Consider the following 72089-nt stretch of genomic DNA (forward strand, 5'->3'; position numbering starts at 1 on the left):
AGCTTTATTCCAAAAATGATGGTCAAGAGTATATAAGTGGTGGGAAATAACCACTACACCAAACTGGTTAAGGTTAAGTGTGCGGACTGTAATCTGGGAGAACCGGGTTTGATTCCCCACTCCTCCACTTACACCTGCTGATGTGACCTTGGGTCAGTCACAAGCTCTGGCACAGCTGTCCTTGAAAAAAGAGCAGTTTGTGTCAGAGTTCTCTCAGCCCCACCCACCTCACAGGGTGTCTGTTGGGGGGAGGGGAAGGGAAAGGAGTTTGTAAGCCGCTCTGAGACTCCAAGTGAAGAGCGGGGTATAAATCCAATCTCCTCCTCCTCCTCCTAAGCAAATGACTGCGAATGTATACACTAATATGCATGCATATGGCTGTATATTATGATATAACTTTATAAATAAAATATCTAAAAAAAGAGAGATTGCAGAACTGGAAAAAATACAGGAAAGGGCAACCAATATAACTATGGGGTTGGAGCAACTTTCCTTTTTCACTTTGACTATGGGGGATAAAAATTAAGTTTATAAAATTATGCATGTGGTAAGCAAGGGGATAGATATTTGTCTTCGCCTCACCCCCTTTCAAGGGCACCTTGAAGTTAACTGACAATAGGTTCAGGACAAACAAAAGTAATTAAAAGTGTGGAATGCATTTCCAGTGTATACAGTGATGGGCATGATTAGAAACAGTCATGGAGGAGAGGTCCATCAGTTGCTATTAGCCATGATGAATAAAGGGAACGTCCATATTCAGAGGCAGTAAACCTCTGAAACTTGGTGCTAGGAGGCAGCATTAAGGGAAGGCCTATGCTGTTAGCTGGCCCTCTAGGGAAACTGGTTGGCTTCTGTATGAAACAGAATGCCGGATTACATGAACCACTGGTCTGATCCAGCAAAGCGGAGTTTGTTTTCTTAAGAACAGAGCCGGGATTGTATCATAAAGCAGAAGCACTCTTAGTATCCCAAGTTAAGTAAACCATAACTTCCCCATAATATATCCAGAGATACCCTGAAAGAGAATTAATATGAATTTGCCAGCACACTTATATTTTAAGACTAGGAGGAAGGTAATGCAGGGGTTTTTTTTTGTGCTTTAAGTGCAAGCATTTAAGATTTAAGAATTAAGTCTGACTTAATTAGAGGATTATTAAGGCTGATTAGTTTGGGATGCACCATTAAAATACTTTCTGATTTTTCTAAAATAGATAAATTGCCTGAAATAAATATAAATTATGCTCTCCAAGGGCAAATTAGGAGCATCTCTGTGTATATTGACAACCTTCTCCAGTCAAAGTGAAATTACACCAGAGATTAATTTGATTTGCCTGCAGAACAAGGAAGTCACCAGATACCTCACTAACAAAACCTCCATAAGACTTTTGTATAAATCCAGGCACACCATGACAAGGTGCATAACCCACTACAAGTTTTTTCAGGAAAAAATTTGTATATACATATACCATAAAAAGGAGACAATGAGATGGCAGACCTCTGTTCCAGACAAACTGTATTCCATTCCTATTTTAATATGACATTCTATCATTTGAAAAATTCACATACAGAAACATAAGCTTTTTCGGTCAACTCCGTCTTCAAAAACAAACAAATAAAAACTTATGGGCCTTAAGCAGCTTCACAAAAGGATTAGATTGTATTTGTATTGCAAATGAGAAGGGAATACAGGCCTGATTCCCTCCACTCCATCCCAGTCGTTCCTTTGATGACAAATGTATAAAATGTGAATGATCCTCTGAGTCAGCACAAATTACACTCTTTGGAAACTGTACAAAAGACTAGATGAGGAGTTGTTTAGAGGAAAGCGAGCACTTAGTGAATCAAGCCAGTTATCTGTGAGGATTGCTGACCTTTCTGCTCATTGCATTTTGCACTCTTAATGGAAATTAATGTTTCGGGGGGGGGGGATATCTAATATAAATTATATGGATTACAACTGCACAGCATTCATCTTTTCACCTTTGTCTTCTCACTATGTCAAAGATGTTTTATCAGGAACTTCACTTATCAACAGGGTGTACAGAAAAGGAATAACATTCAGGGGACCAATTCAATACACAATAGCCCATCAGCCACTAGAAGCCGTACTGTAACAAATGATGGGCAGCTTAGGCTTTTGCCTGGAGTGCATTATTATTTCGTTACTTCATTTACACCCAGCCTCTCTCCTCAATGGGGACCCAAAGTAACTCACATTGTTGTCCTCTCCTCCATTTGTTCCTTGGTTAGGGAGAGAGTATGTGACTAGACCGAAGTGACCCAGCAAGCTTCCATGGCAGAGTGGGGGTCTGAACCCAGGTATCCCTGATCCTATTCCTACACTCTAACCACTGCGCCATGTTGGCTTTCATGGCCTCAATATAGTAACTAGAAGGCTGAACTAGGACCAATGTTCCCTCTAAGATGAGTTAGTGTGAGCTAGCTCAGTTTTTTAGCCTCTGGCTCACGCATTTTTGTCTTAGCTCAGGAAGGATGGCTCCAGAGCAAACTAATTTATGCAGTAGCCAAACTGCTTGCTCACAACTTTAATGCCAGTAGCTCACAAAGTAGAATTTTTGCTCACAAGACTCCACAGCTTAGAGGGAACCTTGACTAGGACCTGGGAGAACCAGGTTTAAATCCTCGTTGTGCCATAGAAATTTACTGTGTGACTTGGGCCAGTCAGTCAGTTCAACCTACTTCACAGGGTTTAATGCCAGTAGCTCACAAAGTAGAATTTTTGCTCACAAGACTCCACAGCTTAGAGGGAACCTTGACTAGGACCTGGGAAAACCAGGTTTAAATCCTCGCTGTGCCATAGAAATTTACTGTGTGACTTGGGCCAGTCAGTCAGTTCAACCTACCTCACAGGGTTATTGCAAAGATAAAATGGAGGAAGAGAGGATGATATAAACTGCTCTGAGTCCCCACAAAAAGGACATGTACGGCAAAAATAGTTATGATGAGGATATTTTGGACTCGTTAAATTATGTATCCTGTGAAATCTCTCAAATGTTGTGAATACTTTCTTTCAAGATTACACAACAGAGTAACTTTAAAGAAAGACAGCCTTGGAAATACTTCTTCTGGATCTGGATAAGCACTTTTTATTTTGAAACTCTCAGCAGTCCAAACGAAAGTTGCCATATAATATAAATACAAAAGTTTACATTGTTTTACAGCCAGCTACATGGTATGCAAGAACAGCAGCAACCCTCACAAGAGCAGTAGAACATTGGACTTGGCGAATAACTATGACTCCTTAGGGCATCAAACTATGTTCACATATGCAGGGTATATAGACGCTTGAAATTAAACTGAAATAGTGCAGAATGTCAGGTCTTCAGAGAGACAGATAAGTATTTGTTTTTGACTTTTCACAGGCACACATCAGTGTACTGCTTGTTTCCAGAATTAAATTAAGAAAAAAACACCAACCACACTTGACAATGGAAGAAATCTCCAATTTGTAGAAATCATTTTTTTAAAAAAATACTACTATCAAAAGGAATGAAACTATCAGTAGGAAGCGTAAAAACAAACAGAAATAATAGAAACAAATGTCAGTCAACATCATAGATTCAAAGAAATTCATGGAGTGTATCAGAGTATAAACAAGAAATACTAATATTAAGACTGGGATTCAAAAAGCCATACTAGGTCCATATGCCCAGGCATGTCTTAGACTGCTTTGTAAAGCAGAAGTCTTCCTCATCCCACATGCCAAACCACTTTTCACACTATGGAGAGTTTCAAAAGCAGCTTGTATTATGGTTAGGGAGTCTGCTTTTTACAAAGAAAAAGAAAATCAATTGGGTATACCTTAAGTAGCTTTTTTGGATCCCATCCTTCGATTACAACTCTTGGTAAGAAAAACCCTTATTATAAAAACACCTGCTCCAAACAGGGCATTCAAGAATGGTGCCCTAATTTTATGAAATGCAGCAATGTGTATTTACCACTGTTTAAAAATGAAAACCATTCACAAATCACAAGTGTATACCCAAGAGCAAACCTTGCTGATACATTCACAGTTGACTTTGATGCAGAACTTTCGGTCTCAGTTGTGCAGTAAGTTTATTCCTTGATTATGTACTGGAACGCAATTTTAGAAAGTAAAGGGCATACTTGTTAAGGAGAAACTACTATGGCTTATTCCCATGATGTATATGGCACTAAACCAGTATTCTCAGGCTTCTAATATGTTAAAAGGAGAAGTTTGACACAGCAGATATTATAAAGACATATGTTTCCTACTGTGGCATGTTATCCTGCCACCTTCTGGTTAAGCTTACTGTTCATATGCTATTTCAAGTACACAATAGCAAGATTCTGATTACAGTGCATAAGCTGGGTGTGTAAAATAGTTCTCAAATGCTGATTTTTCAAGGAGTTGTGGTTTAATATCTACTGTATTATAACCATATTTTACTTAGGTATGTAAGTAAACCGCAGCTGAGAGAAGAAACAAATTCTTTTATTATAATGATGTTCACTGAAGATCCTCCACATTTTATCATTAGAAACATTTCAACTGTTCCTTGTTTAGTATACAAGGAAAGCTACACACAGTTTCTTTGGGAAACATGTCAGAGGTATTTAAAGATTTTCAAAATATGTAATTGGTCAAATAATTATTACATACAAATCCCATGAAAAATAAGACCCAGATATGGAGTCTGAAAAGTGACGGGGGGGGGGGGGGGGGGAAGAGAACACTCTTCTACCTCCAAGCTGTTAAAAGGATGGAAATGGAAAAATACATGAGGTTCCATATAATTTGGTTTTAGGATTCAAAGACAGCTAAACCAAAATCTACAAGCTACTAACTTCTGGTGGTAACTCCCCTGAATTTTGTAAGTAAAATATGTTTTCCACAAGATCTAGTTGAGCTACTTTTAGAATTACAGTCCAAGATACATCAAGTAGGGACAACAGAAAAATTGCTCACCTTGTATACCTCTCCCTTACTGATAAATAGTAGGTTGCAGCCAAATGACCAGGAGAATAACTCCAGTCACTGAATCAGTCTTTCCAGCTCCCCGCACTACGTTCCATTAATGTCCCTCATGGGTTGTAGGTCAGAGAACTCTACAGAACAGCTTGACATTGACATGGGGGAAATCAACAAAAACCATTCTCATGTTGTACATGCCACATCATTCTACTTGCAGAGCATAACTTTGCATTTATCACAATGCACCCAGTTGGGGCAGGAGGAGTGGATAAATTCTGCTCTGTTAAGCTTCATTCCTTTGGTAGTGCTTTGAACCCTGCCCTCGCTTGTGATGATCACAGAAGCCATCACTTTTTGGCACACCAGATTCTAAAATTAGTAAAAGGGGGTAGCCATGATATACTTCCTCTTCCAACAATTTATTTTCATGAGAATCCAGCAACATGTTGCCTTGTAAGTAACTGTACAATGGAAAAGTAGGTTTTCATATTTGAATAAACATGAAAGTTTGCAATAAAGTTTGTATAATGGGTAATCAGAGCATTGGAGAAAAGCAGTTCTGACTGCTTCCTTGCCCACCTGAAAAGATCTGGCAGGATTCAATCAACCTCAAGTGGCCCTAACAAGGAATAGTTTTTAGTACTGAACATTACCCTTCATATTAAACATTCCAAGCATTATAAATATTCCTGCCATAGGATGAAAGATGCACTAGGCACAAACAGAAAAGCCACCCAATATTTCTTCAAAAATCTTGCATGTTGGATGCTTCCAGCAATATTTGAAAATAGCTGGCATCTCTAGCCCACAATATAACTACATCTGCACAACCCGCAAGGGAAGCAATCCTTACGGCTTAGGAGCTTTGCATCCTTTGAACAAGGCTTCCAACTGTAGAGGGCATAAGAACTGCCAAAATTAAGTTCAGCATATGGGAACTGAGCATACTCCTAACTAACCCAATAAAGTCAACGGGCTTAAAGGATCGTAACCATGGCAAGACTGTGAACTGAAATGTAAAACAAAAAGGACACTGTTACAAGCCAACAGGCACAAAGTGCCAGAGATGCACTTTTGTAAGGATAAAGTCATTGCACAAATGCTGACAATTCACTAACCTTCTTTCCTGAGGACATTACTTAGTTATACTCAGTTAAGTAATATTCAATTAGAAAGTTGTTTAAAGCAGCTGTAGTTGCAGAACAGATGTCAAAAGGTAGGATTTATGCCTGTTTGATAGACAACTGAGGTTATTTTGAATGGGTTATTTTCTAGGGGAGGGGGGAGAGATACCCAAATATAGCTAGTATGAGTAAGCAAAACCTGTCCTTCAGTGTAGCAGAGCATGTTTGTAAGAGTTAAAACCTACTTCCAACAGTCAAACATCACAAAAAGTAGAAGGTTCCACCTACATAGTCTTTCAGGAAATGCTTCACGATGAAGCAAGGAACAAAGCATAAGGGAATGCTTAAAACCCAAGGTATTCAGCTACCATCTCTCTTCTCTTATTTACGTCACAGCCTTGATAGCCACACTTGATTTTGATATGGGGAAAAATGAACCCTATGCATTCTCTAAATGCAGTGGCGTTTGGGTACTCTAGTTATTGTAGTTTTACATTAAATAGTGCAGGAACAAGCCATCAATAAAGCTTGTTCAGAGCTAGTGTAATGCTGAGTGGCTGAACACTTGATAACCTGCCCTTTAAGTACACACTGTTTCATTGGTTCTCAGGGATTTAAAGAGGCACGCCAAGCCTTCCGACATACCAAAAGCCTAGCATTCAGTTTGCTAGTAGATACTGTTGCCTTACTCAACAAGGCCATAATCCATAACACGAAAGTGTTTAAGTTCCATTGAAATCAATGGGATTTATGAGCACAAGTGTGCCCAAGAGAGAAAGAGATGTGATCAGTTTCAATTTCAGGTGGATCGTCTTAAGGCTGTGTTCCCACAGGGAGTAAATGCTCAGGGCTATTAAAACAATGTGCCTCTCCAGCACCAGGAATTCCAGACTCCAGTATTATTGAAACTGGAACTTCACTGAAAAGAAATCCCCCCATCTTTTTCTACCTGCCCCCCCCAACTGTGCAAATGAAGGCCACTTCCCCCCCCTGCAAAACCTAGGTCTCCCTGTCAGAGCCCCTGAGATAGTAAAATGGGCAGCTTAATGTGAATCATTCATTTTATTTTTAACTGCAAAACTGAGTTTCACATACAAGTGATCTATGAACCAGCTTCAAAACTGACACAAGCTCACTCGAAAGTGTAGCATGCCTTGCAAAAGGAACACGCATTATGACCCTCTGTACTCACAAAGAAGTCCTGAGGCCCACTGCACTGCATTAGGAAAGTTGAGACAACTGGAGAAAATGTTGAAATACGAGGCGTTTGAAGGCATTCCCTTGGGAGCAGCTTCTGATTATCGCATTGTCAAAGATACCATATGATAAGGCAGCATGATTGAGCATGATTGCCTACCACCAGCTTCCCATGTTGTCCACAGCTGCTTTTTCTTAATAGGAGAAAAACCTATCTCCCATTCTAAGAGTACATGGTCCACTGCAAGCTTTTGGTCTTCCTTCATCCTAGGGATAGCTGGTAGCACTACTATCCATTGAGCAAGTAGACTACCACTTCATAGGTAGCCATCATTATAGCTGTGTTTGGAATCTGTCTAACCAAATGTGTTGTTAGACCACGATACAAAGAGCCATAGCCTTCTTCTCGCACAAGCAAAGATAGCGTCTGGAAGAAAGACCTGTATTTTGTTCCTTCTTCTCGTAGCCTTGTTCGAACAACCTCTGCATAAAAAAATAAATAAAAAAGTTTATTTTGATAACAGCTTTCCAAATGCATAACATAAATAAATGAAAGGGAAACAATATTCAGCTACCACAATATATTTTAAAATGATATTCACATGTTTTTGGTAGAATAAGCATAACTCCCAATTACTTTTCAATTTTATTCAGGCATTTTTAAGCCATGACTGACAACATTATTCAAAGCAACATAAACAGGCAATAGCAGTATACAAACAAGCTTCAAAGAACAGTAAGACAATTTTGAAGGCTTTGTGTATTCTACTGTCAACAATAAGAAAAGAAGCCATGGAACTTTATTTCTATATATACAGCAACAAGAACATTATACGCACAGAACTGGAAGTATCTGACAACACCTACAACAGAAGAATGCTTGGGAAAGATGCTGGACCTTGCAACAATGGCTAAACTTACTGCATTGGTTAGGGAGAAGACAATTAGTTCATTTATTACAGACTGGAAACCCCTTATAGACTTTTTGCAGGAAAAAGACGATAATGAGTTGATGATTTGTGGTTTTGATGATTAAGATACAAAAAAAGAATTTTTCATTCTATATAAAGAGCAAGGAAAAAACTTTGTAATCAAACTTATATTTGTTGTAGAAACAATCGGAAGCCTTCTTCTATTTTATGTATGTTCTTTTTTTCTTTCATTTTCGCAATAAAAACTAAAATTGACAACCAAAAACAATAAGGAATGACTTTAAAAACAGCTTTAAAAACAGAAAAGATGGTGACAGGCCACTTCTCCCAAACAAACATTATTTACAACATGGAGGTCACTGCTCTACCTCACATTCCTTCCATTCTCTCACCTACGTGACAGATAAGACATCTTGTCCTTCTGATGTGAGAGAATACCAAGGACTGTACACATAGCACAAATTAATGTATACAGAGCCACAAACTAGCACTTGTTCATCAAATATGACCACCTCTTTCAGCCTGACAGGCACCACCTCTTCCCTTCAATCATGCATTCAACCATGGAAATCGCCAGATGGACTAGCTGGAACTGAGAGCATTTACAATCAATAGACTGTAGGGATCAAGCAGGCAAGAGGCTGGCCTCAGGTGATCTTGTTATCCAGGAAGGTAGATGAGGATCAAAAATGATCAAAACTTGACAAGCTGATACTTTAAACATACTTCTCTTGAACTACAGAAACCGGAGTCCAAGTTGGAGCACATGCAAGTGATTTTTGCCTTGCAGCGCCTCATATTATTCACAATGGGATATTATTGTTCTCCTTCTTGGGAGGAGGGTCAAGGACAGAACAGCTCCTTTGCTATTCAAAACAACTCTACAGTTTAATACTAAGCAGGTACAGTTGTGACTGTGAAGAATTTGTTCTTTATTACCATCACCATGTTTTGGTCCTATGTACATCTGAAACTGCATAGGGTAGGATTCATCCTTAGTTTTCTGTCTGTGCTCAAACCATGGAGACAGCTGGTTCTATCTTGTGGTGAAAGGTATATGGGAGCAACTGCTCATCTTATGGCTGATTCTCATGCTTTCCCAGCTTGTAAGCTATAAACATACTGGGTTTGGGAATAAGCCTTGGGTATACAAGTCTTGCTCCACTTTAATAGGCACTGGTGTTTAGATATGCAGGCAACCGTGTCGGTAGGTCCTTCTTTTATACATTAAAAAGAAAGTCCCCTCACCGTGAAGTCAACACCCAGACCAAACAGCTGGACCTAGAGACACCATATTCGGGGAAAGCACTCCTACCATGGCGTAGGTGCTCGCTAAGAAGGGATTTTTAGACATTTGACTCCTAAGTGGGTCAAATATGCTCCACCCATTGATTCCTATGCAGCTGGCATGGAGCTGCCTCTCTGCACCCCCCACTCTCTGATTGGTCAGCTGCAGAGCTCAGTGTTCTGAGGTAAAAAAAGCCAACAGTTACAGGGGACTGCAGACAGCTAATGACAGTTGAGGAAATCAGGAGTGGCCAAGAACCACCTGTGAGGTGAAGCAAAGCTGCTGGCCCAGTCTCTGATGGCTTCCAACACACTCCCCCAACTCCTACACCTAACAGGCGGTTGTCTGTCAGGTGCAGCCCCACCTCCACTGTGGCTTCTAATACTCATCACCCCCCTCCTACACTGGACAGGCAGGTGCCTGTCAGGTGTAGGAGAGGAGGTGGGATGCTTACAGCCACGAGGGAGGTTTGCTCAGTAGGATTGCCTTAGCACTGCTGCTGGCCCAGCCTCCCCGATGCCTTTAAATAAAATCCCCCCCCCCAACACCAGACAGGCCAGTGTCTGTCAGGTGTAGGAGCAGGGCCAGGGTATGAATGTTTATTGGGAGATAGTAAAGGACATTTCTAGGAGCCATTTTAATGCGTGCCTCCCTCATGAACCTGAACAAATGTCCACCATATCGCCACTCCCTCACACCAACTCCCCCTCACACTTCTCACCTCTTACTGTCCCCAAGAAAGCTCCTGGCAAACATTGAGCCAGATACACCAACGCTACAAGGAGGAGGCAACTTAGGAATGTGGCAAAGACATTTGCACACAGTACTCCTGCAGTGCACTGAGCTGCACAGCCCAAGTACCAGCAAGATCACCCTGAGGTGCTCAGAACCACACAGTCTCCATATGAGTAAAACAATCCAGGAACACAAGTAGAGAGGCCATCACTTTTGTGGAAGGTAGCAGGAGCTGACTTAACAGATGACTGCTTCTTAAATGGACAGTTCTATGTGGCCTACTCCAGAGTGAGCTCATCAAGCAGCCTGGTGATCCTAGCACCTGAGGGCAGAACCACCAATGTGGTCTAGAGAGAGGTCCTTCAGTAGAGAGAGAAAAGAGTACGTATGTCTCACTTCATTTCTTACACTACAATCTTCTCCATTAGAATTCCTACAACAAATGTCACATTTCAGATTTCACATAATCAGTATTATAACTGGATTTACGGAACTTAAATACCGTAGTGAAGCACGGGTAGCAGGCTAGTTTAAAATAATCTATTCATAAATAGACTAAATTATGGAGACCTGAAGGTCAAAGGCAGAAGTTGCTTTTGAGTACAGTCTATGTCCCATGGCATTTACAGATACTAGCCTTCAGAGATCCAAGAAGAAATTTAAAGCATAATGATGGTATCTGCTGGATGTTTAGCAGAATTTTAAAATACACACACACACACCAAATGTCTAGATCATTTTCCTATAAACTGATTTGACTACGGTTATTTCACAATTTCAGATGTTGAAATTTTTTTTGCCACCCATTTGCTATTACTCCTAACAAGTATCACAAAAGAAAAAATATTTCAGGCAGGAACATTAAGGCATTCATCAGATTATTCAGGATGAATGTTCTTCCTTCTATATGTAACAGTCTTGTATCGTGTGTTCAAATGTCCCATAGCATTTACAGATACTAGCCTTCAGAGATCCAAGAAGAAATTTAAAGCATAATGATGGTATCTGCCGGATGTTTAGCAGAATTTTAAAATACACACACACACACCAAATGTCTAGATCATTTTCCTATAAACTGATTTGACTACGGTTATTTCACAATTTCAGATGTTGAATTTTTTTTTGTCACCCATTTGCTATTACTCCTAACAAGTATCACAAAAGAAAAAATATTTCAGGCAGGAACATTAAGGCATTCATCAGATTATTCAGAATGAATGTTCTTCCTTCTATATGTAACAATCTTGTATCGTGTGTTCAAATGTTCACAGAACAAGCTTCAAAACATAAACTGAGGAATAGAGTTACTAATAAGCAACAGCCTAGCAAAATGTTTAACTTAAATCTTCGTTTTAAGTACTCACACTGTGCACAAGAACTCAATGAGACTACTCATAGCCTAAATATTTTAAATAATTCCTTGGGGGAGGGATGGAAGCAAAGGAGTACAGCACAAAAATGTATAGAATTTATGACAACTCAGCACAAAAGTAATGAACCTAGCATTAAACAGCAAAGACAGTTAAAAGGTTGTTAATTAATCACTTGGCACAGCTGAGGGAAGCAGAGCTACACATAAAGCTGTAGTATCCTTCAACCAGAGGTGTACTGCACAGGGTAAGATTTCTTGAATATGTGGTTATGGTACAATGGTTAAGATCAGTGGACTCTAATCTGGAGAACCGGGTTTGGTTTCCCACTCCTCTGCATGAAGCCTGCTGGGTGACCTTGGGCCAGGCAGTTCTTCCTCTCTCTCTCTCCGCCCCACCTACCTCACAAGGTGCCTGCTGTGGGGAGAGGAAGGGAAAGGCAATTATAAGCTGCTTTGAGACTCCTTAAGGTAGAGAAAAGTGTGGCATAAAATCCACCCTCCTTCCTCTTGTCTTTAAATCCTGCACATTCTTGACAACTCAGAAGATAAACAATGGTTATCCACATGAGCTTGTGCGCTTTCTCCATTAATGCTGCAGATACAGTGCAGCAGCAATGGGATGGCAGGTCTTCTCCCACTTTCCCTGACCCAGTCCCCTTCAACAGACATCCCCCCTCCCCTCACATCACTAAGAGGCTTTTTTATTTTAAGCTGGCAGCTGACATGCTATGATATTAGAATGAACTATTAATTTCTCTGAATGCCCAAAGAACATTTTAAAAAGTCTCTAGCCCAATGATCCCCAACATGGTGCCTACTTCCTTCTTCTGCAAATCAACTGTTTCCCTAATCAAAGAGCCAATGTTGACTTTCCTCCACCTCACTGGAACAGAAGGCACTTCAGGAGACGCAAGGAAGAATGACCTTTATGTCTGGCAGGGAAGACCTATTTGGAAACAGTGAGAAGACACTTAAAACCTCTCAACACTCTGTGATTTGCAGCATGCCAGCCACTTTATGGCAGCGCTCACTGATTGGTTTCAAAATCCAAAAGCACCCACAAGCTCAACAAGGTTGGGAGCCACTGGTCTATCTCCTTTTCTCCTTTTCATTGTGCAGATATAAGGTGAAAAACAAACCAGGATCACAGGGTAAACGCTTAATAACAAGCTATCACTAAGATTTATGGCTACCGTGTTTTATAATTAATAAAAATACAAATGGTCCTTACACATTACACAGAAAAATATCACAACTAATAATGTGATCCTATATCACAAAATTTAGAAAAGTCCCATCCTAGTGATATTGTAGAACAGCTTCTGTAACGAGTTGTAGTAAGCTGATGAGCATCTAGATGTAAGCCTGTTTCGTAGTTGATCTTCCTCATAAGTTGTTCATAGTAGATCTTCCTCAGAAATTCTCTCCATCTTATTTACAACTCAACTTTAACAAGGATGGGACTTTTTTAAATTTTGTGATACAGGATCACATTATTAGTTGTGATACTTTTCTATGTAATGTGTAAGAACATAAAGGTGAAAGGTGTATCTCCACAATGAAAAGAACAAGAGACTTTTTTAAAAATGAAAGCTGGGAATTCAGAGAACCAGGCTGATCATTAGATCATTATAACACTATAATGATATGACACAACTGCTGATTTTAAAAAGGTCCCTTGTGGTGGGAGTGAACAACAGGACAGGGGAAAATGGCACTGATGGGAATGCCTGGATTGTCCCAGTCCTATTCACATTCACATCGGTGCCACTGTGCCTTTGGTGTACTCACTCCTAAAATACTGCAACAAAGCAGGTTGGGAAAGACAGAAAGATAAATGGGGAATAGGAATGGGCATAAACTAAAAAATGTGGTTCAGTTCATGGTGTGCTCCGTTTGCAACCCACAGACTGTCATGGACTTTTATCCACCTCGTGAACTGGTTCGGTTGGTGAGGTGACAGAACGCCCCCCCCCCGCGCCCGCATGCTAGAAACACTAAACTCACAGGAGATCTCCACCTGACTTTCCTCTACCTGGCCTCCAAGTTTGATGAGGACTGGATTTATGGGGTCCGAGTTATGCACCCCCCAAAAGGTGCCCCCAGGAAAGTGCTTTCTGGGGAAATGAGTCATTTCCCCAGAAAGCATTTTCCTGGGGGCACCTTCTGGGAGAGAGTAACTCAGACCCTGTAAGTTCAATCTTCACCAAATTTGGAGGGCAGGTAGAGGAGAGTCAGACGGGGATCCCCTGTGGCTCTGGTGTCTCTAGGTTACACAGGATCCATTCTATACACTCCTGAACCTGCGCCTGTCAAAATGACAGCTGACAAGTGGGAATTTTGACAGGCACAGGTTCAGGAGTGTATAGAAGGAATCCTGTGTAAGACAGAGACATCAAAGTCACAGGGGACCTCCCCCGGATGCTCCTCTACATGCTCTCCAAGTTGTTGCTTTGAAGTTATGTAAACACTTTGATTGAGCAGAGACTGTCTGTCTGGAAAGGTCTCCACTCATGGACTAGCATAAACAGCTTGAAAGTTTGCACTGGCTGACCTGCCATGAACCTGACTTCGCAAGCCATGAACCGGCTAAAATTTGTCATTCATTCATGTCCATTCCTAACGGGGAAAACATGGGAGGAGGACACCACAATGCTGTGGGGAAGCTGGATGAAACCTGCATACCAACAGCACTCAAGCTGGGCAAACAACTCATGTGTAAGTGACCTGCATCAATTTTCAAAGCTGAATGATGCCAATGTATGACTGCAGTATGCTTTGTTTGCTACTGATGAAAATACCAATATTACATTTTTAACGTTTTGGTTCATCAACAAACCTTCCTTACCGTGAGGATAAGCTATAGAAGTGGCACAGGTTTTGGAAGTAGCTGCAGCCATCATCATGCCAACGAAGTCCGATGCTTCTTTCACTGATTCATCCTCCTCATCCATAGCAGAAGCAGACTTGTATTCCAACAGCCTTCGTTTAATACTCTCATATATAACAAAGTGAATAACAGTCTCTGATATGCCTGCATAGGATGCAGACATACCTCTATAAAAACCTTTAAATCCATCTGACCGATAGACTCTGCGCACACATTCGAAAGCACTCATCCGCTTTTCCCCACGATTCCTGAAATAAAAGAGAAGCAAGTTCAACATATCAAATCATTCGTTATGTTTTTCCAGGTTTTGACACCATGCGTCACAGGAGCTGCCACAAACCTTTTAGGATGGCTGGTTAAATCAAAGTTTTCAAATGCTAGCATCTAGAAATGCATTTCAGGAATCTGAAGTTTCAGAGGGTACCCATGTTTGTTTGGAGTAGAAAAGCTAGATTTGAGTCCAGTAGCACCTTAGAGACCAACAAGATTTCAAGAGACAAATATCTTATGAAGGGAGCTCTGAATCTCGAAAGCTTATACCCAATAAATGTTGTTGGACTCGAGCAAAGGAGTATTACGGGAAAAAAGCAGAATGAAATTCAGACTGCACTGAAATCACTAACTAAATCAGTGAGCTTTCAGTAATGCCAAAACTTGGCATTAGTTCATTTTCCATTTAGTTACCCTGAGCCTCTGCTCCCACACTGCAGAGGAAGGGCATCACAATGCTGTGGGCAGGGGTCATTTCGTAGAAAAAGAGCTAGGGGAACTCATTAGCATAACTCATTAGCATATGCCACACCCCCTGACATCAGGGGCCCAGCGGTGGACCTGCAAGGCCAGCGGGAGTGCGAGGAAGCCCCGCCAAGGCCCTCCCTGGCTCCAGGCAGGCAGGGGTGGGGAGAGGCGGGGAGGAAGCAACTTACACTCCCTTTTCTCCTGCCTCCTCCTGGCTGAATGAGGGCTGGAAGCGGGGCGGCCGGAAGCAGGGGGCGGGGCTTCGTCATGTGCCCCGCCCCCCTGCACCTCACCCAGGGGAACTGCGTTCCCCTCCGAAATGACCTCTGGCTGTGGGAAAGCTGGATGAAACCCGCATACCAACAGCACTCAAGCTGGGCAAGCAACGCTTTCTAAACTCCCATCCACTCATACCTCTCTTATACCTGCGATACATTGATGACATTTTCATTGTCTGGAGTTGGACACATGGTAAAGAAGCCCTGGACTATATTCCATCAGGCATTCAATGACTTTCACCCCACCATCAACCTAACAATGAACCAATCTATGCAAGAAATTCATTTTCTGGACACTACTGTAAAAATACACAATGGATACACAGCTACTACCTTATACCAGAAACCTATTGACCAACCAACATACCTACATGCTTCCAGCTACCATTCTAAACATACCAAATGATCCACTGTATACAGCCAGGCTCTATGCTAGATGCATTTGCTCCAGTCCTACAGACAGAGATTCTCACCTTGAGGAATCTATAACAAACCCTTATGAAACTAAATTATCCACCGGATGAAGTCAAGAAATAGATTAACAAAGCCAGAATGGCACCCAGAGAAAATTTGTTGCAAGACAGGCCCCAAAGAGACAATAACAGAACACCATTACTGGTCACATACAGCTCTCAGCTCCAAACAGTTCAATGCATCATCAGTGACTTACAAACTCTACTGGATAATGACAGTTCTCTTTCACAAGTACTGGGGGACAAACCTTTTCTTGCACACAGACAGCCCCCCCAATCTCAAACAATCCCTTACCCACAATAATACAACATCTAATTTGGACATGGACACTGGTACCAGAGCTTGCAATAAACCCAGATGTCCAGCTGCCACGTACACCCAGACAACACAATCACTGAACCTAACATCATCAACTATACCATGTCAGGCTTATTCACATGCTCATCTTCTAACATCGTAAATGCCACTAAATGCCAATAATGCCCTTTGGTTCTCCACATAGGACAAACAGGTCAAACCCTATGCCAAAGGATAAATGGACACAAATCTGACATCAAGAATCTAAAGACTGAGAAACCTACAGGTGAACACTTCAACCTTTGAGGACATTCAATGGGTGACCTCCAAATAGCTGTTTTATTGCAAAGGAACTTCAGGAACAGACTAGAAAGGGAAATTGCTGAGTGACAAGTTATTAGAACACTCAGAACAATGGAAACCCCAGGACTTAACAGGATATTGGTTTCTTATCTCACTATATGTGCTAAGCTCCTTCAGCCCTTACATCTGTATTCTCACCAATCTTCCAAAAGGGCCATATGTTATCTTTAATTTTATTTGGAATAACAGATTAGATAGTAGATAAATAGATTAGAATGTATTTCTCTGGTTTGGGGACAAGGGAGATAACTCAACACAGCCAATCGCTCCACTTCAAAGAAGACGACTCTGTAAGGCCACCTCCATACTTGAGAGAAGACAGATGGAGTGTAATGGCAGGGTCTTAGTTAATTACTCTCAGCATTCCACAATTAAGGATACATCTGCCCATCATTTTCCAATTTTGACATATTTATTTCCTTTACTAAGTTTCCCCTGGAATTAAACCCAAACAAATGGTAACCATATATTCCTGTTTGGTCCTTGAATTTGTTAAAAATCTTCATTATGCTGTATGCTAATTTATTGTTCACCCTCTACCTATGTGTATGGACTTGTAATCTCCATTTCATTGTATCTGAAGAAGTGTGCATGCACACAAAAACTTATACTATGCATAAAACTTTGTTGGTCTTAAAAGGTGCCACTGGATACAAACTTTGTTATGAAACTACACATACAGCACAATCCTGAGGGAAAACCCGAAATGGCACAGAGATCAGGTGCTGTGCTGGTACATCACTGAGATGCGCTGGTGCAGTGGCTGCTGGCACTGCACTCTAGCCAGGTGCAGGTGTGGGAAGGCTGCAAAGCAATCCTGGTGCAAGTCGCTATGCCGGTAGGAAAAAGGGCAGACCCAGGAATGTGGCAGGAGTCAGCTGGCTCCCTAAGCTGCCCAGTGCGGGAATGTGCTCCCAACACAGAAACAGGTTATACCATCAAAAATCACAGTATAGTGCATAGACATCCATACAACAAGCCCTGCTTGCAGGGAAGGGCGGCCTAATAAATCCAACATAACAAACAAATAAATAAATAAAAAGACCAAGCACCCTCCCCCCTCAGAAAAGCCCCCCAGAGCACAGGATGCTAACTAGGGCCACAACTACTCCCTAAGTGGTGGCCAACCCCCCCCCCCAGCCCCACGTACCCCCCACCCGGGACACACCATAGTCCAGTAGGAAGGGCATGAGACTCTGTCTCAGAGGTCTCTGCCATGCACATGGAAAGCACACTCTGCTCAGTCACCGGTTCCTGCCTAGCTCCTGGAGCATCCTGTCTCAGGCAGCCTGCCTTTCCACTTGAGCCATGCCTATCTGAGCAATGGTCTCTGCTTGGCCCCACATGGCTGGTAGTGATGCCAGGGCCACGGTGGAGTGCCTAATGCTGGATAGTGTGCCTCCTTTGAACCTTGCCTCTTGGCCCTGTGGTTAGGATGTTGGTCTTGAGTGCGGAAGCTCTGAGTGCCTGGCCTCTGTCTTTTAAAAACTGCTTTTTAATGGAAGCATGTATGCAGAGAGGTGCATGTATTTCCTCCAGCAGAGTGTCCAGAGGGAACATACCAGCACAATTCTGCTTTTGTGCAGACACCCAGCCATCTCTGCGCTGGCAGCCCTCAGGATTGTGCTGATAATGTAACAGGATTACAAACAGTTTGTTCACAGTTTACATACACTGTTTGTGAGGCAAGTGAAAACCACAACTTGCTGGATTGGCTGTAACTGCCACAGAAGCAGAAGTAACCAGTTTACTCTCCATGCATGAGGGACTGCATGAGTGAACCTCTAGCTGCCTCAAGGTTTGTTCACATACTATCAAAACTATAATTTGCTGTTTTGCTTGAACCAATTCATTTACATTCTCCAAAATGGGTTTCTTACCTTGCTTCAAGTTGTAACCGTGTCTTTACTAGCCAAATTGGATTGGTGGCTGTGATTGCCGTAAAACCTAAACAAATATTTAAAAGAAAAGTTAGCCTTGCTAACATAAAAATAGTTTACTGAAAACAAAAATCTATACAATAAAATTATATGAATTGATGTGAACTTGCACTATATTAACTTATAAAAACTTTTACAAGTTTATTACTTTTCATTACTTTTACAGTTTACAAAGGCTATAAACTTTCATATTATTCAAATTAGTACTTCTATTAGAAATAAGTACACATAACTCATTTTTGCCAATTTATTCATACAAATCCTTTTTTGATACATTTCAGACAACAAGACAGAAACTAGGCCAATTGAATTTAAATGCACTTCAAATAAAAGAATTTTGCAAGTGAAACTAAAGCCTGTTAGAATAGTGTAGAACATTATCTGTGAATTTAATGTATTAATCAGAAATACAACTGGAGCATAAAGGAATATTAACTGAATAACTACTTAATATGGTACAGCTAAGAGAGATACTTTCCTATACATAAACACTCTAATACCAAACTACATGGTATAATTAAGTAGGCTGTTACATTAATTTTTCCAGTGAGTTCTATTTAGCGTTCAAAAGCAAGGATTGTTGTTTGGCCAGGAATATGTACGCGTACAGGCATACAACAGTAAGTTGTTAGAGTAACAGTACTGCAGCATATTTACTATGGACTAGTTAGTATCCAGACAACAATTATTCAATGTCTTGGTAAAATGAATAGCAACAGTATGATTGCTCTAGCACTTTTCAGATTAGACTATCTCTTCCTCAGGGCATGATCAAAGAAAACAGAACAGCAAAGTGGGAATGCAGGTTTAGGTAGCTGCAAAATTATATAAACACTGCATGTGTCAGACAACATGTCTACAGAATGGACCTGTGAGATCTGCAAGGCTTAAAGTACCCAAACTACTATTGTCACTTGTAAGACTGTACAAATCATGCTCCCTTCCTATAGGTAATGGAAACAAGGAGTTGGGGGTGAGTGTTTGCTACACTTTCAGCTACAACACAACAGAGCATAAGGCCACTTATTTGTGAATGCAACATAAACAATGAAGTATTATTTGCATACCAGTTTATTCTGGTCAGTCTCCATTGGCATTCACAAAGGAAAGAAACACTTGCACATATGAATGGCCAAAAGGTTCAAAAACAGAAATGCCAAAAGGATCTTAACTGTTTTAAACTTTGGTTAAAATAAAAGCTGGAAAATAAAAAGTTAAGCTTCTTGTCTTGTGTGTTCTTAAATAAGCGCACTTACCTGCAGTATTTAAACTACTGCAAAGTGCTTCAAGTTAATTAGTAATATGAATTTCACTCTCAAAATGCCCCATTACTTCCTTATTTAAGGCTATTATTGCCTTCATGCAGACTACCTATTCTAAGTATGAAAGTGTGATGCATAAAAGAGAACTCAAAATTTTTAATAGGCTAAAAGGGTAATGTTTTTTATTATTTCAAAAGGAACAACAGTATGTTTTATTTATCATTATTCTTAGGACATTTTTCTAGTTTAAACAATGTTTTCTGACTCCAATATAAAGAGGTTAAAATAAGCAGCAGGGCTATATAAACTTTCAAACTACTCACGTCCTGCACAGTTCTCCAATCAATCAACAACAAAAAGCTACAACTGTATTATATCAGGCCAGTCCCACTAGATTCAGCGGGGCCTTCCTTCCAAGCCTGGATAATGATCAGTGGACTATGCAAGGAAAAAATCTGATAAAAAGAAAAGGTCAAAATAATATGACTTGCCACTAATATTTTTCTTCTTTTATCATATTCGCCTGTCTGTATACTAATTAAGGATTTTCCCCCCTTATGGTCATAACGAACCAATCTTTTTTGTCCAGTTAGTCTTCTTTGGCTTTTGCCCATACCCAAGAAATTATAAAAAGGGGATTTGCTTAGAAATACTATAAACTGTGATTTTTCTCTAGGTATTTCAGCAGTAGCCAATGCTACTCAACAGAATACAGAATACTAATAGCTAAGGCCTGAGCACTATAATATTGTTTCTGAAGATTTTACTTATGAGTCCATGCTTCATATCCTTAAAGAATCAAAACCTTAAAGCATTTCTCATTTTCCATCTAAATGAAATTAAAACTGAAGTGGATCCAGCTATTGTATACTTCTGACAATGTAGATATGTAGCACTTATTTCAATGTAGGAAGAAACACTGAAACCAATACAACTTAGAAATGTTTAGCAGTGCTGCATCATGACCCATTTTGTTCAGTTTAAACTTGTTTTTACCATCAAGATATAACCAAAATTATAGTTTCTTAATAAGGTGATCCCTCCCACAAATTTAAAAGCAGTTTGGGGATTTGGAACAAGAAATGTAGAAGGAAGCATACACTAAACAGACAGCATGCACTACCAAAGCAAATTCTCTTTATGCAGCTGCTATGCCAATCCGGCAAAATGCTTTTAAACTCAATGAGCTTTAAGGGCAGTTTGGAGGTTCATCTGGAATACTACTCCCAGGAGTCTCCTACAATGGTTTATGTATGGATAGTGAGCACACTGGCAACTGGATCATACACTACAGCATACCTACAGTGTTTAAAATTAGGACTGATCTCCGAATATTTCTATTAATTTGAAAATATTTTAGGCCTTAATATATTCTGTAGCAAAACAAAATAAAACAGCTAAGATCCCAGGTGTGTATCTGTATTGTCAAAGAAGATCATAACAGCTGTGTTTTCCAAGAGAAAATGTGATGGATAAATGCACATGAATATGTCATGTCAAATAATACTATAAAAAAAGAAGAAGAAAAAGACTATGGCAACAAACATAGTTAACTGCATATTAAGTGCAGTTCTGAAATACTTTGCCAAAATAAAAATCCTGCAAACTGTCAACAAGTGATCTAATTCATCAACTAAGCTAAACACACTGCAGTGGTCTGTGAAAGGCATTTTTGACCTTTCCCCCAACGGTATTGAGAAATAATTCGGTGATGTTTTAGAACAATGTAAACAATTTGAATTCAGTTGTAAAGATTCCCCTTACGTTGGTTGCTTAATAGCGATTACAAACCCACAGTGTGGTTCTTACGCTAGAGGCTGCAAGAGACGCTCAGTTCAGTACTCACGAGGTTTAAGTTAGTCCATATTTCTGCAGGAAGTGACCTGCGGATGGGGAGCATGAGATGACACGATCTCACTCTTTTCACGGGAGAAATGTACAGTAAATGCCTAAAATAGACACAGGCTTTTCTGTATCATAACAACAAGCAGTGACCTCATCAGACACATGTGATAAAACTGAATCCCCAATGGAAGGTTTTGTGAATCAGTAACTGTGAGATCTAACTTTTAAAAGTTTAGAACAAAAAAGGAAAAATAATAATACAGGCCACAGGTATTTTTTAAAGGTTTTGTAAAATGCACTGAGTACTGAAATTTCTGCCATTTGCAGCAGTTTAACCATTCAATTTACACCTTGCAAGATACTTACCTGTGTATTTTTTTTTGAAGAGGCCTAAAACACTTATTTTTTTTAAAATGCTAACCTTGTCACAATTAAGCAGAAAAACAACACTTTAATATTAGGCGTTTTGCACACGCCATCACAATTTTGACAATTTTATACACGAGAAAGACAGACCAAATCATAATATTGAACTATGCTAGTGTTTTCCTTCCTTCGTTCAAAGTGGGCTAAGAAGATACTTAATGGAGAGCAGAAAAAATATATAGCTCAATGGAACATCTTTCACAAACGTTTAAATCTGACAAGCAATACTTTGGTGCTATCCAAAATATATCGAATCGCTTACAAGATGAAAAGACCACAGTGCTGCTGTAGATCACAGAATGTTCACAGTGACATACATTTGTTATAGGTGATGGAAGAACTGAGTTTCCTAGGTCACATCACCTTCCAACTACATCTAGTATCCATCACCATGAGCACACAGGAAAGGGTCACTGGTATTCATTCTAAATCAGTCACTTTCTGTCTTTCTTTGTTTTCTGCTGGTGTGGAGTTCACATTATATTAAGTAATCACAATCCCTCTAATGCCAACAAAAGAAAGAAAGCAGACTGAAGTGCCCTTTCCTTTATGCACCCAGACTACAGATCTCATTGACCTGAACTGGGTTTCTCTGTGCACACCATAGATGGAGGGCTCTTGCCACTGAGAAAGTAGATTCCTATGGGAATCACCTCTACCATGCAAAGGAGAAACAAATTCTAAAAATACAAATGAATAAGATTGTGTTGATTTCTATGTAAGTGAAATATATTTTGCAGTGCCAGATTGGGGTCTCAGAAGCCCCAAACGCTTCCTTGCCAACCTTGTTTGAAACTTAGGACTTAAGCTTAATTTTCCTACTTATAGGGCGGGGTATAAATCCTAATAAATAAATAAATAAACAACTGCAGCATCTAAATAAGAACCTTTAACTCCAGATCTTGTTCTGGAAGAACTATCTGGGTTGTGATACACCCCCTGGGTCAATAAGAAAAAGACAAGGGGAAGGAGTTCAATATGCACAAAAAGTACTTTTGAGAACTGTGTGTGCAGTTCTGGCTGGCACATGCATCAAACTCCTAAAGGCAGAATTTTGGGAAACTACCTGCCTGATGCATCACAACTTTGCTAAACCCAGCTAACATCACTTATAGGAACTGGCTAGAACCAGGTTTTACTATTACATATCAAGGATGTATTGCTGTTCTTACAAGGCAACATCAAGTCACATCTTGGGAAATGAGAGAATGATGAAATAAGCAAGTGGCTGCGTACAAGTTGGGCTTCGCAACAGTGCCCTTCTTGCTGGATCTGGATGGCCACTGTGCACTGTTCTACTCAATATGCTTCCAGATAGGAGGGAGATTCAGTGACCCTCCCACCCAGTAGGGTATGTCTGAAACTGCTGTGGCATAGGGTGGCCCTCTTAACAGGACACAATAAAAAGCTGATCTGTGCATGGAAGGGTTGCACTGCACCCATTATCCTGAGGGCCAAACCACACAATCCAATTTTTAATGAGCTGTGTCCATGTTCCCAGTATCCCATGCAGCTCCAAAATGGGGTAACTCCCCTGGGGGCCACTTCAGCTTGGCATAATGGCAGTAGAAGGAGGCAGACCCCCTTCCAGTGCATCACAGTCTTGAGCTGAATTGGGCCCAGCAGATTTTTAAAAAGTGTTTCATGCAGCTGCTATGAGGCTGCTGGGAAAATGAGTTGACTTATTAAAAACTGTATTATGGAGACTATTTTAGAAAGTCTGGCTAATCATAATGATTTATTATTATAAAATTCATAGAATGGCTGACAAAATACTTAACTCACTTGAGAAACTAAAAGGCAACAAAAAGAAAACACAAAGAATAGTATGTGTATTTAAATGTTCACACTTTCACAATTTTCTTGGTTTTTAAAAAGGCTAGTACCGGTATAGTTATTTGAAATTTTTAAAAGTACTTGAAAAAGTACCTTCATAGCAGAATATGAGTACAATAATAGTATTTTCCCCTGGAATAATTCAAATATCTGGCTGAAACGGACATTAATAAAGTAATCATAACCCATATTAAAAGGTTTCCAAAAATTAAATGATTTTAGAAAGCTTATTCTGTCTAAGAACTCAATACTCTGTTTCATAACATGTCACTGTGTTCTTGATTTTTCAAATAACTGAATTATAAGCCAATACAAACACTGCATATAGAAATATTAATAGTTTATTTTAGTGCATTCAATAAAATACTTTAGAAGCAGTTATAAAAATGACAAGGTTAGCATTTTCCCCACAAGCTATGTTAATGCCCCTCTACATTAGATGCACGGCTATGCAGCCAGCACTACAAATCAGTATTTTATTCATATTTAGTGAAATATCTAAAATGATGCCTACGGAAATTCTAGAGTGCAGCAAAGCTACGCTAGTTAGAGAAAAAAAATAGCTACCTTCAAAGCCAATCTGCATGGGGCACGCATTTTCACCAATCATTTGGTTTAGGTGCATAACTGCAAAGCTGAACATTAATGCTCATCAGCACAGCATAAGCCCCTGAGCAGGATAATTTTAAGTAGTGAGAACGAAGTCACAGAATTGCATACCCAATACCAAAAATGTATCAAAATATAAATATGTCACAAAGAGATAACTTTTTAGCATTTTTAGGGCTGAGTGGTAAAGGTGATAACAAAATGTAAGATCTTCAACACAGGGCTTAAATGTTTCACCATTATAGGCACTATGGCTAAACCAGCAATTGAGTTTTCATGTAGATATGAAGCTTGACAACAAGCCAGTAAATTCACATCTTCATGAACTTGGGCAAAGTTGCACATCCACAGACAGCCTGATAGAAAGCAACAGACTTTTACACTAATTTTGAACAACCATTTTTGTGAAATGTGTAAGAAACACATAGAAATAGATCTTCAGTTTTTAAAAAAAGATTACTAATCCATTTCCATGTCTTCAGCTCTTTGTCAAGAGAAATAATATTTCTTTAAAATTCTCTGAGGAAAAAAAAACACAGGTAATAGAACAGCCTTTTATATTCAACAAAGTCTCTGAAGCAGTTAATTGACTGAGATGCAATATTAAATGATTTCCCACCCACCATGACTCCCTCCCTCCACTATGAATTCCTTCATTTGAGTATAAAGTCATAAGGCCACTTTAACACCTAACCCAATTCTTCCACATCATTCTCCCACACCAGATGAACAGCTCTAACCACAACAGTCAATTATCGCTTCAGGACACAGTTTCCTCTATCTTTATTCAGTTGCTCTAACATTTTCAATAAGAAGCAGTGACAGAACATCCTTCCAGGACAAGCTAGGCTCTGAATTACTGCTCATTTTAGCATTCTTTTGCCAAACTGTTTTGATTGGATTAGACTATATGCTGTATAGACAAAATGCAGTAGGGAACTTCAGAGTATCAAGGTCCTTCTGTTCCTGCTCAGACCTTTCTTTTGATGATCAGAGAGACTAAAACACTCTCTAAAGTATGTCAAGATTTTATTATGTCGAGTGGAATAATACAAAAAGAAGCTACATTTGGGAGCAATCCTAAACAGGCTACTCAGAAGTAAGTTCCATTTTCTTCCATGGGGCTTCCTCCTAGGAAAGTCTTATTTGAATTACAGCCTTCAACTACCAGCTGAATTATTTACTCAGTAGATATTTAAGACTGCAATCCTCTGCAGAATTACTTGGTAGTAACCCACACTGAATTTAATGGGAATTATTTCTGAGTATATGTCATAGAAGCATGCTATATATGATGTTCTTATTCTATCTCATCCTTTCTTCAACAAAATTGCTCTTCAGAAAGGTGAATGTACTTGCTTTTTTACTCCTTATCATAACCAAACAAGTCTAGATTACCTAATTCTACAGCCACCTCTATAAATTACAGCAAGGGATGTACGGACAAGAAACATTACTAAATTTGATGGCACGTTTCAGAAAATCCAAAACAGAAGGCACAACATAGTAAAAATTCTTATAAATAAATGAGCAGGAAATACTAGTCAGAGCTTCTTCATTTATTTTGTTTACTGCATAGCAAACTGGACACTGCCTACTCTAGCCGCTCACCTAGATTTATGAGGAAAACAGACAGATCTCCATAAACACATAAAACCGGCTTTATGCTTTCATTCTCAAGCAAACTTTCATACACAGAGCTTCAGGCCAGAGAGCCACCTGCACAGCCTTCCTGTATTACTACTCTAAAGCAATCATTCTCCTTAGTGCTGCAGTCTTCAACTCACCATCCCCACTCAATCATTAAGAGGCTTTTCAGATAATAGCAGCAGAAAGTTACAGATCCTTACCTGCCACTCCAGCTGAGGTCATGTGTACTTTGGTAGAGTCTGGCTCAAAAATATTATTCAATGTTTCTTTGCAGTTGGAGTAAGCAGCAAAATATATTGCTCTAAAAATCAAAATGGGATCCAAGGTGAATTTTTGTTATAATGTTTAACACTACCACACTATAGCTTTAGTTGTACGGTGAGCAAACAGTAACAGCAGGGATTTCAGTATTAAGCAGATTGCCTAAAGGAGGAGATAAATTCAGCTGGCCTATATAGATCTAAGCTCTCAGATATGAAAAATACACACAGAAGACAAACATATTGTTCCCAGCAAAAGAATAAAACACCTCTAACCATTCAGGTAATTCTGCATGGAACCTCAGTGAATGCTCCCCCCCCCTCCCAAATCTGTGAATTTCTGCCTCGACATTTCAACTAGGGATGGGCACAAACCACATTTCTGTGGTTCAGTTTGTGGCTGAACCAAAAGCCAAAACCACGAACCCATATGAACCGGGCAACTGGTTTGTGAATCAACCCTGTTTGTATCAGTTTGCGAGCCATTTTAAGTTTAAAACCCTGCTCCCTGGGGCTTTTCAAGGGGAGCAGAAAGCAGGGGTTTCCAAACAGCTGAGTGGCGAGAAGCTCCACACCACTCAGCTGTTTTTCATGTTTTCAGGTAAACCCCTGCTTTCTGCTGTTCACAAACCGCCACAAAATTTGTGGAAGTTCATGGCAGTTCTTTACTTCATGAACATTGCTTTACGAACCACAAATCGGCCAAAATTCATGACAAACTTTAGTTTGTCAGCCAGTTCATGCCCATGTCTAATCTCAACCAAGCCTACCATTACAGACAAGTTTCATCACAATTTGCTGATAAAAGGCTATAGTGGGCCTAATGCTTGTTGTTGAAAAGACACAGTTAAGCTGTCTTTTACTTCATAGCTGAATGTTCCTGCCTTCCCAACCCACGAAACAGTTGGGCTTTAACTCTGATGAAAGTGGCTGCAGATCTGTAAAACTGTCAGATTTCATCCAGTTTCCAAATCCTTTAAGAGCTCCAAGACAGAACAATGTTTAGCTGATAACATTTTATCTATTGTGGCAGGGTATGGCATAAGAAAAGCAATACATGAGGTGCTTGCTCCTTTCCAGATGATTGAGGAGCCGGAGCCCCACCCATTTCACCAGTATGAAGAAAGTAAAGCTGGATACAAGTCACAAGACCTAGGCTAACTTAACACTCTACTTTAGCTGGTACTATACAACTTACAGCCACTTGCTACAGTTCAGAGGCATAAGAACCAGTATGGGGGAGCCGCAACGACTTGCAGGGAGCATTTTGTTTCCCCTCCCCCACTATTTCCTCCTGTGGGCCAGTTTGGTGTAGTGGTTAAGTGCGCGGACTCTAATCTGGGAGAAACAGCAGCTGCTGGATGACCTTGTGCAAGCCATAGTTCTCTCATAGCTGTCCTTGAAAAGGCAGTTCTTGAAAGAGCTCTCTCAGCACCACCTACCTCACAGGGTGTCTGTTGTGGGGAAGGGAAAGGAGTTTGTAAGCCAAGTGAAGGGCGGGGTATAAATCCAATCTTTTGTTCTCTTCTTCTTCCTTCCCTCCCTGAAAGTCTCCACAGCCTCTCCTCTTTTCCTGTTTCCTTCTTTCCTTCCCACCCACCAGCCAATCCTGTGCCTTCAGCTTTCCCTCCCACTGACTGCTTCTACCTGGGAAAACCATGGCTCAGCTGTATGATGCCAGTGGGCAGGCCAGGTTGCATGACAGGAAACCCTCAAGGACCTGTGAGAGACCCTCACTTTCCCCTGTATCCCCTTCCCTATAATATTTCCCCTTCCTGGTAGCCCCCAAATCCTCAACCTATTTTCTCCTCCCCACCCACCCAACAAGCAAGCAACTTTTTATCTGCCCACATCTTCAGAAGTACTGTTTCTTCATTTATAGTTCAACTTTCTCCACAATGGGGACCCAAAGCAGCTTATATCATTCTCCTCTCCCCATTTTATTCTCTTAATAACCCTGTGAGATAGGTTAGCCTAAGACTGTGTGGCAAGCCCAAGGTCACCCGGTGAGCTTCAAGGGAGAGTGGGAATTTAAACCCGGGTCTCCCAAGATTATAGTCTGACACTCCAATCACTATTGCCAGTTTGACGTAGTGGTAAAAAGCACGGACTCTAATCTGAGAGAACTGGGTTTGATTCCCCACTCCTCCACTTGCAGTTGCTGGATGACCTTGGGCAACCCATAGTTCTCTAAGAGCTGTTCTCTCAAGAACAATTCTGAAAAGAGCTCTCTCAGCTCCGCCTACCTCACAGGGTGTGTATTGTGGGGAGGGGGAGGTAAAGGAGTTTGTAAGCCGCTCTGAGACTCTGAGTGAAGGGCGGGGTATAAATCCAATCTCTTCTTCTGCTTCTGTTATACCAGACTGAAGGTTATACCAGACTGAAGGTAGCTGCTGTTGAGCAGTATCAAGCTACCAGCCTTGGGTAAGTCATGCAATTTGCCCAGTGGTTGCAGATGGACCTGGCCTTGACGAGTCTTCCCTCAAAAAAGCCATTAAAGAGCCTTCCCCCCTGTCTTTTACTGGCAGAAAACGAGGCTGGTAACACGATTGTGGTTGCCTTGCCCATGGCCACTGAGAACATTTCTTAAAGCTACAGGTATTGTTTCTATGGGGCAAGTGATGCTCTGTCTTCTTGGTGCTTGGGGGGGGCAACAATGGGAGGGCTTCTAATGTCCTGGCCCCACTGGTGGACCTCCTGGTGGCACCTGGTATTTTTGGCCACTGTGGGACAGAGTGTTGGACTAGATGGGCCTTTGGCCTGATCCAACACTGGCGTCTCTTATGTTCTTATTATTTAGGGGGATTAACCAACCAACACTTTTTTTGTTTTTCAGACTTCTCTGCAACCTGCATCCCCACCCCCAGGTTTGTAGAAATATCTGTCTTGCCTGTTCATGGCTCCACTTTCTGTATTTAAGTATCTAAAGATTTGGTCATGCTATGAATCAGATATATTGGCGCAGAACCTCAGTTGTTCAAATGTCTTATCAATCTTCTTCACTATTTGGACACAAGAGACAACAGGAACCACTAAGCAGAACAAACTCATCATGCTGGTAGTAGACATAACTATGCAGTGCTTTGATGTTGGAGGCCAGGATTTAGCACGGTAGTGGTAGAAAGTGCTGTCAAGTCACAGCTGACTTATGGCGACACCATGGGGGTTTTTAAGACAAGAGATGTTCCAAGGTGGTTTTTGCCATTGCCTGCCTAACCCTAACCCACAACCCTGATATTCCTTGGAGGTCTCCCATCTAGCTATTAGTCAGGACCAACCCTGCTTAGCTTCTGAGCTCTGACAAGATTGGGCTACCCTGGGCTACCCAGGATTTAACATTCCATGTGCTCAAGAGAATCTGGCATGTTTCTCAAACAGCAGATTCCAGTGCTGCAAGTGAAAAAAATCTTTGAAATCGAAGATTTGCAAAAGCAGTTTGTGATCTGGCATGGAATGTCAACTATTCAAAGAAAGCAATCAAAACTGCCTTTGGCCATACCTCACCCCTTCAGAAACACCTAAATTAGATCTCTTGATCCTAGCCTAACATACCACTGTTCTATTTTACTTCTTAACTATTACTAAATGTATATTAAATGCACCGAAATATTAAATCATTACAGCAAACACGCTGCATTACTCACAAATTAGTGGCAAAGGTATTATGTAACTATTAAAAACACCATAGAACAGTTACTCATAAACCTGCCACAAGGGGGCAGGATGGAACATTTTCCTACTGTTTTTATTTATCAGGCACATTATTGGATTTTAGCAACTCTATGCTATTCTATTTAACTTACATTATCCTTTAAAATAATGCTAAAACATAGTTATTAAATACAAAGCAATAGAATATTTTGTACTCCTGCAAGATTACATCAAGTGTATTTAAAACTATCACCTTCTTAAAGTTTAACTAAAGCATATAATCAGCAGAGGCTGTGGTTTGAGCAGCCTTCATAAAACCCTAAGTTAACATCATTAGCTCTGCAAACATGTGGCCTTTCACAAGGAAGTGATAAAGTAGTTGTTTTACGTGGTATAATTAGTAAAATGGGATCTAAAACCTGTACTGTATGTGATATATGTTACAAAACTATCCTCCCTCAAGCTTATTCAAACAGAGAGATGCTGTTAAAGCTATTTAGCAAGTGTTCAAATGAAACACCAACATATTTGTCTAGGGTTGATGACTGGGAAAAGTGTAATGCTCATTCACATTACAGAAAACATTACCAAATGGACAAGCCTTGCATGAAAATTGGAGGAAGATATACCACAGTCAGGCCTTATGGACAGGATGGAAAAGAGGTAGAAATAAAGCATTTCTTCCAGGCTAACACGTGAGAATAATTTTACAAGGAAACTAAGAATAATTCTCACCTTTTTCTGTATAATGCCTTGTTTAACTATCCCGGTTTTGTTTTCTTAAACATATTTCAGCCAATACTATCCCTGTTTAAGGTTTTTATTGTCCCATGCCAAGCTTTTAAGGCTTTTACTGTCCCATGCCTTGCTTTTAATTATATTATGTGCAATAGAAGACAGAGTCTAACAATTAATTGAAAACATTTAATGTGGAAAAAACTATCCTTGGTCTACAGAGGAATGAGGAAAAGGAAGAAAATGGTTTAGCCTTCAAGCACTTGCCATGTATTATCTGAGCTGCAACTCTGTATTTTATTTTGCAATCTAGAAACCTAGGGCTGGACGTGGCAACCCATGGAGAGAAAGACTGAGGACCTTTCCCACATTCTCCTCAACCTAAGCTGTCCTTTCTGGCTCTGGGGTTGTGGGACCTGTGTGGATTAACTGCCATGCAGAGTCAGGCGCTCGACTGAGGATGAAGAAATGCCCTCTCCTCCCTCTTTAAGGTCTGCAGCTCCACTGAAAGAAGAGAAAGGAAGGGCCATTTCATTCTTCATTTAGCAAAAAAGGGGGCCCCAGTTACTTCATTTATACTCAGTCTTCCTCCCCCAATGTGGACCCAAAGCAGCTGACATCATTCTCCTCACTTCCATTTTATCCTCACAACAACCCTGTGGGGTAGGTTAGGCTGAGAGTGTGTGACTGGCCCAAGGTGACCCAGTAAGCTTTCATGGCAAAGTGGGAATTTGAACCTGGGTCTTCCAGAACCTAGTACAATACCCTAACTACAACACCACACTTTTCATAGGCTGAGTGACCTAAAGAGGGCCAGGATGGCATCTAGAAAGACACTGGAGGAAAGGTATGCTACAGAGCCCACCTTGGCAGTGGTGGTGGTGATAACGGCATTATTTTTCAGCTACCATTGTAAGGCTAGCTCATGACCCTCCCACTTGTTTAAGGTATCTCGATACCTGCTGGCTCCAAAATTCCAACTTTTACTGTCCCAGGAACAGACCACTAGCTGTGACACCTATGCAATTTTTTTGCTGATAAAATAACACAAGCACACTCTGATCTGGATGCCAGCTGTACTACAGGCCAAACAGAAGAAATGCTTAATACTTCATCTGGTCTGCTTACAGACTATTTTGACTCAGTTACCATGATGGATATTTACAGGATCCTGTGATCTGTGAAAGCTACCACTTGCACACTGGACTCTTGCCTATTGTGGCTGCTAAAATCATATAAGGACCACATCAATGAATCCCTAATAGCATAAATCAGTCAAAAATTCTGGGTACCTTCCCTGGACCACTCAGAGAGGTGGTTATCTGTCTACTGCTTAAAAAAAAATCCCTACAGAAAAATTATGTGACCAATTATCACACAGTCTCTGACCAACTCCAGTTCTTCTTGGATAATTCATGTGCCAGGCTATGGGAAAGTGACAGCTCTAGTGGCTTTAAGCTGATGACCTCCATCTGAATGTAGACAAATGCCTCACTTTTGATGGAGTTCAAATGACCCTAGCAGACTTGGTTAATAGCCTATGGGTTATACTGGATTCAGCACTGCTGCTGGAGAATAAGGCAAATAAAGATAAAAATACCTCACTTTTTTCAGTCTAGTGCGTTCAATAGCCCCCTGCTTTTGACATGGCTGATTGACAGTGGAATCCATGACATAGTAACATCAAGAACAGAGTACTGTAATGCACTCTTCATAGGTTTCTTCTCAAAGTCAACTCGCAGACTTCAGTTGGTGCAGAATGCTGTGCTTCAGATTTTTGCAGTCCACATCCAATTGGACTGTTTATTGGATGTCCCAGCCTGTTGATCATATTGACTGACACTGTGTAATGCACTCTGACTCTTAGTGAGAAAGGCAGACTATAAATAACATACATAAAAGAATAAATAAAAAAGTGGAAAGGGGGAGAACTGTGAAATTACTCTTACGCTTCTATGTTGAATGCACCTACAGGAAAAATATTACCTTCAAATCAAGTCTGTATCTAAAGACTTTCCTAATAAGACAGTAGATAGAGGATGCAAGTTGTACCTGATGGAATGAAGTATTTTATTTTGTGCAAAAAGGTGGCTGCAGTTAATTGAGAGGATAACAGGACTATAGCATGCCCAAACATACAACATGAAAGTGGCCATGCAGCCATGTGATTCATCTACAAAACAGCCGCTGCTTCCCATTTGTCTCTTTCGACGTTACAATGTAATGCTTCCCTCCTCCATTGTTCCTTCCACATACTAATGAATGTCTCCGGGAGGAGCGTGATAAATTGCAACAGAGTTCATTTCTTTTTTTATATATTTTTTGTATTTTTCATATGTGTTGATGTGTGCATGGGTGTGTGCACCTGGAAGTCATAGCAACCTCTGGTGATTGACCCATACTTGGGGCCTGGAGAATATTCAGAGAGGTGGCTGAATAAAGCCTGCTGGTATTCCAAGGAGGCCTCCCATCCAAGTACTTGCCAGAATCAACCCTGCTTAGCTTCCAAGATCTGACAAGATCAAGCTTACCTGGGCTATCCAGGTCAGGGCACAGAATTCATTTCTTAATTTCTCTTCTGGACTTTTGAGCATGAAACTAACTTTGGAGAGAACATTAAAATATTTAGGGCTGGCCACTGCCCTGCTTAGAAAATGAATACCAAGCTTAGCTTAGATGAGGCAGCTGTCTTTGGAAGATACATCTGTTATGATATGGGGGCTGGGTAATGCACACTACTAAGACGGCTCATATCAGAAGATACCATCTTCTGCCATTGCACAGGAGTGTGTCACTTGCTTCTAAGTAGGTTGAACTCAAAAGCTGGAAAAGACTCCAGGAGTGTTGTCACTGGTGGATATGTTATTGTTCATAACCCACTAGTAGTGAGTCTTGACCTGCCAATATGGCCAAAAGGACTCACAAGATGCATATACATTTGGCCATTTGTGCAACACAAATTAATACAATCTTCAAGCAATAGTCTCTCTCAAAGAGTGATTATACATTCACTTTTATAGCAAACCCTGGAAAGTGGCACCAGCACTCTATTTGTGGTAACAACTACATTCAACTATTGTTAATACAGACATACAAGTTGTTAAAATACATATATGAGTTACTCAACAGGAGTAAAAATTTCATAAGAAAAACACTGACAGCTTCTGCCTATCAAACAGAACAATGCCCTTGAAACAATTCCAGAAATGCCTTAATCAACTAAGTAACAATTTCTGTTGTTTACCTGGATGGAGCCACGCCTACCAAGTTAGGGCCTAGTCCTCGAAATAGTGAGCGAGGACCCTCCTTCTGTAAGATCATCCTGCAAAACAAACACACGTGTACACAATAAGATATGTACGCTGGAACTGAAGTTTTCTTTCAAAATCAGAGACGTCACTAGACCCATGAAATCTCACTTGCTGTCCTTCAGAATACTCACTATGTAAAAGCTAAATCAGGTATTATCATTCCCATGTGAAAGCAGTAAAATTATACTGCAGAATAGTCACACCAAAGTTAGCGTTAGGAGGTTATTTATCGTATGGCAGTTACACACAGGAAGCCTATAAAAATATAAAATATGTAACCAAGTAGTTACCCTGGTTATGCAGACAAATTGGCCAACCCCCCTAAATATTAATATCTAAATTTTCAAACCATTCAATCACAGCTGTGGAGAGTACAAAGAACTCAATCACATCTCCCTTGAAAGCATGATTCTCACATTCTGGTAGTTCGGCGGGCTGTATCACAATCGCATTTGGGTCCTAGTATTTTATCCCATTTAAACAACAAGTCTGCACAGCTACCAAAGCCTGTTTGTATTATATTAGCCAGCTCCCATACTTTATGTGGCAAGTCAAATCCTGCAGGCCTCTTCTTGGTGTTTATCAGGTTATGGATATTGGGTGGAACTGATTTCATCCATATTTGCAATCATTTCCTAGATCAAAATTTTGTGATTGCTGGATTTATGCAGATCTTATTGTTGGGTGTTGGGACTTTAGCCTGGCTAGGCCAGCATCAGCCATGGCTTTGTGGATGGGCAACTCTGTTTTCAATTATCTTTTATATTCATGAAGAAGAGCATCTTGTGTTTGGAGATGTGAGAGAGCAGTGTGGCACAACGTAGACAGCCAATAGGTCGAAGTGGGTTTAATTACATCTGCTGATGGCTCTCATTGTTGTATTGTGTTGGACATCAACTTTTTGGATATGGGGGCTGTTAAGGCACGCTGAAGGGCCGCAGTGGCTCAGGGGTTAAGATGCTGAGCTGCAGATCAGAAGGTCTGTAGTTTGAGACCATAGTGCCACGTGACGGAGTGAGCTCCCGTCTCTAGCCCCAGCTCCTGCCAACCTAGCAGTTTGAAAGCAAGAACCTGTGAGTAGATAAATAGGTACCGCTTTGGTGGGAAGGTAACAGCATTCAGTGCGCCTTGGTGTTTAGTCATGCTGGCCACATGACCACGGAAACGTCTTTGAACAGCACTGGCTCTTCAGCTTGGAAATGGAGATGAGCTCCACCCCCTAGAATCGGATTTAACTAGCTTTCGTGCAAGGGAACCTTTACCTTTACTTTTAGCCACACTGAAACACCCTATTCTGCAGTACTATACACCAACCCCAAAGCTGAGCACCTAAGTGTTGCAGCAGAAGCATCCCAAGTTGTACCACATAACTTTTTGGAGAATGTTGTTTTACATGCGTATTTTTGCTGCTACATTGGTAAGATGCTGTTTATAGCTCAAGGTCCCGTCCAGGGTAATGCCAAGGTACTTAGGTGTATGGATGTAAGTCGGGTGCTATTGAAGTAGCCATTCCGTTCATGGTTGGCAAGATTGTTATTGAGATGGAAACAGGAGCATTCTGTTTTTCCTGTACTTGGGAAGAGCTGCCATTTAAAGTAATAGTCAACCAAAATTTCAAGGGATCAACATTCAGTGTTGCAATTAAGTCTGGCTGTAGATCTGTGGCATCTATGTGACAGGAGCTGACAGCTCTAGGTGACTGAAGAGCTGGCTCTGACCGGTTCTGGCTGGTGTATGCCAGAGCTAATTAGCATGACTCGGCATTGGCCCTGATTGGCCAATGGATGTATAAGTACAGTGAGGTACTGTACAGTTTTTCTTCTTGTGAATATTGGTTGTCTGCGAAGCATTATGTCAGTCTGTGTAATTATTGGTGAAGGCTTTGTAAATAAACTGTAAATAGCTTTTACACAAGCCTTGAAGACTCCAGTCTTTATTGGATACCCTTGCACCCATGTTCGGTCTGCAGTGGGCTAGCACCACGCAATACCGACAGGGTTATGGGCCCAGTCCGCGGTTAGCTGAGCAGAGGACGTGTGGTGTGGAAGGAGTGAGTATCCAGGGCACTGAGACTGATTGGCCAATGGATGTATAAGTACAGTGAGGCACTGTACAGTTTTTCTTCTTGTGAATATTGGTTGTCTGCGAAGCATTATGTCAGTCTGTGTAATTATTGGTGAAGGCTTTGTAAATAAACTGTAAATAGCTTTTACACAAGCCTTGAAGACTCCAGTCTTTATTGGATACCCTTGCACCCGTGTTCGGTCTGCAGTGGGCTAGCACCGTGCAATACTGACACAAGGTACCTAGTCAGTATTTCTTCAGACCTTTCAATTGATTTGTGCCTTACTGCAATTGTCATGTCATCAGCATAAGCAAACTTCCTGGATAACATCTCAGGAACATCAGAGATATACAGAATGAAAAGAACTGGAGTGAGGACCAAGCTCTGGGGTAGACCGTTATTCAGTTTCTTCTGCTTGCTAATTGACTGACCCATAATTATTCGGAAAGTTCTATTGCTCAGCATGTTATTTAGGAGTCACAATAATGTTCAGCAATGTTCTGCAGAGGAAAACTTGTAAAAACCTGTATAGCAGACCATCCCTCCAGACTGTGTTGTAAGTGGCAGTCAGATCAGGAAAAGCTGTGACCCGTGGGCCAGATCCAGTCCCCCCCCCCCCGCCAGGGCTAGTAACCAGCCCACAAGCAACTGGCTCTCTTCTGCTTTCTTCCCCCTCTGTTCGGCTTCCGTCTCTGTCACAGCTTGCTTTGCCAGGCTCTCTCAATCGTGAAGGAGCTACAGAGCAAAGCCTCTCTTCCCTCCATTGGCTGAGGCTCCTCCCCATCCTCGTCCTCTGGGGAGGAAGAGAGGGGTAGACAGGGCAAGAGCCAGTTCCCTCAATTGCATGGGAGAGATAGAAAGCACTTTAAGACCAACAACATTTTATTCATGGTATGAGCTTTTTGGGGGGTGGGGGAAGAGAATTTTGTTGGGCTCATTATGCCAGGGCTCTCCTGGGTGCAACTGGGTTCCCCCTCCTATGTTTCACTGTATTCATGCCCTCATGATCCAGTCTCTCTCAGTGAGAAAGCAATGTGAACTATTTAGATGAGTAATAACAACAAGCCAGTGAGGTGGATTAGGCTGAGAGTGTGTGTCCAGACTAAGTTCACCCAACACATTTCCTTTGTAGACTGGGGATTTTGAACTTAGACTTCCCAGATAGTAGGTTGATACTACCTACTATACATTGCTATCTCTCTATTCTTGCACTACCTCATAGGAGCTGTAGTTATTTCTCTGGGGAAGACTGTAGTTTTGTAGACAAACACATCGCCCTCAGTCTGTGTCATGGTGCCTTCACATGTTCTTGACCAGCACACGAAGCAACTTATGTACAAAAGCTCACAATGCCCAGACATTTCATGTTTCCCCCTGAGTCTTAGGCTCAGAGCACTGACCATGAAATTTCTGTAACATCAATAAATCAAAAGTAGGTTTGCAACTTATAGATACACACCTGAACAACATAGTCAAGATTGGTACAGCACAGACATTGTCTCCAGATTTTGATGCAGTAATTCAGAGCAAGAGGTGTCAGCTACCAGACTGTTAAATAAACAAAATGTTGCAAAAGTCTAATTTTTAATCACATTTTATTTTAAATCTTTAGTTGTGTTTGTGTCCTTTATAGAGTTTGTATCTCCGCTATCTGCCATTACATTTTATGACACATGTATGTCATATACAGCCCTTGGTCTAGTGCTTATACAGGACAGTGACAATTGTTCTAGTGATTGTAATGTTTCTTTTACAATTCACATGAAAATGTTTGGAATTTCTGGAATATTTGTTTGGAACATTGCTTATTGAAAATACCTCAACAAAGGTGGCACAGTCTAGTGAGAAATGTTCCTCAGCCTCTGGAACAGTCAAATGGAATTGACAGTCTGTTATAAAAAGGCTGAGGGAATGCAGAATAAATCACCCTAATAACTAAGGTCAAGGAAAGCAGATACTGCCTCAAAATCTGAAATGAAACTGTATTACTTGTTGCTCTCAAAGTTATCAAGCTATGTTGCATTCTCTGGCTTTTACTGTGTTTTTGTACTGGCAATGTTTTTATTACAGAATTCCAAGAAAAATTAATTCTGAACTCGAAAAATGCGGAATCGTATGACTAAGCGCAAGTGCAGCAATCTCTTCCCTTTTCTCTAATAAAATATTCCCCTCTGACAGCTAATTTGTACTTTAGCTTAACCAAGCATTATTATCTGTTTTTGAAGAGAACAGGCCCAACCTGCCTTAAACTACTTTACCAGAATCACAGAATGTAAATTCATGGCAAAAATAAAATGCCAGTTGTTAAGAAACGGCCGCATTAGAAAGTGCTATTAATGGTAGACCATATTACACAGAAGAAAGTCAGCAGAGAATGTGTTTAGAGCTGGATTAGCTGAGGAAGGCCATACTGATAGTAATCATCCAGAATGTGGTTGAGCAATGCAAGAGTTCAGTCATAGACTTTAAAATACACAATCCTCATCAGGAACATCTTCAGAGCCAGTTCAAATGCCTTTAGATTCCAAGACAAACTTACAAGCTAATCAATATGGTGTAGTACACAGCACTATGCTTATCAATTCAGATAAAGAGCCCAATAAACGGAATGTTTTAAAAAGAGTATTTCTTGTTCAAACAGAAACACAGGTTAATGACACAAAGATTGAGCAATCAGCAAACACCAACTGTATAAAAGACTCCCGTTTGGAAAAGTTTAAACTGGTCGTTCTAAGCACATACATTCAGTTTAGTATAGAGCTTAAAAGACTTATTCTTGCCAGCAAGAGAAGAATAAAAGACTTGTCTTGTGACATTCTTTTATCACAGTACAAACCCAAAATTCAGGTTTGAAGCATGCCTTAATAAAAAGGTTTGCTTGTAAACCAATTGTTCCATGTGATTCTAACCATGTATAATCATGGTTGTAGAGTATGTTGTAGAGTGGCATTCTGAATTACAATGAATCTCAAACTAGTTTTCTAAGGAATCTGATACAATTTCAGTCTTAGAATTCCTGAATTACAATGAATCTCAAACTAGTTTTCTAAGGAATCTGATACAATTTCAGTCTTAGTTCTGGAATATGGTGTTCAACAACAGAGGGAAATAAGTTATGATCAAAAGATAGTAGTTTTCAGTTAATTTCATATGCTGGTTCAAAATTATAACCATGCAAGAAAGACTCCTTCATTTAGCCTACGAACTGCAAAATACAGGACGCATAATAGACATCCAGTGGATTCTACAACCAGAAAGACCTCTACTCAGACATCTACTCCGTGGAACAGTGAGGTACTTGTTACCTACCTCTTCTCAGTTCCTTGGACAAAGGCACCATTCAGATATAATGAACAACTTGTCTAAAGCTACCTAGAGTTCATAGCTTAGCCAAAATCCTCCCACCTTACGTCACTTAGCCATTACGCTTTACATAATTCTGAGGGCTTTTGGCTGGAATGATGGCTAACAAGTGTTACAAGTAAACTATAACATGGCTATGTGAACTAGTGGCTTGTGCGTAAAATTACTCTGTAAAAAGTGACTATTATTTTACTGTTGAAGTTGCTACAGATCAATTCTAAGACTCTTTGATAAAATGTTATTGATTAAACAAACGTGTAAGTATGTCTTTGCTGTTTTCTAAATCTCGTTTGGTTTGTGGTTTTGTATTGGAAACCCTAGATTCCACATCAAAAGTTGTAATTACTCCTCTGTGCCTCATCTAGATTAGCAGCAAAAAGAAGAAAAATCATGCTCAGTTCAAATTAGAAGAGGAGAAAATATTTGGATTTTTTTTTTTACAAACCCCACCATTGGGCACTGGTTGCGTCCTTCAAGTCTAGAACAGTGCTGGCAACATTTCTCTTGCACATAGCAATTAAGGCAGCGATCGGGAAGGAGAGAAAACTTTCAGGAAAAATCTTCCCTCTTATCTAGCAGTTACAGACTATACTTGAATCCTTTGAGAACTGGAGTGAGTTGAGCCACTCATTGAAGCCTATACGACCTGTCTTGTACTGCAAAGATAGAAAGTGACTAGCACTGTATACACCACTTGAATCAATCTGTGCACTCACTAAGGTAAACCCAACAACCTCTCATGACATTCTCTCTTCCTGGGTAGCACATCTGGTTTCTGTTAGGGAATGAGGTTCCTGTAGGTGCTCTCCATTGTGGAACAGCCTCCTGAAGTAATACATCAGATCCCAACACCAGCTGTCCTTTAGGGTGGTAAAATCTATAAACAGTTGAGGTTTGTGTTGGGTGAGGTTTTAATTTGTTTCCCATGCGTATATCTTAATTTACTTATGTATTTAAGTGTACTTATTGTTATTTAATTCATGTTGCTAGTCACTCAGAGTTTTCTTTGGAGGAGCAGGAAACAAATGTCTTAAATAAATTCTGATTACCCCCAACCATACCATCTGTATTATCCTAAATAAATTTGCAAAAACTGTGGGAGGACGGAGGAGAGGGGCAGGGGGGGGGGGGGGGGGGGGCCCTCCCTTAAAAAAAAAAAGCAACTACCACCAATTCAACTAAAAAAGTATCTCTCGCACTCCTCAGCTATGGTTTATTTTTCACAGAATTGAAGCACATTACTGGAAAAGCCCTTCTTGCCACTCCAATCTCAAATATTTCACAAGCAGAAGGCAGGAAGGAATGTGGAGCTGAGCAGGTATTTCATTCGTTTTTATCTGAAGGAGATGCTAGACCCAGTTATCTTCAAACAGCACAGATTTATTAGCTAGAGCTATAAAACAACCACCCCGGTTTGGAACACTGGACAAATATTTAGCCCTAGTTAATAGGGAATGTCAGCAACTTTTGGAGAAACAGACAAAGATTAATCTAAGATAGTGATACCCTGTGGCTCAAAAGCCACATGCGGTTCTTTGAGATGCAACTCGTGGCTTTCTTGAGCATCATCCCCCAATGTGGTACTTGCTCCATGTTCCAGGAAAATGGGCAAGCCTGGTAGGGCTTGCAGTTGCCCCCATGAAACACTGCAGGGACTGAAAGATGGGGTAAGCAGCAACCCTCCCTGAACTGTGGGCCAGGGATGGATATAAAGGGCCTATCAACCACCACCCCCATTCTTCTCTACAACCTGCAGGCTCTCATGCCAGCACCCAGGCACCTACTGGGAAGAAGATGAGCGGGGCACAGAGAAGAGCGACCAAAACCACCAGTACAGCAGCCACCCAGGAAAAGAGCAAGCTGGACACAGTGGGCTGGGGGCAATTATACTCCCTTTCTCCACAGCCAACTTGCTGTTCTCTGGTTGCCTTGGTAATCTCACTTTCTTGCCTAAACTACTGTGCCTCATGAGGAAGAGAGCAAAAAGGAAGACAAAGAAGTCCTTCCTCTCACTTCACAAGGCAGGCTAAGGCTCAAAAAGGATGGGGAGGGACAATGCTACAATACGGTATACAATATGGTATACACTACAATAGGTATACTGTAGTAGTGTGGCTCTTTTAGTTGATGGTGAATGTGGCTCTCTGTGACCCATGGCGTGAGTATCACTGTAGCAAATGACAGCCACAGAGGCAGCACTTACATCATATAGCAATGTAAGTTGATGTGCAGAAGGGAACACATCACTTTACTGTCACTTCACAGTAAAGAGCCAGTCTTGATTTCAGTATCCACTAAAAGAGATGAAGATGAATGGTTTGGGGCACACTGGTCAGCAGCTAGGATGACTCATCTTAGAGGAAGGAAGTTCTGCATGGATAATGAGCTGCATTTTATTTTCAAAGACCCTTGCCACCTTAAGCATCAGATATCTCAGACAAAAACTGTATGTGTGCTACTCACTTTAAACAGTGGAGAGGCCCCGGAGAAACTCTAGTTACACGATTAACGCTGGCACCATTCAAAGTGTTCAGATGAACTTCAGAGATATACAAGGTAACAGAGGAAGACTGCAATCGTGTTTTCACAACTTCTAGGGGACATGTCAGAATAGCGCCCACAGTGCCCCCACATCTGCAAAGAAGAAAAACAAGGCATGTAAGTAATTATAAAATGGCAAATTTGCATTCAGCTAACCATATACAACGTGATGTAAAATATTAATTTTATCATCTTTGCCTAGAACTTCTGCAAACAGCCAAAAAGTGGATGAAAATCACCCAGCTACGTTATGCATTTGACACTACCACTGTACTTCAATGATTAGAGACTGCAGCCCCACTGCAATATTAAGAACTCTCTGTTGACATCTCTTCTAAGTTTGCATTATTTAATGTTCATCCTTAATAACTTTGCAAGCTTGGACAAATCACTAAGATGCCCCCAATATGAAGATCATTTGTGTCATTTCAATCTTACATAAACTGATAAGTTAAATTTAAAGACTTCTTGCTACTGTAATATAAATATCACAACAGACGTGACCAGATAAGTAAAATATGCTGAACTTACTCTATACAATTATGGAAAGCCTAAGACCTTGATACCAAAAATGCCCTGTCTTAACAGACAGAAGCAATAGTTTGACAGTAGAGATAGAAGGATGTTTGGTATACCAAAGATGTGGACAGATTTACACAGCAGGCAGAGGGAGACATACAGCATCCCCCAAAAGAATGAGAGAGTACACAGAGGTCTGCATTTGAACAACTCTAGAACTTGGGAGGCCAGATGTTGCTTCTGTGAACAACTATCATTTTCAAGTCAAAACACCCAGCTGACTCAGAACAGATCACCAAGAGAGAACCCTAACAAAAGTACGTAACATTACACAACAGATCCAGGGAATAGCATTTCACAGTCCCAGGAAAGCAGCCATTAGGGTAAAACAGGCAGGGGTTTGCATTTAGAGACCCAAGGCAGGCAGTTGGGCAAACAATATGACTGCCTCCCCATCTCCTATATCTTCCACAGACAAAGTGGGTCATCCCCAACCCACATCTCATTTTTAGCCATCATTCCTTATATCTAACTCATTTTCAGACAGCAAATGAAACTGGGCCAATGAAAACACCGTGGAAAGACATACTGATGGAGGAGGTGCTTGTTGCAAGATGTTTTACAAAATGATTAGAAAAATTCCCTATCAGTTCATTCCCTCTTGACTGCTTCATCCTCCAAGTCTAAATACTGCTTGAAATCCCTAAATCAGACAGCTAGGCAAAAAGAAAATGAATATAAACTAATATTAACAAATAGCTGTTGGTTCAGTTTCATTATAATCACCACAATGACAAAGAGGACATTTTCATTTGACTCCCCCCCCCCCCAACATGCTACCTGCCAACACCTTCCCTGGCTTCTGCTAATTATTTTTTAAAAGAAAATGAGACTTTTGCCCTGCAAGGCTTCTGATCAGTCATTGGAGATATGACTGGCTGTGCAGACTTTTTAAAAGGTTGCTTTGACAGCAACTGCCTCCGCAACCCAAGGATCTTCACTGTGCGACTGAAGATAAGCTGTGTGTATGCAAATAAATATTTTTAATCAATATGTTCACTTTCAAAGTCATCTGATTAAATAGAACTTCTGCTTGAAATGTTGAGGAATTACTATTACTTGAAATGCTGAAAAATTACTAGTTATGCATGACCCCTCTCACACTGATATTTCGTGGCTTTGCCTCCTGCAGCAGCCATTCTGTAGTTGCACCCACCACCCAAGGCCTCCTGCAGCAGCCATTCTGTAGTTGCACCCACCACCCAAGGCAGCCACAGGCTCAAAAGGGCTGGGGAATTCTGAGTTAAAGTACTGCACACCTATTAATATTTAAGGCACCAGACAATGATAGGGCCACACTTAATTACTGACTTCCAAATTCTATACACTCCAGGGTTTTTCTCTGCTCCCATCCAATCATGTGAGGACTACACTTTTATTATTTACTCCCCTCAACAACTCTCTTAATCATCAGATTTCCAAGATGGCTAAACACGTGTCCCATGTTGTTACAACTGTAAACATGCTAGATCCTACACTGAACAAGTATAACCACTGTAACTCATAAAAATGCTTTGGTTTATTTTTAGTCTACGGTAGATGACAACAATGAGTGCACGATAAGAAACCGACAGTGCAATCACTAAAACTCTGTTTCAGTCATGAGCCAGCCAAACTTCAGCAGTCTCTAGAAGCCTACAAGTAAATGATTAGCAACACAGGCTACAGAAAGCCCATGATAATATATTTACGGTCAGCAGTTCAAGAGAAAGGTTAAATTGCTACCAAGACGCTAAGGGCCGGGGGCTTTGCTAACAGAGCTATATAATTTGTCCCAGCTGGCACAAAATAACTTGCCCATTACCAACCAGACTTTAATCTGTCTGTTGTGCATACACTCTGTAGCAATTTTCAAAGGACTGCCCTTCTCTGTGGTCCTCCATTGATTGATTCCTTTTTTGGAAGCTGTGCATGGAAGAATAATTTAATACATCTAGAGCAGCATGGAAGAATAATTTAATACACCTAGAGTTAAGTGGGTTCACATGAATGCACAGAAACACTTACAGAACAGATGAGAAAAAAAAGACATGCACAGGGCGCACAGCAACACTTACATTATCACCTTCTTGGTAATGGCACTATACTGTAAAGCACAGAACACTTACAGAACAGGTGAGAGCAAAAAAGACACGCACAGGTCGCACGGCAACACTTACGTTATCACCTTCTTGGTAATGGCACTATACTGCAATTTCACGGATCTTGAGGCAAAACTATTTAATACACCCACTCTTTTGTGCTACATCCTGTATGAACAACTATCTAGTATGCTAATACCCCTTCAGTTCTTCCAAAGGGTTCTCCCTTCTCTACTTTATTATCACAACAACCCCTGTGAAGTAGGAAAGGCTGAGAGCAGTGATCCAAAATCAGGCAGCAAACTTTGTGGCAGTGTGGGGTCTTGAACTCCAGACCCCGTTCTTATGCTCTAGCCACTATACCACACTCTCAGAATTTCAAAAGCCAAGCAGTAACCATGCAGAAAGGACTAAAAGTGGGAGCTTCCAATGTTTATGAAAATTATTTCAGATCAAAATACTTTGCATCATGAAAACTCTAACACAAAAGGCAGCAGCCGCAAATCAACAAAACAGGGCTGCTGGCAATTAGGGCCTTCCTGGCAGCTGCTCCTAAAATGTGGAAACGTCCTGCCCAGGACTTCATTAACCTCTCTCATTAGAAGTCTTCCAACATCACCTAAAATACTTAATCATGAAAGTTTTGAGTAGAATTTGATGTTATCCTTTATTTTGTGTACTGGTGGATTTCTTAAAATAGAATATCTTGCTTTTACCTTATTTGTTTTGAGCCTTGAGTGTGTTTATTTTGCAAAAACCTGTGCATAATAAATTATCTAAATAAAACAGAAATTTATATATGCAGCCCTTCATTTTAAATATTTAGCCTATATTAGAGTATAATCACCCAATGGTACCAAGGGCAGGAAGGGTGATCAAAAGTAAACAATCTAGAAGACAAACAGGCAAGTTCCAGACTCCCAGGTGCTGACATGCTTATTTATTAAAAGCAATACTTCCTCCCCCCCAAAAAACCTCCCCATGTTTCAAATGCTTTTCTCACACTCTTCAGCTCCTTACTCCAGAATTGATAAATGCAGTAGTTGTGACATATTTTATGATAAAGCAGAAGTGTTTTAGAACAGTTTTTGAAATAACTCTTATTTTACTGAGAAACTATCAGCAAATCCCCATGTCAAGGCATGTTCACATATTCCACATTATGGCACAAAATTTAAGATGCCTTTCACCATATACTAAAAAAAATGTAAGTTCTCCACATACTGAATTTGAACTGCTTTCAGTGAAATTATTTCAAAGTAAAGAGGCTTAGATTCACAGATAAAATGATCATTGTCTTAGATGGTTAAACAGTGAAATCAAGCACCACATGAAAATATTAACTAATCCCAAAAATGGACTTTTGATTTTTAATTCTCTACTGTCTTTTAAAAAGGTATTTTGCCTGTGCCCATACTAACACATAAGGTACTGGCCAATAAAAAAATTAAATATTTTAATGCTCAGCGATAAACATGACCTAAGAGAAACTTGCAACTAGATGAAAGGAGCCAGGAAGCATTCCAGCTAGGTTACAAAAATAGTTGGGATAGATAGCTCAGAGTTACTTTCATCCTGACCTACAATGTGACTGTATGCATTTTTTTCAGCTATGCTGCCCCAGAATAAGGGTCAGCAAGCCTAAAACCACTACTTTGAAAAGAAAAAAAAAAAGCTCTCTAAAGCTCCTTCTGTGCAATGTGAACTTTGACCAATTTCAAGACCTTGAAACAAACAGACATTCTAGCCCAAACCAATATCCCAAAGAGACAAAAAGGAAAATTACTAGCTTCAGAACCATGTCACTTGCTTCTGCTCCTGATCAGCTCTAGATAAATGAGCCCAGTCTTTATCTACAAGTAAAAAACTCTTCTGTGATAAGAGGTGCAGGAAGCCTGGTGGTAGAAACACACTGGGAGAAAAGCAGTTGTTGCACAGCCTTCTAACACATCACAGAGATTTGGGCAGGGAACACAGTAACCATACAAGATACAGAAGGCAAGGAAGCCAAGACACATTATGAGCTTGTGTGTGTTTGTGAAGAGACCACTGTGGAGAGGACGCATTCCTCAATTAGGAGCAAGCTAAAAGAAACTTGGACTTGCCCTCTTTTACGCAAGTTTAAAGGCCACTCTGATAAGCAGTTAGCTTTTTTATCGTCTATCTGACCAGAACCCTCATATCACTAATCATATAGCTAGGTATCTGGGAAATGACTAAACTTTGGGTTATTTCATTTTTCAGTCTTCTTTAAAGTTTATGATTGTTCATTTCTGTTATTTCTTGATGCTGTGTGATATAGTTATGGAATTTGTAATAAATCTAATAGAGATTTTTTACTTAACTCTTGGACAAAAGAACATTTTGGCACTGTCCACAGAACATTCAGCATCCTTTTTTCCACATTTATTTAAAAATAGTATCTACTAGAAAATGGATTTCAAAAGCTCTATATTGAAAGATGCTGCAGTTAAATGACATTCCCTGTGAAAAAGAGTGATCTAAAAGAGAAGTTAGATGAGGTTGTCATATTTCTACACACAGATACTCCACAAAACAGCAATCATATAACCCTTTTCAAACCATAAATTACATGGATTGAATATGCACAATGTGAGAGTGTAGCATCAATCCCACTCTATGTGTATCCATGAGAAACATGCATATAGGGCCTATGTAAAGAAGTGTTCTGCCCATGTAGTTGGCAGAATTCCCAATCATGTGGAAAGAATACACACATACACTTTTATATGCACAGAACCTTTACATGAATGTATGTGGGTCAGAGGTGAGGCCTACTACCACACTTCCATCCATAAAGAACATTCAATCTATATAGATGAAAGATCAGAAAAGGGTTCTAGTACATCTTTAAAAAAATAAATCAAACAGAAGCACTTTCTCCAGAACTTAAGGACTGTCCAACCATGTAAAGCACATGGATCACATTCATCACTTTCTCTTTCGGCCACAAAATAACTTGCTATACATTCTTCCCAAGTCCTTTCTTCTACCTCAAGTGTTATTTAAGAACTCATATTTCCAGTAATTCTGAATGAGATACATACTGCCTGAATCTATTAATATTTCCTCTGAAGAAAATCTCAGAGTTTAAGATGGTTTATTCCCAAACATGTAACATTATTGCCTCAATCTCTCTAGCACTAGACTTGCACAACTTCCATAGTGCTCCACAGTACTTTGGCAAGTTCCTTCAGATATGCCAGAAGTCACTTGGTGTATGCACAGGACAGTGTTGTTGTTTGTGTATTTGTGTGCACATGTCTACATGAGTGTGTGTGGGTACAGTATGTAATTATTTTGAGTCTTATCTATGAATTGTCCCTTAAAATAATACAGCACTGCCAACCATAACAGTTCATTAGAGATCTATACCTTATAAAGAGAACTTGTGCAGCACCTTTAAGACTGAAAGAGTTGATTAAGTGGATTCTAGTCCACAAGAAAATTGGAGAAATCAAGGGATCGTTTCATGAAAAGCTGGCCATGATAAAGGGCAAAAATGGTAGGGACCTAACCGAAGTAGAAGAGATTAGGAAAGGATGTATATTGTCACCTTGCTTATTTAATTTATATGCAGAGAACATAATGCAAAATGCCAGCTTGGATGATTCAGAAGCCAGAATTAAGATTACTGGGGAAAACATCAACTACCTCAGATATGCAGACAATACCACTCTAATGGCAGAAAGTGAAGAGGGCCTAAACAGCCTCTTGCTGAAGGTAGAAGAGGAGAGCACAAAAGTGGGCTTGAAACTCAACATAAAAAAAAAACTAAGATCATGGCATCCGGCCCCATCACTCCTTGGCAAATAAAAGGAGAAGTCGTGGAAGCAGTGACATACTTCACGTTCCTGGGATCCAAGATCACTGCAGATGCGGACTGCAGCCATGAAATTAAAAGATACCTGCTCCTGGGAGGAAAGCGATAGCAAACCTAGACAGCATAATAAAAAGTAGAGACATCACCCTGCCAACAAAAGTCCACATGGTCAAAGCAATGGTATTCCCAGTAGTTATGTATGGCTGCGAGAGTTGGACTATAAAGGAAGGCTGAGCACCGAAGAATAGATTCTTTTGAATTATGGTGCTGGAAAAGACTCTTGAGAGTCCCCTGGACTGCAAGATGATCAAATCAGTCAATCCTAAAAGAAACCAATCCTGACTGTTCCCTGGAAGGCCAGATACTGAAGCTAAAGCTCAAATACTTTGGCTACCAAATGAGAAGGGAGCACTCACTGGGGAAGATCCTGATGCTGGGAAAGATGGAAGGTCAAAGAAGAAGGGGACGGCAAAGGATGAGATTATTAGACAGCGTTATCAAGGCAAAACCGGAAGACAGGAGGGCCTGGCGTGATGTGGTCCATGGGGTTGCAAAGAGTCAGACTCGACTGGGCGACTGAACAACAACAACAAAAACTTCACAAGACCTTATGTTAGAATAAAAGCTTTTTAGTTTTTAAGGTAACCCAAGACTTCCTTATTTTTTTGCTTTAACAGATTAACATGCCAATCCCTGTAGACTTGTACAACAATCCAGGTGTACTTCAAAGTAACAAGTCACATTATGCTGAACAAGACATACTTCCATGCAAACATGCATAAGGCTGAAACATTAAGGCATCACAAGCCTCTGTTTATTTTTCCTGTAGTAAACTTACACTCCTAAAACCTATTACCTCACAACCAAAGCATGTGAAGAGTGATCTAAAATTTACTACAAAAACAAACACTAGTCATTTGCTTTTATTGCTAGTCCCGTGCCTCTCACTTTGCACTTCCCCATCTATGACCCACACACTTACCACCCAACAGGTCCTGCAAGTCTCTGCTTCCCACATGCAATGCACAAAGGGAAACAACATTTACCAAGACAAAAACAAAGCACACCGATTTTTCACCTACCCTCCTGCAAACAGATGCACACAAGTATCTTTCTGGTTCATCGTCTCTCATTCTTGTTCCCACCAAACACGAAAGGAGAGCAGGGAGAAGGCGGAGGGCAAGGCTCTGCTCTCCGCTCTGCTATTTTGAGCAGAGATAAGGCGGCAGGGCTGCCATTCGATTCAGTCAACACAATCCAGAAGGGCTTAGTACTACTGCTCGTGCTATCCTCAGAGCTATAGGAAAACGCAGGCCCGGCAACTACTCCTGCCAACACAAAAAACCCTCCTTTCAGCGCAGCAGATGATACAGAAACACCCAACCACGAAAGACCCCGAACGACCGGCCTTCTCGCTTCTACATATGAAAGAAGGCCCAATATAAACAGACGCTGCCATTGGCGCTGGAGGGGACGTGACGTCACCATTCATGGCTTATCAGGCCTTGTGCACGTGATCAGAGCACTAAACTCATCAATGGAGGCGGGCGCAGCACAGAAGGAAAAGAAATGCGGTCTTACAACGGCGTGCTAGAGCAACGCTTCTTCCCAGCGCTCCGGGACAGGGGAAGCTGAGAAGCAGGAGAACGAGAGCTGAGGCTTCTACTTAAATCTGTCTGCCTGGGAGCGAGTCCCACATGATTTCCTTCCAAAGAAAAGGGAATAAGGAGAGTGCTGGGCCACGTGCATTAGCATGAAATGGACTCCCTGGCAGAACAGCGTTATCTATCGGATTAAGGAACGTTATCTTTTCACCTTTGGCTCTGCCGGGGGAAAGAATGACCTGGTTTCACACTCTCCCATCTACAACTCCTGTACACCAATAGGAAAGAAAGTGACCTTGTGAACGACAAACAACATCCTCTCGCGCTACGTGGAGGGAGCCAATCCTGTGCAGTTACTTCACAGTTAGATCTAGAAACTAAATAGAATTGCACTGAGGGAGGGAGGGCTTTATGCAAGTCGGAATGGAGACAGGATGGAGGTAGCTTCAAGAATTCTGGAGCCTCGCAAAAGAGATAATGTGCCTTCATCTAAAAACTCCACCCAAAGTAATTCCAGGTGGCTGAAGGCATAAAATAATCATTGTTGGAACAGACCAAAAGTATATCTAATCCACTACCTAGTAAAAAGGAAATACTATGCACGTTGTCATAGCAATTAAGGCATGCAAGCACAGCTGGGCTCTAATACTACAACAAAACAAGAACTTTCAACAGCGATAATCCCTGATAAATGTGAGGGGGGAGGGGAACCATATACTCCACCTCTCGTGTGTCAAAACTAGCCAAAATACTGCAGTGTCCAATTACGGACTACACTGGGTTTTAAAAATGGATTTCCCAGACACCTAGTTGAAAGTCTTCAAAAAAGCACACACATTTCTAATAATAAATAGGATACACAACAACAGCAACAAAACCTAAAAATACAAGTTAACATTTAAGGGTAGTCAGATTTCTACTTTCCAGTTCCATGGTATTTAAGTTCCTAAGACTACAATCATGCCTCTTCCCCCAACAGTTTTTGTCAATGCCTGGGATGGTTTTCTAGGTTGGATTTTTGTTCCATGAAATAATCCTGGGAGCCAGCCATTTTTCTATAAATGTATAATTCAGCTGAAGGGAACCCGTTTTCTCCAAACACTGATAAAAACCTGGGCTCTGCAAAGAGGAGTTTCCTCCCACTGCAGATGTCAGCAGGGATAATTAGCATTGTATGAAATATGGTTGCACAAGAAAGAAAACATAAGCCGCCTTAAAATTTCTAAATTCACCAGCCTGTGTCCAACAGTGACTACCTAGACACTTCCAGCAAAGCAGGACAGAGACATCAGCTTTCTTTTTCCTATGTACTTAGGAAAGGTAAACTGAACATTGAAGTTCTATTTAATTAACAGGGCTAACAGCTGTTGCTTGATAAAAGGACCACAGGCTGACTAATGACACAACAGTAGTTTAAAAGGCAAATCCAGGGACTTCATGATGTTTTACATTCAGGCTCCAAATCCTTGTCCATTTAAACCAGTGTCTCAACTTTCTAACAGTGGAGTTATTAATTTGTTGATTTTTAAAACAGGATTGTAGGTACACTTTACTGTCACAAAAACGTACCTTCCAGAGTGTGCACAAATACAAACTATTACATATTTCTGCATGATTCACTGCTCTGGAAAGTCAGGTAATTTTGCTGTTTCTCTGCATCAGGAATGCTACAATTACATCTGATGTAGAGGTGCAGAAAACTATCAAGCTCAACCAGAGGCTGAATCGAAGGACCAAAGCAGTGTTGTGATTCATACCTATACAACATGAAGCTTCAACTGCAGGAAGATATTTTTGGCCGATAGGAACCAATCCTATCTTCTTTTTTTGGCAGATTGGAGAACCACAATCATTTCGTCACAATCAGATGTGAACCATGAATGGAAAAAAATACAGTCTTCCAGGTAAAGATACTAGAGCATGTCAGAGTGGTCTAGCAGTTGGAACAACTGGAGGAATCTGGCCTGGCCTCAGATTTACCATGAAGAATACTGGGTGACCTTGGGCCAGTCACTCTTCCCTTGGGCCAGCCAAACCTACCTCAGAGGACTGTTGGGAGGATAAAACACCACACTGAGATCTTTGGAATCAGGGTCTAAACAGTAAAACCGTAATAAATAACATCGCCTAGCCAACTTCTTTTATCCCCACCAATGCGGGCTACCTCCATAGTCCACTCCTATGCACGTTTTACTCAGGAGTTAGTCCCACTGGATTCCAGCGAACGGGAGGGGTGGGGTTATTCCCAAATAAGTATGCAGGCTCATGCTCAGGACTACAGTCGTACACCGACTTGGTAGTCCGTAGCCCCCCCCCCCCCCCCCAGCAGCAGCCCCCCCTTTGCTCTTATCCCAAGAACCCCACTCCCGCTGCAAGTAAAACGGAGCCATCTTTCCCTCTTCCGGGAGTCACGCATCCCTCCCCACCCACCCTGACAGGCCCCATGAAAATTTGGCGGACACCCTCCCTACAGGCGAGGGAAGGACACGAACAGCTGAGTACACTCGCAGGCTTCTCCTGCCCCACCCAGAGGTCACATTTAACTGCCGTTTAGACCTACCCTCCAGCAAACAAGTGCACCAGGGTGTCTCTCTGGCTCATTCTCTCTCATTCTTGTCCTCAGCCGACGGGGGAGAGAAAGGGAGGGGAAAGAAGATGGTGTTGAGCACTTCCTTCTGCAGTTGCTTAATGGCGCAGCAAAGCCTGACTAGGCTCTATGACTGCCACCTATCGAGCACAGAGCAGATCACAGCTTTGGGAGGCTGAATGTTATTTATAACGGCGAGCGCTTCGCAAATCGTGAAGGACCCGCCAGTACTCGGATTCATTCCTCTCTGTTTCATGTAATATCTTTCAAGGGACGAACACGAATCTGCGAGGCTGAGGTTTGTAACGGAAACTTCCCTCTCAACCTTATATTGAGGGCAGTCGCATAAAATATGATATGCAGACTTCTCTGCACTGCAAAGCTGTCTCGCTTTTCTATAGGTGGGTTATGACACAAGGCGCAGTGCCCCAAACACAACTTAAATAGACCATTTCATTTAACTTGCTCCAGCTGTCGGATGAAGAGGTCTGATTCACAAAAACGTAGACTAGGAAACATTTTTTTGTAGATTATGGTAATACCTGTCCCAGTATTAAATCTTAATCAACTAGGAAATATTTTATTTTATAGGGTTACCAGCTCTTGTGTTGGGAAATTCCTGGAGATTTTGGGGTTGGAACCTGAGGCAGGTGGCGTTTGGGGCATAATGCCATAGCGTCCAACTTCTAAAGAAGCCATTTGCTCCAGGTAAACGGATCTCTATCACCTAGAGGTCAATTGTAATAGCAGATCTCCAGCCGCCACCTGGAGGTTGGCAACCTTATTTATTTAATGTTATAAAAATACTTGCAGTCTGGTTTTCCTGGTGTATTGGGTTCTGGTTTGCCATGAGAGGTGATTTCTGAAGAGGCTGATGGAGGTAACAAATGGCTGGTTTAAAGGTGTACTTCTTTTTCTATGACTGGTCTAAGGACTGTAGAAATAAATTTAAATTGAAATGGCTGGTTAACTAGGGTTTCCAGCTCCTGATTGGGAAATACGTGGAGATTTGGGAGGTAGAGCCTGAGGACGGTGTAGTTTGTGGAGGGGAAGTACTTCAACAGAGAGTATAATGCCATAGAGTCCACCTTCCAAAGTAGCCATTTTCTTCAGGTAAACTGATCTTTGTTGCCTGGAGATCAGTTGTAAAAGTGGGAGATCAGCTATGGTTAACCCTAGGGGGAGAGGGAGAACCCAAGGAAGGAACCTGTGGGAGACAAAGCTCTGATATTTTTCTGCTGGATTTGTTCCAGGGGAGAAGACAACCTGTAGAGCAGTTCAGAAGCGTGGTTTGTAGATGACTGCCCCCCTTCTGGTCAGCATTTTCTCTAAGCTGTGCATGTGAGGGGCCGCTTATTAACACAGGAAGCCCCACTCAGCAGCAATCTGGAGCTACGCAAGGTCCTAGACTGCCCATTGCTCATTTTAATATTATATTCTGCTCAGGATGTGAACTGCTCTGCTCAGTAGGGGGAAAAATAGAGGGAACGTTGCTTCTGGTGTGGACCTTTTGTTCCTCAGCATTTATGTGACTTCTGAGGGAACATTGCTCTCCATAGTCTTCGACGAAGGGAGACCAGCTGCAAGCATTCCATCTCAGCACTGGACTCTGCTGGGACATTTCCTACTTTCCCTAATCCACAGAATGCTTCCAGATTTTCCTGGAGTTTGTGAATCCAGAAGTTTATTTCTTCTAACTCATTGACTTTGGAACTGTTCAATATATCATTTTGTTAACACTGTTTCAACCCAAACTCCCAGTTCTATACCCCCCTTGTCTTTAAATAAGAATTGTATTTTATTCACACAGGTTTCAATGAGGTAGCATTGACTTTGAAAGCACTAGCAGCCTTACAGTTCAGCGCTTTTCAAGCTGAAAGGTTCACACCTTCTTACTTTCAGCGCTATGTGTGAGTCTTCTTAGAACACATGTGCTTATGGGACAAACAGCATACATATTATCAGTCTTCATTTCACCCATGGTACATATTTGCTACAGTGGGAGTTAGAATGGTATTATATCCCTGGGGCAAACTGGTCAGAGCAATCCAATTCTGTCTTCTCTAGGGCTCTTTTTTGTCTGGTGGCAACAAACCACACAATACAAAGTTGTGTGTATATCACCCTGAGTCCATGGGGGGGGGGTAAAGAGTTGGGGTATTCCATATATGGGGGGAAGGCACAATCCTCCCAGAGTGATTGGAGGGCCTGAAGCTGCAGGTAGCTTGCTTCACGAGGACTCTTTTCTGTAAAAGTGTATTAATATGAGAATTTATTATACTGATTACTGGAAGGGGGGATTGTGTTTATATTAATTGGCTGTTAGTCTGTATTTTTATCATTGTTATGAATATTTGCAATGATATTATATGTATCTTCCCAGAATGATAGGAGGGCCAGAAGCTGCTGGTAGCTTACATCAGAAGGACTCTTTTCTATAAAACTATGTATTATTTTAGAGCTACCAGAAACTCCAGAAAAGAAGGAACAAACGACAATGCAGAGTAGAGCTGCAGGTCAATTCATCTTTAAGGGACTAGAAGTCGGAAAGGTTGAGACCCTGGTCTGCTCAAATACAACAGACGTAAACTGTTACATGTTGATTATTGTTGTACATACTTAATTATTGGTCCAGATACTATGTATTTTGAAAAAAAGAAAGAAGAAAAATGAAGTTTGTTTATCGTTATTTTCATAAAAGTGTCACAAAGTCGGATCACACTCTCAAAGACAGTAACTTCCTCAGTTCTTTAATTTTTTCAAAAAATTATTTGATATTGCTCTTTGAATTTAACAGAAGTTACAAAAATAAAGTTGTGTGTATTTTCTGAAGTCCAAAAGCTGCACAAAAAAAATCACAAGAAGAGAAGCTGCACTTCTACCCTGCTTTCACTCATGCTGCAGTGGCCAAGTGTCCATACTGGAGCAGCAGTTGTGCACGTAGCTGAAATGTTTGCTTGTGACCATGTCAATTCCACTTATGACCAGAGGTCATTTGGGGGGGGATCACGGGGGATCGCAGTTCCCCCGGGTAAGGTACGGGGGGCGGGGCACATGACGAAGCCCCGTCCCCTGCTTCCGGCCGCCCCACTTCCGGCCCTCACTCAGCCAGGAGGAGGCAGGAGAAGAGGAAGGGTAAGTTGCTTCCTCCCTGCCTCTCCCCACCCCTGCCTGCCTGGGGCCAGGGAGGGCCTTCGCGGGGCTTCCTTGCACTCCCGCCGGCCTTGCAAGTCCCCCGCCGGGCCCCTCATGGGGCTCGGCAGTGGAGCTGTAAGGGCGGCGGCGGCAGCAGCTGGGACCGTTGGGGGCGGGTGTGTGTGGCCTTATGACACACTTCCGGTGATGTCAAGGGGTGTGGCATATGCTAATGAGTTATGCTAATGAGTTCCCCTAGCTCTTTTTCTACGAAACGACCCCTGCTCACGACTATGAATTTTCTACCTGGAAAATATACCCAGGTAGGAAATTCAAAACACATGAAGAAGATTCTTGATCTTCTGTGTTGCAGTTCAGACAACTGAGACATCTATAAATGAAACTTGGTATTTTTTTGGCGCTTCTCATAGTATGTACATAAGGATAATATGAAGTAGGGTTGCCAGCTTTGGGTTGGGAAATACCTGGAGATTTTGGGGGTGGAGCCTAAGAAGGGTAGGGTTCCAGTGGGGTATAATGCCATAGATTCCACATTCCAACGTGACCATTTTCTCCAAGTGAACTGATCTCTGTCACCTGGAAATCAGGTGTAATCCCAGAAGATCTCCAGCCCCCACCTGGAGGTTGGCAACTCTAAGTATTTTATTTATTTTATTTATTCCTTTGATTTGATATACCGCCCTAACCCCCGTAGGGGTCTCTGGGCGGTTTACATGGGAGAGGTGCTAATCACTTTTATACCCTAACTTAGGCCACATTGTTCTTGGGGGTGGGACTGCCTACCGGCACCCAGGTGGAGGCTGATGTCTCTTTGGTCCGGCTTGGCTCTATTCCCGGCAGTCTACTGGCTGGTTGGATGTTTTTCTTCTGACGCTCAGGTGGTCAGGCACAGAGTCAACGTCCTCCTCCGGCCGGCTGCGTCCTTTAGGCTCCGCCGCACCCGTGGATGACTTCACTGCGCGCTTCCGCTGAACGACAGCCGCTCGGTGTTTCTGCCGCTGGCCACCAGGGATTGCTCCTTCGGTCCCGTTGCTGCTGCTTGCTGCCGCTGCGTCGCCATGCCACGTCACCTCCACCGCCGGTACTCCGCTGCAGCCGATGTCCTGCTGCCGCCATTGCCGTCGCCGTCGTCGCCTTCCTCCACACGCCTCATCAGAGGAGGGTGCCCCCCACCCTTCTAAAGGTAGGTACCCATTTATCTACTCGTATTATAGTTCTACTTTCGAACCGCTGGGTGGGCGGGAGCTAGGACTAGGGTCGAGAGCTCACCTCGACCGTGGTGGGTCTCGAACAGCCATATTGGCTGCTCAAGTCTTGTTAAAGCAGGCGTTTTACTGCCTGCGCCACCGCTCCCTCTAAGTATGAAGTCCTGTCAGGGCTGTCAAGTTCCCATTGCCTGTCACTGTTCCAAAAAGTGGCAGGGGAAAAATTTAAAACACTCATTATGTCAATTCAGGGGGAAAACTGAACACAACAGTGATAGCTCTATTGTTTTCCAGTGATTCCTAGAGCTACCACTGTCACTTCCATATTTTCCCTGGAAGTGATGTTATCACTCTCATAATGCTGGCCGCCCAACATGTCCCCACCCCAAACCCCATATCCTGTTGAACCGATATCACAGTATGCTTTATACTACAATACAAGGTGACTATGAATCCATGTGCAAAAAGTTATTTTAAAATTTCTAAAACAGTTATAACTGGAAAGAACAAATAAGAAAAGAAGGTAATGTTGAAATTGGTTGAAGCACCTAATCAGAAAGGATAGTTCAATTAAGAGAGTTAAAAGTTTTGTTCAGAGCGGAAAGATTTTTGGGGAAATGTACCATAAATTTATTACATGCAGCTTGATGAATGGGAAGTCTTATGACAATTTTATGTTCCAAAAAATTGAATGAATCAATGTTCTGTTCATTCTATCCTGGATTCATGTGATACTTGTGATCCACATGCTCCTCAACCCCAAATTCTAGAAAACTAAATTGCCTTTTATTAGGTTTGTTCAATGTAAGTTAATGCTCGGCATGTGCAGCAAGCAAACACATACATAATACTATTGTGTGTTATTAATGCTATTAAGTAGTATTGTGAGTCTCATCAGTTACGAATTTGAAAACAGGTGGCAATCCACATTTAAACAGAGTTCTCTGTACAGTTATGATTATAATGTTTGAATAGAGTCCTGAGTACAGTTAAACGTTTAAAGTGGCAATCCTAAAATGCATACCTGGAGATAGGCACCACTGAATAAAATGCAACTTACTTCTGTGTAAGCATGCATAGGACAGCATTATTAATTTCATTGAAGTCAATGCAATTTAAAGTGAACTATTTGCAAGATTGCAGTTTTTAATTAAATCTGAAATGACTGGATGTCATAGAATCTTTATTTTCAGTTAACATAATGCAGAGTGTCTTGCTGCAATGATGGTACTAAGGTAGAAGAGTCCATTAAATAAATCATAATCAGAATTTGTTTTCATTTTTATCAGTATATGTTTTTCTGTGGGGTTGTCAGGCTACCGTCTGAAGCATATTTATTTGGATGCAATACTATTAAAATCAATGGCTTACTCACAAGTAAATGGTTAGAGGACTGTAGCAGCTTTCCAGCACAATTCTATTTATTCAGCAAAGAGTCCCAGTGTATTTAGCTTTAGAATGCTTTGGTATACCACCAAATTAACCCAAGATGGAGAACATAAGGCTGACTTTGTGTTGAATAAAAGTAGTGAAATTGTTTTGCTACAGTCGAAGTCCAAAAGTCCCTGCGTATGTTTTCCCCAGATGCCAGTGTTTATTAGAAACTAGGGATCTGGCTCAGCATGGATCTCAGCTTCTGTGACTCAAGTTATAGAGCTGCCATCCTACTGGATTGAGACACCAGTCAGCTTTGTGCTACGTCAACATGTGGAGGACATGAAGAATTGTGCACCTGAGACACCACCTTCCTGTGAAAGTGCCAATGAAGCTCCAGCAGCAGGGAGTGTTGAACCAGTTGTTGTCAAGGTCATGTTGTCACAAAGGCTGACACAGATCAAAAAGAACCACAGCCTACTGAGGCATCAAGTGTCCTTTGGTTAACCCCAATTTATGATTTGGGCCAGCTAGTTTCCAGTATTTGTAAGACAGTGCCTGCAACCCTAATAAGATTGTCAGTTCCAAACCTGGAAATTTGGGGGTGGAACCTGAGGAGGGCAGAGTTCAGGGAGGGGAGGGACTTCAGTGGGTTATAATGCCATCGAGTCCACCTTCCAAAATGGCCATTTTCTCCAGGTAAACTGATCTCTGTCGCCTGGGGATCAGTTGTAATAGGAGATCTCCAGCTGCCACCTGGAGGTTGGCAACCCTAAACCCTAAGAACATTTTGTTGGGACCAAGCCCTATTAAATAAAATGTGATGGCTTAGAATAGGTCTGTTTAGAATTGCTAAACTGAAGTCCCTCCCCAGGTTTCATCCTCCAAATCTCTGGGAATTTCCAAACTCAAGAGTTGGCAGTAAGTGGTGCAGTATATTTGCCCTTCCAGTTTTCCAATCTAAGAAATGCTGGGAATCATTTTCTAATCTCCAGCAGTTTCACTTTTCAGTTCCAGTCTAGTAATGAGGTTCTTGCTAGGAGAAGGTATCCTCTTAATCTTTGTGATTGCAATTAAGTTACCCGTTGGTTTTGTAGTTACTATGTTGCCTCATGTTTAGGATACTTCTCATCTGAGCTAAAAGGAAGAATATAATGAAGATAGAGAGTTCTTTTGAATTAGCGGTACTTTTTTGCTCTTACATGCTTTACTGACATTGGTGGAGATATTATGCTAAAATGTTAATGCCTTGTAACAAAGAGCTCTAACAACTTGCTTTCTGTTCTAAATTCTCATATTTTGAACTCTTTGGTTCTATGGGAAGCATTTAAAAATCATCTTATACATGTAATATCTTTTAATAATAAATAATAATAAAAATACAAAATATCAACCCCTTGTTAAAAAGAAGTCCCCCCCCCCCATCCTGCTAGATTCTATTCCACATTTGAAATAGATTTCTTTTTAATTACCTTTCTAGTCACAGCCAGTTTGGTGTAGTGGTTAAGTTCGCAGACTCTGATCTGGAAGAACCGGGTTTGATTCCCCACTCCTCCACTTGCACCTGGCTGGATGACCTTGGGCAAGCCGTAGTTCTGATAATGAGCTGTTCTTGATTCAAGGAAAGTGCATGTTTCTTTCATACAGCAATACTGCTGTCAGCCGCCTTACATTTTCTCATTCATTTCCAAAGGTTCATTGTTTTTTTCAAACTGCACCTCCTGACTCTCTTCTTTCCTCTAGGGCAAAAAAGTACAATTTTGGGTTACAATCGAAGGTAGTCAATCGAAGGTGGTCTAAACAGGCTAGGTCCAAAGTATTTCTGGGAACATCTGCTCTCATACAAACCTTCCAACACTGTACTGAAGCCCAAGAGACTGGAAGATACTGATAGCGGAGCCTTTTCAATAGTTGCCCCATTGCTGTAGAAAAAGCTTCCTGTGAAGGTTCATCTTTATTCTTTACAGGTGTGGCTTTTCTGTTCTTCCGGACATTCAATACCACGATTCAGAAAGACACACCTTGCATAGAACATTCTTTCCCAGTTTGGTTAGGTCCAACATAAGCTTTTTAGGACATTGGACAAGGCTCAGCTGTGAGTACTTGCAGACTGCAGGCCACCACTACAGCTTCAGACATTCATTCCTGTTAACAGCCTCAGTTCATCTATGGCTGTTGTGAGATCAACAGCTCTGATAATGCTTGCTTTGGGTTCCTAGGTACAAACAGGGCAGCATGGAGAGAAATAACTACCAGAACAGGATGTTTTTTTCTTTAGGGTTATTTGTATTCTTACCCAGTAGCTTTTTATTATATCTAATCAAATGTTGCTAGGTCCTGTGTTTGCAGACTTCCTAGGACAGTGGCAACAGGAGACTGATTAGGCTGTGACAGGCACAAAGGTTTACTAGTGCAGGTTGGGTTTATGGCCTGGGTTGTATAGTTGTAACTCCCGGGACCAAGGGTTTTTATCAGTATTTTAGTGGGCCATGGAATCATCTTGTGTTATTTATTTATTGATATTATTGATAACTATCAGGGTTGTTATTGCGAGGCAGGCAGTGGCAAACCACCTCTGAACATCTCTTGCCTTGAAAACCCTGTGGGGTCTTCATGAATCAGCTGTGACTTGACAGCCAAATATATATATTTTGCCCTGACCAGGATAGACTAGGCTACCCAGATCTCCTCAGATCTTGGAAGCTAAGCAGGATCAGTCCCAGCTAGTATTTGGATGGGAGATCACCAGGACTTTTTTTGTAGAAAAAGCCCAGCAGGAACGCATTAGAATAATAGGCCACACCCAACATCAGAAATTCATTAGCATATTAGGTCACACCCCAACAGCACAGCTCATTAGCATATCAGGCCACATCCCATGCCTTCCCTTGGCTTGCCTGGGTGCCTCGCGGCTGCAGGGAGCTCGGGCAAGCCAGCCCTTGGACAGGCTGGGGAAGTAAATGCCTCTCCAATCCTTCCAGCCCCCCTTGGCCCGCCCACCTCAGAATTTCCTGGGGGTCACTCTCCAGGCCTTCCCTCTGTAGCCATGCATGGAGAGGTTTTGGCTGTAGTGAGTGTGGCCAACTCTGAAGCCAGCCGGAACTCCGTTCCTGTGTGTTCCTGCTCAAAAATAGCCCTGGCAGACCACCAAGGAGTATCAGGGCTGTGATGCTGAGGCAAGCAACAGCAAACCACCTCTGAGCATCTCTTGTCCTGAAAGCCCTACAGGCTCGCCATAAGTCAGCTATGACTTGTTGGCAAAAACATATATCTTCGTAGCCTTTTTTGTGTGATTATGTTTATTTATCGTGTCTCACATTGCAATGGAATATGCTGAAATTCCGAACTATACTAGCATTCATATCAAATAGTTGCCAATCAAATCTAAACACTGGTTGGAGTCAGCAGAAGCACAAAAAGTGAAAGGCAACTCAGCCCAAGCACATGAATAACAGTAAAAAGGAAACCTAATGAACTTCATGGAAAGCAGAACATGCCAAAGGTGTGACATCACAATCAAGAGGGTCCTTCCCCTGGTCACCACCTGTTTCTAATAGCAAAGTGGCCCACATACAGCTAATTGTATGATACAGTTTTTAACAAGACAGGTCTAGGTTCACCTCCTTTCCTCATTCTGGAGTCCTGAGCTGAATTTAGCCACCAGACTTTTAAAAAGCCGTTCCCTGCAGCTGCTATTAAAAATTGCATTGTGTAGTTTGGCGCAGAAAAGGACTTATGTGATGACTCTCAGTGGACGACCAGGTTAGTATGGGAGTAGGCAGGTCCCCCACCCCAGATCACTTTGACCCATAAGGTTTCTTCTCCCTTTCAGCAACAGTAATAAGCTGTCACAGAATTCCTGTTGCAAGAGTGTGGCCTGATGAGGATCCTGGATTCCCCATCCTTGTAGGCACAAACAGTGGAAATGCAGAAAGGGAAAACGGAATCATCCTTGCTTTTAAAAGTACAGTAGTAATCGTGTATGTTGTGTGATATACCTTCCGATACAAATTCATTGGCTGGTTTCAGATTTCGTGGGGCAGGACACAGTGGAAAGTGCTTGGGTAGGACATAGTGTAGACCTGCCTCCTGCTGTTCTGCTGATCAACTTTGCTGCCACTGAAGACTACTTTTAAATGTAATAATAAATGTAATAAAAGACTACTTTTAAATGTAATAATACGCTTTGTTGCATGGATCTGCATGTAGCATTTAGTTTTCTCTCCCTAAACAAATTATTCAGACATATTTGGGTATTAATTCTATTTCCTAATGCAAGTGCAAGCAGCAACCAATTATAGGATCTTTTAAAAAGGCTGCTTGTGTAAGTTTCATGTGCTTCAAATATCTCTAAATTTGGTTTCCAGTGTCTCAAATGCTGCTGGCGCTGAACAAAGCAGTGCACTGTGTAATACAGTACGAGTGCATGTGATGCTCATTTTTGTTTCCAATTATCTGTATTTTCACTAAATTAGAGGAAGAACTGTGTTATATTTTAGGCTAGTACTTGACTAATATTCAGAGATCAATTTAAACAGGCAAACATGAATGCAAATTGACTACTCATTATTAATACAGTACGGTTTTACCAGAGGGCTTCATTTGTAGTTTATAATGCACCAATTTGTATGACTTTATTTCACATTTGGATAATCTGAGTTCTGTAAATCAACTAAGTTTATTATTTTATTTATTTATTTATTCAGATTTTTACCCCGCCCTCCCGGCCAAAGCTGACTCAGGGCGGTTTACATAAAAACAGGTAATTACATTAAAAACATAAGTTGCAATTAAAACAAATTATAAAATCATACTAAAGTGCTAGTAGTTGTTGGTGTTCATACAATGGTAGCAGCCAATAACCAGTGTACAAAGTTCTCATCTCACAGTCAATGGTTAGTGTTCATTTGGAATGTCCCTGCAGGGCTTGCTGTTCTTTAGGCTGTTGATGGCAATTCCCAGAGTCCAGGGCCCTCTCACTTTCAGCCAACTGAGGTGGTTCACTGGTGGTGGCGGCTCCCAAAAGCCTGGTGGAAGAGCTCTGTTTTACAGGCCCTGCGGAACTGTAAAAGGTCCTGCAGGGCCCTGATCTCCGGGAGCTCATTCCACCAGGATGGGGTCGCCACCAAAAAGGCCCTGGCCCTGGTCATCAACAGCTTAGCCTCCTTAAGACCCGGGAGGGCCAGCCGATTCTGGGCCCCTGACTGCAGTGCTCTCTGGGGAACATGTGGGGAAAGGCGGTCCCTTAGTATACCTTCCTTTTAGTCCCTTTAGTATACCTTCACCATTAGTTGAACTCACTGGTGTCAATTTAGATACTTGTGTTTATGTCTTCTGAGGCTCAGTGGCTTGTGTAGGTGTTGTGCTAGTGTCCTAACATTACACATGTAGTGGCCCAGTTTAAATGAGATGCTGAGTGTGTGACACATTGAACAAATACATTCATATCGCTTGCCAGGGTCACATATAAATTGCCCATGACTTCTCAGGTTTGTGAAGTGTATGATCATACATCTTGTCTTATAACTACTCATTTCACCAAAGAATTTGTTCACCTATCACACTGTGTTTTATGAGCAGTCAATACAGTCCTGTATAAATGCTTGGTGAAAATTCAAGTAATTATAAGCTTACATCAGCTGTAATTTTATGGAACACTGCACAGTTTTTCTTCAACAATATACGCTCACTATATGTGGCATGTGATTTGCAGGTACAAATATGGACTGGTTTTTGTCAGTTTTCCTCGGCTGGTGAAATTTCACTAAACTTTTGAGACCCAAGGAATCCACATTAAAACAAAACAAAAATAAAATAAAGCTTTCAAGGTACAATTCATGGCTTTTTCATTCCTCTCCATGCTGGTGTTATTCCATCAACTTCAGTGGAACTCCATTGGAGGAGGAAGTGGCACAGAAAGGAGCTGCAGTTAGGCCGAAGATAACCAGACATTTAACTTCTGAATTCTTCATTCATTTCTTATTGCCTCCTTTCCTCCATCTCTCTCGCTCACATGCCTAATACGTGAATGTAAAATTGGCAATCCATTAACCCCCCCCCCCCCCGAAAAGACAATAAGCAAATGAACAGGGGAATCGCTCAAGGTTATGTATATAGAACAGCAAGAGCTTTTTAATGTAGTCATATTTTTAGATATTATTATTGCTATTAAGACATGCTGTAACAATTCATTAGTATTTTCCTGTTTAGTGTGCACAAAGTGCCATGTGGTGCAATTCCATGCATTGTTACTCCACTGTAAGACCAGCCATTTCAGTGGGCTGAGACTGGAATAACTGCATAGCACTGTTGAGAGACCTAACTAGCATATTTTAGTGTGTTCCGATGAGATGCAAAATTAGTCCCCTTAATTGAGAACAAATCCTGTTCTTTATTAATATTATTCTGTAACATAAATTATACAAAATGCATGAGTTTAAACATTCAGAGTTATTTGAGATTTGCCTTAAAATGCTGAGTTTTTTTCAGCCTGATGCAAAGGCAAATGTATGGTTCAAATCCTAGGGAGGGAAAAGGTGATTTCGAATGGAGGAATAGAGTAACAGGCATAGAAAGGGTGAAGTATCCCCTTCTCATATTGCTTCTGCTTTTCTAAAAAATAAACATTTTGTTGGAGTTTGAACATAACACCTAGTCTTTGTACACACATGCACTCTGATGTACATTAAGAACTCCAAAGCAAAGTTTCACTCACCATTGAAATGAAGGGAGCACCTGAGTAACCATGAGCTTTACATGTACATCAGCGCCCCTGAGGAGCTCCAGGCTGGACAACATTTGTCCATCTGTGACTTTTTGAAATTAGCATCTAATCTACTATCACATGAAGGATACTCAAGGAAAACAGCAACAAAATGGCATTAACTACTAAGGTCAAGCAAATCCAATGCAGTTTTTTATGCTCATTATTAAAACTCTTCTCAAGAATATAGATAGGCTGGCCATCAGAAAAACAGCCATCTAAATTCATGTATCCATTTTTTAATATCTCAAGGGCTCCGAGATATCTGGGTATCATTGAATAAAAATACCTTATAGTCTTTGTAAATAAAATTGCCACAACCAACATTGTGGGTTTTTAAAAATATATTATTATTTTGCTTTAGTTTGTGACAGTTAATGTCATTTGATATTACCTTCGGTTCTTTGAACACTCCAGTGGTGAAATCCTGTGTTATTAAGCTCCCATTACTTGAGTGGGAAATGCTGGTCTTTCATTGTTGAAGGATGAAAAGTAATTGGTAATGCTATTTGGCAATGTTGCCTGTTGATAATGCTATTTGGCAGTGCTGTCTATTGCCATTTCCCCTTTTCAGCCTGTTACAGCAAATATGACATATGCATATTCCTCCCCAACCTATTTATTAAATAACACCTCAAAATCTATTCCTTTCTAATGGGCACAAATTGAAAATGGTTGCAACTTTCTAGCCCCAGCCCTGCAAGTACTATCTCATTCTAGACTTTTATGACTTCTCTGAAAATGATTTTCTATGTGTTTATTTAACACATCTATCAAATATAGCACAACTGAATCTATAATTTAGGACTGACTGTACAGATCATTGCCAAACAGCTGAGGGATGTAGTAGTGGTACCTTGTGGCAGAGCTCCATACATGCTTAGGAACCTTGTGAAGCTTTCAGTGATGGCTAGTACTTATTCATAGAACTAACTACACATTAAACACAGTGCTCAGCAATGCTTGCATTCTAAAAATATTGGCATGCTTGAGTTTGCCAAGACAATAATGGGAAGGAGGGGCTACTCATTGCACAGCTAGAGCATCCAAACATTCATTTGTTGTTGATTTTTGCCATCAATTCACAGCTGACTTATGGCGACCCCATAAGGTTTTCAAGGCAAGAGACATTCAGAGGTGGTTTGCCCATTGCCTGCCTCCATGTTGCAACCCTGGTGTTCCGTGGTGGTCGCCTATCCAATATTAGCCAGGGCGGATCCTGCTTACTTTTGAGATCTGATGGGATCGGGCTAGCCTGGGCTACCCAAGAAAGGACCCTCATTGTTTACATACTGGTATTTTATATTTAATCCACTCACAAGAATTGCACGCAGTGGGTAGTTCTCCAGATATGTATGCATGTAGATGGGTCAACATCCCAAGGAACTCTTGTAGCAGAAGTTACAATGCTGAAATTGTCTCTTACCTTACAGAACCTAACCACAGACCTGATCTGTGTCTTTTTTCACAGAATCTAGACTAGAGTTGCTGGAGCAGCATTTGAATGAGGGACAGATGTGTTGTATTCCTATCTAGTATTGTAGGGCTCTGGAGTTCTGGAACAAATGATCCCCTTATACACAGATACCTCAATTATGTTCTGAGAGTTTGTGAAGTTCTTAACGAAGGAACTTGCACTATTGGAAAAGGGGCATCTTGAAACCCTTCTGAGAGCACTTGCCTCACATGTGACTTGTTGATCCTTTCCAGTTTCTTAAAAAGATAACTATGATAACTATGTTAACTGAAAACCAGAAACTCGTGTAGAACATGGGAAGGTAATTACTGTAGTTGTATTATGAACGTCCTGAATAAGCTGCAAGTAAGATCTAATTATGCTTCATTTTTCTTATGGAGGATGCATGTCCTACTCACAAAATATTAATCTTCCACTATCACATCTCTGCTAGCATTCTCCTTTGGTATAGAATTGAAATGTCCTATACTGGGAGTCACCATATTAATTTGACAGGATCCTGCTTGGCCATCTAAGTTCTGAATATTTGACAGTTTGGATACAGAAAATCCTTGTAAGGAGAATGATCAGAAATTTTGATTACAAAAGTAGTGAAAGCATTTTGTCTACAAATGAAAGAAAGCTGGTAATCAAAGGAATATGCAACAGACAACTTGATGAATTCATTGCTGGATTCTTCTGAGCACCCCAAAAAAACCCAAAACAAAAGAGCATACAGACTGCAAAAACTGATTCTAGGATTATATAATTTATATGAGTGTAACTACTTCTGGGTTCTTAAAATTGTCTTTTGGAATGTTTATGAAGTCTTCCATCTATCTATATAAAAGAAAGTCCCCTCACTCTAAAATCAACACCCAGGCCAAACCCCTGGACCTAGAAACACGAAATTCAGGGAGAGCACTCCTACCATGATGTAGATGCTCACTAAGAAGGGATTTTTAAAGAAATTCAACCCCAAAGGGGATCAAAAAGGGGAAAATATGCTCCCCCATTTTTTCCTATGTGGCTGCCAGGCTGCTGACTTCTTGCACTCCCCACTCTCTGATTGGTCAGCTGCAGAGCTCAGTGTTCTGAGGTAAAAACAAACAAACACCAAAACAGTTGCAGGAGACTGCAGACAGCTAATGACATTTGAGGAAATCAGGAATGGCCAGCCACCTGTGAGGTGCAGCAGTGCTGCTGGCACAGCCTCCCAGATGGCTTCCAATATACTCCCCCCCATCTCCTACACCTGACAGGTGATTAACTGTCAGGTGCAGCAGCGGATGCCTGCCCCAGCAGTAACACCTTCATGATCCTGCTGGCCCAGCTTCCACAGTGGTTTCTAATACTCCTCTCTCTCCTACACTGGACAGGCAGCTGCCTGTCAGGTGTAGGAGAGGAGGTGGGATGCTTACAGCCACCAGGGAGGTTTGCTCAGCAGGATTGCCTTAGCCCTGCTGCTGGCCCAGCCTCTCTGATGCCTTTAAATACAATCCTTCTCAACACCAGACAGGCGGGAGTCTGTCAGGTGTAGGAGCAGGGCCAGGGTACTTTAATCCATCAGGGACGTCGCCCCAGCAGGATCATCTTAGTGATGCTGCTGGGCCAGCCTCTCTGATGGGTTTCAACACACTCCCCCCACCCCCTACACCTAACAGGCGGTTGTCTTATCAGGTGCAGCAGTGGGTGCAGGGTGCTTAAAACCATGAGGGAGCAGTAACGCCTTAGTGATCCTGCCAGCCCCGCCTCCACAGTGGCTTCTAATACTCCTCCCCCCTCCGCCTCCTACACTGGACAAGCAGCTGCCAGGAGGTGGCAACTTAGGAATGCGGCAAACACATTTGCAGATAGTACTCCTGCAGTGCACTGAGCTGTGCAGGCCAAGTACCAGCAAGATCACCCTGAGGTGCTCAGTACAACACAGTCTCCATATGAGCAAAACAATCCAGAAACACAAGTAGAGAGGTCATCACTTTCGTGGAAGGTGGCCTGTTCCAGAGTGAGCTCATCAGTTAGCCTGGTGATCCTAGCACCTGAGGGCAGAACCACCAATGTGGTCTACAGAGAGGTCCTTCGGTAGAGAGAAAAAAAGTACGTATGTCTCACTTCATTTTTTACACTACAATCTTCTCCACTAGAATTCCTACAACAAATGTCACATTTCAAACTTCACATCATCGGTATTATAATTAGATTTTTAAAAATAAAATTTTATTATATTTTTACACCACATTAACAAATTTTACAAAATTTAACCTTTAGTCTTCAGGGCCACATGAAAAATTAAAGTAAATCCCAACCATATTCTTTACATACTGATCAATAAAGCACTATGTCTTTGTATTTACGTGGTAATACATTCTTTTAGTTTTGTTTCGATGAAATATAATCAAAATATACAAACCATTTCTCTAAAAAATTATTCTTCCTAATCATATCTTGAGCCACTTTTAATTGAGTTGCTATCTTATCTGCTATTATTACATCCCATAACTTAGAATACCATTGGTTGATATCTGGAACTCCAGGAGTATTCCATCATTGAGCCAAAAGTGATTTTGCTGTATATAACATCAAAGATAACATTTTGTTTTGTTGTTTAGTTAACTTTATATCGGGCCTGTCGTTGAAATGTATGGATTCAGGGGAATTAGGAATCTTATGGCCTGTAATTTTGTAGATTTCCTGAATTACACTTTCCCAATAAGTATTAACTTTCAGGCATGCCCACCAACAATGTATAAAGTTTCCTTTCTGTCCACACCCCTTCCAACAAAAGGGGTTGGCTTTAAATTTACATAGAAACAGACGGCTAGGTGTCAAATACCATCTTGTATATATTTTAAAAGATTGCAGTCTGACAAGTATATTATTGGTAGTGAAAGAAAAAGAGCTCCAGATTGCGTCCCACTGGCCTTCATTAAAAGGGGTATTACATTCTTTTCCCCAGTTCTTTTGAATGGAAGTTACCTGATTCCATATTTTATTATTTAACAAACTATAAATAATCGAAATAATACCTTTAGAACCATTCATAGATTTCCACTTTTTTTCTTCAAAACAGGTTAAAATTCTATCTATATTGATATCTTTGATTATACCATCAAACATATCTTTTATTTGGTGATATTGAAATCAATGTAATTTAATTCCATATTTATGTTCTAATTGAGCTTGAGTCCCTAGTTTATTGTTAAACATAAGATCTTTAATTCTAAATATATTTTTCCGTCTAAATTCCAAATATTGATTCATTTCCCTACTAGGTTTAAACCATTGTTGACCTAAAAAGACCATGATAGGAGAACATCCTGGTGCCAATACATTTCTATACTTGTCCCATATCTGCAAAGTAAATTTTAAGAATTTGTTCGACCCTGACATTTGATTCCTATTTGTTGGGTTATTCCAAATTGCTTCGTGTAATAAGTCTGAACCAAGATTACCTGCTTCTATTTTTACCCAAGTTTTATCACATTGGGATCTGCATAATAAAATATTGTTTTTAACTGTGCTGCTATATAATACATTTCTAGGGAAGGTAACCCAAGTCCTCCCTTTTTTTATAGGTTTAATTAAATTTGTATGTTGTATTCAAGATTTCTTGCCATCCCATAGAAATTTAAAAATAGTCAATTTCCATTCTTTAAAATCTTTTTTAGGTATTGTTGTGGGTAAATTTTGAAAAAAGGAACAAAAATTTGGGTAGCAAAATAGATTTTAAAAGATCTATTTTTCCCATTAAATTATATTAAATTTTTAATTTCTGCCAATTCTGCAGGGTTTTCTTAATTTCTTTATATAATGAGTCATAATTCGATTTATCAAGTTAAGCCAAGTCCAGAGGAATATTAACTCCCAGATGTTTCAATGTTTTATTTACCCATTTAAAAGGATATTTAGAGTTCAATTCCAATTTTTCATTATGTGTAATCTGGATAGGATATAAATCTGATTTATCATAATTGATCTTAAAGCCTGATATTTTACTAAAATGTTCAATAAGTTTTAATAAAGGTTTAATAGAATGTTTAGGATCCTTTAGGTAAAATATAGCATCATCCGCAAACAAACTTAATTTACAATTTTCTTTGTTTATTTCAATACTGCATATGCCAATGGTTCAAGGGAGAGTGTAAATAAAATAGGAGATAGGGGACACCCTTGTCGGGTACCTCTAGATAGATTAATATTATTGGATCTAAAATTATTAACTGAAATTTGGGCTATTGGATCTTCATAAATTGCCTTAATATTAAGAAATGAAGTTCCAAAATTCATATATTCAAGTAATTTCTGTAAATATTGGGGTTCTACTCGGTCAAAGGCTTTTTCCGCATCTACTGATAGTATTGCCAAATTTATATTATGAGTTTTCCAATAGTCAATAATATTGATTGTTTTCCGTATATTGTCAGTTATTGTTCTTTTGGGCATAAAACCGGCCTGGTCTTTATGTATATACTGGTTTATTATTTGATTTAAACGATTGGCCAGAATTGTAGATAGAATTTTAAAATCATGGTTTAAGACCGAAATTGGTCTATACGAAGAAGGGAGCAATCTATCCTTTTCAGGTTTAGGTATAACAATTACTCTAGCTTCTGCCCATGATTTGGACATTGTACCTGTTTTTAGGACTTCATTGGTTATTTTTAAAAGATGTTGTTCTAAATCTGATTTAAATGTTTTCTAAAACTCAACAGGAATACCATCTAAATCTGGGGTTTTATTATTTTTCATCTTTGCAAGTGCTTCTGAAATTTCTAAGTGTCACAGCAGGACCAGGGGGCATGACACAAGCAAGGAAAAGTCCAGGAACAGTCCGAGGTCAAGCCGGGCAAACCAGGTAGCAAGGTTCAAGCAGGTTTAAATCACAGTCCAAAAGCAGGGTCAGACATACCAAAGTTTCAAGTCCATAAATCACAACAATACCAGAGGAGTCAGAGATGAACGCAGGGTCAACAAAGCCGAAGGTCAAAAGCCAAGGATCAAGCCGAGAAGAATTCCACAAGGTCTGGAGCAGAGATGCAAGGATTCAGGTCCTGAACAAACGACGTTGCCAGCACAAATGACTGCTGGCAACAGACTTGCATATATACAGTGCTAGCTAATCAACTCATTAGCTAGCCAGGAGTGAGGACAGGATCCTGTCAGTAATCAGGGCTAAGAGATCTTCTGGCACGCATGCGTGCATTCTGCCTTCGCTCTCTCAGCTGTTGTCTTCTTACATTCCTGAGCCTGGTTACAGGTGGAGGCGAGTCTGATGATGAATTACTGGGCTGCAGCAGAGAC

At 40.9% G+C, this 72089-nt stretch overlaps 1 protein-coding gene across 1 annotated transcript; it reads right to left on the minus strand.

Annotated features, from left to right (window-relative positions):
• Positions 1-6511: 6511 nt before the first annotated feature.
• On the minus strand, positions 6512-52914 carry SLC25A36 (solute carrier family 25 (pyrimidine nucleotide carrier), member 36). The gene is made up of 7 exons (XM_015413621.1): positions 52808-52914; positions 42062-42232; positions 34104-34181; positions 26414-26514; positions 18526-18592; positions 14454-14743; positions 6512-7761 (listed from the first exon to the last, which is right to left on the minus strand). The coding sequence occupies exons 1-7, from the start codon at positions 52846-52848 to the stop codon at positions 7568-7570; spliced, it is 942 nt and encodes a 313-aa protein (XP_015269107.1). The 5' UTR covers positions 52849-52914; the 3' UTR covers positions 6512-7567.
• Between the last annotated feature and the right edge of the window lie 19175 nt (positions 52915-72089).

Source organism: Gekko japonicus, unplaced genomic scaffold (genome assembly GCF_001447785.1).
Source record: "Gekko japonicus isolate JY-2015 unplaced genomic scaffold, Gekko_japonicus_V1.1 scaffold418, whole genome shotgun sequence".
Taxonomy (NCBI): Eukaryota; Metazoa; Chordata; class Lepidosauria; order Squamata; family Gekkonidae; genus Gekko; species Gekko japonicus.

Coding starts and splice junctions, on each gene's coding strand:
- SLC25A36 (XM_015413621.1), bottom strand. CDS start 52,848: ATGAGCCAGAGAGACACCCTGGTGCACTTGTTTGCTGGAGG. Junction 26,515..34,103: donor GTAGGCGTGGCTCCATCCAG/GTAAACAACAGA, acceptor TTTGATTTTTAG/AGCAATATATTTTGCTGCTT. Junction 7,762..14,453: donor TTCTATAGCTTATCCTCACG/GTAAGGAAGGTT, acceptor TTTTTTATGCAG/AGGTTGTTCGAACAAGGCTA.